The 66629-nt window shown below is 41.8% G+C and overlaps 1 protein-coding gene across 1 annotated transcript; it reads right to left on the reverse strand.

Annotated features, from left to right (window-relative positions):
- Positions 1 to 11221: 11221 nt before the first annotated feature.
- On the reverse strand, positions 11222 to 41901 carry Elovl4 (ELOVL fatty acid elongase 4). The gene is made up of 6 exons (XM_057767508.1): positions 41537 to 41901; positions 22144 to 22331; positions 20382 to 20462; positions 17026 to 17197; positions 15622 to 15749; positions 11222 to 13301 (listed from the first exon to the last, which is right to left on the reverse strand). The coding sequence occupies exons 1-6, from the start codon at positions 41634 to 41636 to the stop codon at positions 13026 to 13028; spliced, it is 945 nt and encodes a 314-aa protein (XP_057623491.1). The 5' UTR covers positions 41637 to 41901; the 3' UTR covers positions 11222 to 13025.
- Between the last annotated feature and the right edge of the window lie 24728 nt (positions 41902 to 66629).

Genomic DNA, 66629 nt, shown 5'->3' on the forward strand with positions numbered 1-66629 from the left:
GCAGGTGTATATTTCTGCTCAATTTTCTTCCATGAACCTGAACTTACTCTTAAAAAAAAAAAATGAAGTCTGTTTTTAAGGGTATCTATAATGAAATTTTTACATATCTCTTCAAAGAAACTAAGTTTATCGAAAACAACACCAATGGTATAATTTTGTTTAGATGGTTATCAGCCCTTTTAAAAGTTTGTTTTCTTTTTAATGTGTTATGTGTGCATGTCTGTGTCCGAATATGTACATGTGAGTACAGGTACTCTTGGGGTTACAGGTAGTCGTGAGCTGGGAACCCAACCTGGGTCTTAAACGCTGAGGTGTCTGTGCTCCTCCAAGTCATAATTTTAAAAAATTAGGCAAAGTCTGAAGGGGTGGTCTTGGACTTCCGTGCTCAAGAGAGTCTCCTGCCTTAGTTTCCCAAGCAGCTGAGGCATACAGCACAATTCCCAGAGAATAAACATTTTTGATGTTCTAATACTGAAACTGTAAGAGGTTTGGAGATGCACAGAGCGAAGGGTATGGTATTAGCAATGTTCCTTGAGCCGGGGATCTATGGCAGGCTCCTTAGGATTTACAGTCATTAATTTCTATTATTGTCACAGTGTCTGAGCATGAACCCTTAATCTGATTACCTTTCCTGCTATTCCACCCGCATGCCACAACAAGTGCACATTAGTTCCTTCTATAAAGTGGAAAGAGCTAATATGGCAAGTTATTTAGGTTTGTTTTGCTGTTAAATAAACTTAAGTGCCTAAGTCATGATTTCTTCCCACTGTGATTTTCTTCGTCAAAATTCAAATTTTAAGCCATTGATCTGCAGTCAATAGTATCAAGTTCAGGGGTACAATTAATGTCTCCAATACTCTTTAACTGGAAAGTTTCTCTCTCTCTCTCTCTCTCTCTCTCTCTCTCTCTGTGTGTGTGTGTGTGTCTTTTCCAAGAGGCATCAAATCATAATATCACTCTAACTACTTGGTGATGTCATAATGTGCTATGTTATATAAAAAACAATGCAAGCAATCTTCTAAGGAGCAGTTAATAAACATGGTGCAGATGTTAGCTTTTAAATTATTAACAGTTTTTCTAGATACAGCAAAGCTATTTCAGAAGAACGCTTTAAGCTGTAAGTAGAAAATAAGGAAAAATACCCTAATATGAGCTTAATCATGTAATAAGTGGTTAGTTTCTTGTTGTAACTAGCTAATATAACCAGCACAAAAATCAAAAGACTATTTAAACATGAGCTTTGTGATATAATTTATGGCTCAATTGTGTGGTTGTTAAACGTGAACTTGTAGAGATCGACTCACACCAGGCTGTTACACAAAGGAAACATTTCATGCTCTCAGTACATGCTTGCACACACAGCTTCCGTTTTACCGTGGTGTGCAGCTTCTTCCGTGTTCTTTTCCAAGAGCACTGTAGAACTGGTACCCAGAGATGGCACATGTGTTTGCGGTGACTCAACAGGTCAAACAGAGCTCACCAACAGCGTTTTAACCCGCCATTGCAAACAGTAGGCATCTAATGAAGACATTTGGAGGACATAGGCATTCTCATGTGGTTATTAGGGGTGCTTTCACATCTCAGTGCATTTCGGTCAATGCCTGCCGGCTTTACAATCCACCTTCTGCTTCATGCATCATCAGAGGCTGGATGTGGAAGAACCCAAACCTTACTTTCTACGTTTCTGTCAGTTAATTTCCACAGGAGAAGAAGAACTAGTCCTTGGGCCACAGAGAATCCAACTTTAGTTCCTAGCATCCATATGCAGTAGCTCACAGCCTCTCAGGGGATTTGACACCCTCTTCTGACCTCTCAAGGCGCTGCCCTTATGCGCATGTACCCACACTCAGACACACACACACAGAGCTAAAAATGTTTTCAAACATTAAAGTTATTCCTTGCATTTTGTTCTTTTTATTGCAACATGACTTCTATAATGTCTCAAATGAAAGCGGAAGCCCAAGAAAGCAAAGTTACACATGAAGGAAGATTACACAGTGTACCAATGGTCATGGTAAAGTGTAAGTGTTCTGATTGATAGGGAATTCATGGAAGTTTTCAAGACTGTAATTTGAAAAGGTATACAAAAACATGCTGCCAAATTTGGTTTGTAACAGGGACTGTGCCAGGAGAATCAAGCAACAGAATAGAAAAAAAAATCTGTCTGCTCATAAAAATTGTTTTTTTAAAACGCTCATAAAAGTTCCTTTGTTAGGTTGTAATATATTTAATGGCAAGAGAAACCCAAATCATTTTCTGATGGTGAGTTTATTAAACAATGTGTAGAGACCACAGAGGATGTAATACGCTCTGGGGGAGAAATCTTCTCAAATCAGCTTGTCTTCAACCAGCCAGAGGAACTAATTCAGAGTTCTCTCCTCATCTTAAGATTACTTTTTTTTAAAATTGCGTATAGGTGTTTTGTCTACATGTGCATATGTGCACCACATACATCCCTAGTGTTAGTAGAAGCCAGAGGAGGGCATGGGATTCCCGGAACTGAAGTTAAAATGAACTGCCATGTGAATGCTGGGACTAGAACTCAGGACCCTATGAGAGTAGCAAGTGTGCTTAACATCTAAGCCATCTCTCCAGCCCCATCTTAAGAATCTTCATCACAAACACTGAAGGAGCTGGGTGGTGGCACATGCCTTTGTTTTGCTTTTGGCTTTTCTCTGTAGCTTTGGAACCTGTTAAGGAAATGCTCAACATCCCTAGCCAGTAGAGAAATGCAAATCAAAACAACTCTGAGAGTCCATCTTACAGCTGTAAGAATGACCAAGATCAAAAACATTGATGACAACTTATGCTGGAGAGGATGTGGGGTAAAGGGAACACTCCTGCATTGCTGGTGGGAGTACAAACTGGTACAGCCCCTTTGGATATCTGTGTGGTGATTTCTCAGAAAATTAGGAAACAATCACAAGACCCAACAATACGACTTTTGGATATATACCCAAAGGATGCTCAATCGTGCCTCAAGAACATGTGCTCAACTATGTTCACAGCAGTATTATTTGTCATAGCCAGAACCTGGAAACAACCTAAATGCCCCTCGACTGAGGAATGGATAAGGAAAATATGGTACATTTACACAATGGAGTACTACTCGGTGGAAAAAAATAATGACATCTTGAAATTTGTGGGCAAATGGATGGATCTAGAAAACATCATATTGAATGAGGTAACCCAGACCTAGAAAGACAAATATAATATGTACTCACTCATGAGTGACTTTTAGATGTAAAGCAAAGAAAAAACAGCTTACAATTCACAATCCCAGAGAACCTAGACAACAAAGAGGACCCTAAGAGAGACATTTATGGTATTATAGGAGGCCGCTTGTTTTGCTACCAGCTGCTCAGCCCCAAAATAATCACATAGAAACATTATTATTTATAACACTGTTTGGCCAATAGCTTAAGCATATTTCTGGCTAACTCATATTTTAAATTAACCCCATCTCCATTAATCTGTGTATCGCCATGAGGCTGTGGCTTACCGGGTAAAATTCTGGCATCTGTCTCCTTGACTCTGCCTTCTTTCTACCAGCATTCAGTTTAGTTTTCTCTGCCTAGCTCTGTTCTGCCTTGCTCTGCTATAGGCTCAAAGCAGTTTATTAACTAATGGTATTCACAGCATACAGAGAGGAATCCCACATCATATATGGCTCTAATCTACACAGGAAGTAGAAGAAAGTCAAGATCTCCTGAGTAAATTGGGAGCTTGAAGATCATGGGAGACGGTAGAACAGGAGGAGAAGGAAGAGAGGGAAGTGAAGAAAAATATATAGTTCAATAAAAACAATTTAAAAGACTCTTCATCACATCTACAATACATTTTTTTTCCAAGATTGGTGACATGTCTAAGCTCTGGGGGCTACAATTCAGTTCACTATACAATCAATCTCTTGCCCATAAGCTACAGAGTAAACATAAGCTGACTAGAGAAAGCAATGGATAGATAACCTGGCATTTGTTAAAGACCTCTGTACAGTGAACATCCACACAGAAAACAAAATTTGTCACATTCAGAATGTTACAGGACCCCTTGTCACCAGTCCTCAATGTTCTTTCCTGGTTCTTCATAATTTGGCCAAACAATTATCAAATGGGCAATTCTGGCCATTTTTACCTTTAGAAAAAGTCACCGAGCAGGTGTACAGCCTAATGTCTTCTCCCAGAAAGTTTTCCACACATCTTTTGGGGCCATCTCGTGTGTGTGTGTGTGTGGGTGTGTGTGTGTGTGTGTTGCATGCCTGGCTTCTTATGTGGGTGTCGGATATTTGAATCCATGTCTTCACACACTTAGCCACCAAGGCATCTCTTTGGGGACAACTCACAAGCTCAGTTATAATGCTGCCACAGCCGATTTCCAACTGGTGTTTGCTTGTTACACAAAATAATTTGTAAGCCAAGTTTATTTTCTTTTCCAGTTTCTCAAGAAGGGACCCAGCATAAATCAGAATCCCCACCCCCCGCACCTGGCTTGTGTGAAGAAGTTTTAGTAAAAGGTGGTGTGTAGAAGTGGAGGCAGAAAGTAAGGAATAAACAGGGAGAATTGAGGTTCCGGGACATGAGCAAGAGCTGAGTGCTGTTCTCCTGGAAGTGCAGGAGCAGAAAGGGACACTCTGTGAGAAGGAGGGAAGAGGCTTCACAAGCAGAGGCTCTGTTTTTGAGGGAGAGGCCTGAGCTGGAGAGATAACCCAAAGTAGGGAGAAGGCATGGAAGAATCCTTCTCACTCTGGAATCTTTGGGTCACCTGGTCATGACCTGTTGACTGAAATCAACTGGAGGCCAGTTGGCCAGAGAGCTCGCTGTCTTTTTCCATTTTCGGGGGCTGTTGCAAAATTCCACACTGTGGATATTTCCCAAAGAAAGGGGTTAATGAGATTAAGGTCTTGGAAGATTGCTTGGCATATGGAGAGGGTCTTTCTACAGAGTTAAGACATGATACAAGGTATCACATAACAGAGCAAGCTAGCCAGAGAGTTCGCTTTCCTAACAAAGCCACACTTGATCCATCCTACATTCATTCATGAGGGGCAAATCCCTCTGACCCAAAGATCCCACCTCCAAATACCATTAACACATGTCTTCACACACTTAGCCACCAAGGCATCTCTTTAAATTTCAACCTCCATATGAATTTGAGGGCCACATTGAAGCCAAAGAAGGAGCTGAGATAAAGTAGTCGGTGTGGTTTAGCATTTCAGGACATGTATCAGAAGTGCGCAGTCTGTCCGCCAGTATTTAAATAAAGCTCTGAATGGAAATATTATGAGTGGAACTGTGGTGTGAGGAAGATGAGGTGTGCAGCCAGGGCAGGCACTTTGGTAATCTCAGGGCAGCTCAGGCCATGTCCCTGCGCCCTCACAGCCTCCTACTCGAGGAGGGTACACTGCTGTGCCTGCTCTAGCTTATGAGATGGTGGGTCAGATAACACCTAGGCCAGGGTGAGCAGCTCAGTTTTCGGGATCATTTCATCTTTTGTAGTCAGATACACAAATGCAAAGCAAAGCCCAAACATAATCTTGGATCTGTTTCTTAATAATTTGTGGACTAGGTCATGGCTTTTTATCCCAAACCTAAAGATTTGTACCTTGATTCTAAATCAAGGGCTTTCACCTGTCACCCCCAGAACAACTTTCTGTCAAACACTTTCAACACCATTTAATATGTTGGCTCCTCGGTCTTAAATAGAAGAGTAGTTTACACTGCAATTCGTGGTGCTGCAAATCCTTTTCTTACCTTTGACCCCATTCAGACCTGGTAGGCTAATGGCCTACTTAATGAGAAAGAGCAACACCCTCAAATGTGTGTGTTATTACAAAAGGTACATGGTGGTTCTTTAATAGTGATGGGCGGTAGACAGCAGCAGTTTGCTTACTCTGAAGGGAATGTCAGCCTTCTCCAGGTCAACAGATGTAGTGTAAACTTTACTAATGCCATGACTGCTGTGGGAGGTCCTTCTGTCTATGTGTTGCTTTTTATTGGTTAATGAATAAAGAACTGCCTTGGCTTATAGTATAGGAGGAGGAAGGCGGAGTTAAGAGCGGCCATGGAGCCGCCAGAGATAGACACTGGGATCTTTATCCGGTAAGCCACAGCCACCTGGCGATATACAGATTAATAGAAATGGGTTAAATTAATATGAGTTAGCCAATAAGAAGCTAAAACTAATGGGCTAAGCAGTGATTTAACTAATACAGTTTCTGTGTGATTATTGCTGGTCTAAGCTGGCCAGGTGACCAGGAAGAACAAGCGACTTCCTTGCAACACAAGATCCTTGAATTTACCATTTATTTTTCCTCCTATATGAAGTGCCATTCTCCAAGAATCTTATTTTTCTCTTCAGGAAAAGCAAGAAGAGTTCAATGAGAATGTGACAGAACCCATTACCTTGACCCACTCAGACCTTCAGGAGGGCAAAGTCAACAGCTGACATTACCAGGTAAGGTGGCGCTTGTTACTTTGGCCTACTGTTCCAACTGGGAGAAAGTGTTCTTTGACTTGGTCTCCCATACCATCCCTCTCCTCATTTCATGAGCTGGGGAAGCAGTGCAGGACCCAAGAAAGATGGTGCATTTAATTTAGCTGTACATGTGGTAACTGGGAAGGTGTATGTCAATGTGCCCCAGTGGGATGGACTCAGGCCGGAATTCCATTTGCCACCTGGCCTCTACTACCCCCATTTTGACTGGTGGCCTTATTATTAACTTGGGTGCTTGATGATGGAGCTGTTGCATGCTCCAGTGTCCCCCAAAACTGCTTCTCTTCTCTCTTGATGAAAGGTCGAAGATTTATAAAGTATCCTCATGGACCGTCCTAGGAAATCCCTTCACTGAGGTCACTCTGCAGTCAGACATCACGGGGCCTGCCTACAGCCCTCAGAAAGCCAAGGTAGGAGAAAAGCTGAAGCCCAAAACACAAGACCAGCCTAGGCAACATAGTGAGACCCTGTCTCACATGCAAGAAGAAAAGGGAAGCAGGGCGGAAGGGAGGGAGGGAGGGAGGGGGAGGGAGAAGGAAGGAAGAAGGGAAATGGAAGAAGAGAGCTCCAAGTCTGTGCTCTGGATCAGATATGGAAATTGGTAAGGGGATGTTCCTCACCACTGTGGCAACTCAGGCCTGAGGCCACCAAATTGCCTGTCAGTTACACCAATCAAGAGGACTTTATTAAGCTGCCTATTTATTTCTGTCCCAGGTACATCCTAATCAATTATTGCCATATCTTCGAGCTAAGCCATTGGAATGTTCGTTCTGACTCTACTGTTGTGATGATAGCTATGGCCACACTGTCACTGGCATGTAGGTACCTCTGCAGCCTGTGACACTTTCCTTGTCACTGAAGGGGCCACTTCAGAGACAGCTTCCTCTCCCCATCATCCCCAGCATACAGGAAGTAGCCACTAAGCACTTTTCCAAGCATGTTGGTAGTCTTATCAAACAGTGAGGGAATGGCCAAATGGGTCACACATGGTAAAACCCCCAACCTTACTAGCTCTATAAGTCTTGTGATTCTCACCAACGTGTTATTCCAATGCCTTTCTGATTTCATCATATTTTAATCAAGGCTGTAAGTCCAGGTTCGGTTAGACAACTGACAAACCATTAAGCCACTCCTCACTGGGGAATGCCATCCTCAACTCAAGAATTTCTGGTACGTTATACATCTATCGATAACCTCAGTTCATTCTACAAATGTTTTCATCCTGCTTTGGTTAGTCTCCTGAGAATCTATGATTATGTGTTACTCCAGACCAAAACCTGCCAAATCCTGCCACTGTCCACCACCTCCCACCAGGACAGTTTCCCTGGAGCATGCCATGCAATTCTCCTGGATGCGTCGGCACAGAGAGGAGCAGCATGGGAAGGGCCAGCCTCCCTTTGCAGGGTAGCTACCTCGGCTAAACTCGTAAGAGTCTATGTAACCAAGGCCTATGACACCCGATAAAAGAGGGGGGCCTGCTTTACCTGACCAGGCAAGGTCAACAGGATTGAGAGATTCAGGTTATCAAATGCAGCCAAATGTACTCAATACTCACAATGCAGTTCTTGTATCCTTGTTTCACAACCAATATGACAACATTTGCCTAGAAAACTCTCGAGGTTGTGAACTTAAGTTTTAGCTCCCACAGGAATAAACTTTGGATCTCGTTTGGAGGCATTTCTGGTCTGCAACTACGAAGCACTTGAGAGACTCTTGCGGCAGTCGTAGAGGTGCCTTGTCCTACCCTGAACCAAGAACTGAAGGCGGGAGCTACGTCCCAGCACTCTGGAGTGCAAGCAGGAGAAGCCTTGTCACTGTCCTTGAGATCCTCATTGCATCACGATGCTACAGTGCGGCAGCCTGCCACCTGCCAAGTGGTCGCCTATAATTCCAGTTCCATTCTAGATGACTTAGCTATGTGCCTTGTGAAAATATTACTGCATTTCCCATAAATTACGGCTCCCTGTAAACTCAACTAAGGCACGCAACTAATTCCATATAATCTTTGGAACCATTTCTTGATCATGTTTAGTGCTGCACACATGCTGAGTTACATGTATGAAATTCAATGTATGAAACAGACACCATTCAAGGTACCTCAAACATACACATAGGCATTCTCTCTCTCTCTCTCTCTCTCTCTCTCTCTCTCTCTCTCTCTCTCTCTCTCTCTGAATTAAATGCTCTTACAATTATTAGTAACTTGGAAACATGAAGGTCAGAAAATCTCCTTTAGCTTTGACTCTGACTTCAAATGTGCATGACTAAGTCTGCCGTGTCTGCTGTTACCATAACTGTCTGCATCCACAACATTGATGTAGGCAGCAGAACACACAGGCCAGTTATTGCCAATTTGTCCTGAAGAGACCATGTTTTATCTGTACCATGAGAAGATGCACCTGCGTCCTCTGCCTTCTTAAAATTTCAACTGATTACCTTGTGCTGACAAAAGCTGAAGTTGTCAGAGAAACACAAAGGAATCTAAGGAATGTAAATTTAGCTTTCCAGTCTCTGCTATGCTGAGGGAAAGCAGAGAGAGCTCATTTTGTGCCAGTAAATGTCTAGCACACTAACAAAGATGGAGCTAGAATTACGATGTAATCAGTCGTTAGGACAGACCTCCAGGATGAGGTCTCTACTGTAAGAAATCTGTTCCTCAAACTCATCTGCTTGCTCTTTTGCTCCAAGCCCCAGGATATTTTCTTAGTGCAGAAAACATCATAATTCTTCAAGCCAAACCACAGTTTCCCGTCCCCTGCCCCCCCTCAAACACAAAGTTGAAGAGGTTACTTTCTCTTTTGTGATCATGGGACGTCTTTAAAAACTTTCCTAATTTGAACGGAAATTAGAGAAACGTGAAATCTAGGGATGTAGTTCAAGGGTAGAAATCTTGCCTAGCATGCATGAGGCCTTAGTTTGATACCCATCACTGGGAGAGAATATATATATATGAAAGCATGTATGAAGAGCTAATGCTCTTAACTATATAATATGCCTGTGGAATGTGCTGTCCAGGATGCCCAGATTAAGGACATCAGAACATAAGCCACAAGGTGGGGCACAACTTGTTAGCATAATGCTTCCGTATCATGCAAGACTCACCATCTACCCACACTCCCTCATTTCCAAATAGCTAGGTAATCATTATTCTTGAAGGACTGGTTCGTAGGATCCTTTCCTTACAGGGAGGAGAGACTCGGTTAAAACTAATGTATCACAGGTGACAAAGGAGTTCTAGCCAGTTTCCCTTCACCCCCTGGCAAACACAAAGCAAGGAATTTTAAACTAAGCAGAGGAACAAAGAACTGAAAAGCAAGGAGGGGAGCAGGGGAGTTCAGATGGTTGAGGAGAGACTGTAAGGAGGAAAGAGCTGAGACAATAGCTTAGCTGTATCCAAAATATGTGTAATAAACTGGAAAAAAAGCAAAACCATCAACACTGGTAAGCCCCAGAATATTAAAAATCTGTCTTCATTTATTAGGAAAATCCCTTTATGCTGTCAGACATAAGCACAAGTGACAGACCACCTCAGTCTGTCACCGTCTGCATCCTGTCTCCTGTGTAGGCCTCATTCACACAATCATCTCAGATATGGGAGACACACACCAGCCTGGCAGGCAGCCTGGGGCCTGCGAAAGCTCCAGGAGCAAGCCAATGGCTCTGCTAACCATGGCTTTTATTTCAAGCTGGGGAACCCAGGGGCACAAGTAAGCAACATTGCCACCAAGTGCCACCCAAGGAACAGCTATATGACTCCGTTATGTCTGGCTTCTTTCTTTCTGCTCTTCAGGAGATAGAGCTGGAAAATTACTGAAAGCCCTAAAAGTCTCATGACTATCCACCTGCATCAGCCTTTTAGGACTCCTTCTGAGGGCACTGTGGCTCTCGATCCCTCCCTGAGCAGCAGCCCTCGGCCACAGACAACAGAAGTCACTAGCAAGGGCCGTGACACTGGCAGAGTCCACGTTTCGAGATGTGAACCTTTCGAATGTTCGGATGCCTGCAGTGTGGAATGGAAGAATCAATGAATTAGTAATGCTGAAGCCGAAACCAGCAGCTAGTCAGTGTCTCTACAGATACAAGAGCACAGGAAGAAAAAGAAAATGAAAAAAAGCTACAGTCGAAAGCTGGCTGTTTCAGGTGTTTATAGTCAAGTATTTGAATGTGTAAATATAGTCAAGTATTTGAATGTGTAAATATTTAATAATTCCCTATTTTCTACTTAGAAAGATATTTTCATGAAAGAAATTTTAATACTTAGGAGGTGCAAGCCTCGTTCACTGGGCGTCAGCAGCAAGGCCTATGACTGTTCTGTGATGATTCAGAAACTGTCAAAGCTATTAAGAAGGGCTGTCATTTCAGCATCTAAAGTCATCTTCCATAAACTTACAATAAGGACTAAGAGATTTTTTAGCATGATTATGTTTCATGTCTAAAAACAAATAGCACTAATTTTTAATTTTAAAAAGATGTGACCATAAAAACAACTTCTTAGTTCTACTGTGCTCCTGTAATCCCAGGGTTCTGGAGGGAGAGTGGATGCGGAGCTCATGGCCGACCTGAGCTACACAGCAGCACCCTGCCTCAAAAATAAACGAATACATACAAAAATAATAAACTGTGACCAAGATCTGGTCTCACTGTTTTTCTGTGTAAGAAGTTGGCAACAGAAAATAAATTAGAACAGAAACAAATAAACTGCTTAACAAAAAGAATCACTTTTCCCACATCAGTAGTAGATTTATTGTGCTGAAATCTGAGAGCAGGGAACGAAGGGGTCTGGGAAGCCAGTACAGAATGTTCACAAAGATTCACACATCTCTAATCATTACACACTGGCGAGAAACAAAGTGTTGAGCCTCTGAGACCGCACTGTTACTGTATGTGTTGCTAATTTTCTGCAAGGTTCATGACTGCATGCCTTCGGGGAAAATGTAACCTCAATGCACAATAAATATAGTTTACAAAATATTCAGAAAGTCTGTACACACAGCAGACATCCTACACATGCAGTTTTGACAAGTTGGAAGGTTTAGAAATATTCATGCGATTTTTTTGTCACATTTTTTTTCTTTCCATATGATCCCTCTGTGACATCCCAACAAATTAATCTATATAAAAACCATGTGGAACAACGTCTCTTCCGCAGCTTTTCAGCTGTTCGCTTCTATTTCATGAAATCCGTCTTTTTTCCAGTTGTTCGTTTCTGTTACATCTTTTGTAAACACCGAATTTGACTTGAGAGACCCGGCTCGGTCACCCATTTCTCTCGTCTTGCATTAACAAGTAACACCTTGTAACAGCAAGCACTGATATACCGATCAGTAGCACCAAGGAGTCAAGATATTGCACCAAAATGCATTTATACTTCATTTCTAGTTATAAAGAAGGTTTCTGCAACGTAGTCACAAGGGAAGTAAGCGTCACTCAAAGTTAGACACATTGAAAGAGATGGGTAACATCGCAGAAATGCTTGCTGTGTGCTATTCATAAATGAAATAATAAAAAAAAAGCAAGTTTGAAAGTTAAAATTAAATTTTACATTAGAGGACTCCTTGATTTTTTTAAGTAAAATTTATTTCATTTTGTTGTATTTAAATGTTCTTTCCAACAGAAGAGGTAGGTGTATGTCCACATATGAAAAATCAGCAACAGCCACAAATCAAAACAAGGAAAGCCTGATAAAATCAATATATACCCTTAGAGTTCTAACTGCATGTAAATGTGACTACCGTAGATGTTACTAACAAAGATATCAGTTGTTTCAATCATTCAATAATCTTGATCCTCATAATACATTTCTGCTAATAATAGGAGTATTCAAAGGCTACCTTCCTTCCTCATCACAAAAATAAAAAAAAAATTGTTTCCCACAGTGATTTGTGCCGTACGTCATGGTGGCCTTTGGGTCACAAGACAGGATTTTACTGTTATTCTTTCTTATTTTTTACCAACACCATCATCATCATCATCAAGCCTCTAAGATTCTACAGAGATTAGCAGAGTTTTCAAATTTAATTACAGCCAAAAGGGAATATTCTGACTATGGGTGGAGAGATCTGACCACAAGGGTCAATAAGTGAATCCAAATTCAAATATATCCACAGTCTATCTCTAGACAAGACAATGTCAGATTTGCAACCAGTGGGGAACTAGTGATTTAGCCAAAAAAATTTTTTTTCATAAAATTGTGTTTCTGTGATCATCTAAAATTCAGACTGAAAAAGGGGTAAATACAAGACAGGTGACATTTTCACCCACTCGACAGGTGAGTATGAACAGGAGGAGGGGCTCCAAGGTCACAGTGGGATTGCTTTGGTCTGGACAATATCAAGGCTAATAAAAAAAATGTTTAAAATAAAAACTTCATAAATAAAACATCTAGGTACCATTTGGAAAGGTGTGCTCAGTCTGAAGGTGCACAGACCACATTTGCCTCTCTCCCCACCCCAGACCCTCTGCTTCTGTTGCCCCTGAAAGTTTCTATGACACAGGAGTTTCCTCACTGTCAGCCGGTTAAGGCCCAGGTCAGTCTACTCTCCTTTTGGCTTTCCGTTTTTCTGGGGTTTCCCATTTTCTAGCACTAGCTGCTTTTCTGACTTGTTCACACCGTTTGCGGAAATACCATTCGCGGCCGTCTTTCCCGCTCTTGACTGCTTGGGCTCCTTGTATGTCCGCGTGTAGAAGTTGAGGAAGAGGAATATGAAGCTGATTGCATAGGCGATCAGAGCCCAGTGCATCCACTTGGGGAAGGGGCAGTCGGTGTAGAGAGACAGTGCTGTGTGCCCAATGGTCACATGGAACTGGACCTGAAAAACAAAAGCAGCAGGACAGGGAACATTTTTAATCAGAGCAGTAAAAGGCTTCCAGTGCGGGTGTCACAGTCTCCTATACAGTGGTGACGAGCCACTATACTGTTTGAAAGTGTGTTACGCTGTTTGAAAGGCCAATAGTCTCTGTCTCTCCCTCCTTGAGATCAGGGCTCCAGTGCACCTGCTTAGCAAGGGCATTCTAGTGGTTTCCATAGATCTCCCACCTATCACTGTGCTTTTGTGTTTGTTTAAAAGTGAGCTGATAGCCATCTGAAGCTGATCCTCTATCTGTCGATTGTCTATCTCCTCATTTGACTGGAGCTCCCAGAGGCAGGGCTCTGGCTTGCTCCCTCGTTCCTGAGTCCCTGGCACAGAATTTGGACATTTGAATACTCACTGAAGGGCATCTGAGGAGAGGGAACAAACAGCCCACAAGAGTAAAGCAACAGTATCTGTAGATCTGTTAGGGTCTTTTTAAATTCCTACATTGTAGACTTTTTTCCTTTACTAGGCTGTCAGCAAGCAGATACATTCACTTCATGCTTTTTCATGAAATTTTTAGGTAGGAACACAAAATAATGAGGTTCGGGGACATTGTCACACAAGCGCATCCCTGTAGCTGGCTCAGCCTCCTTCTCCCCTGCCCACTGGTCTCTTCCTCCCTCTAAATACTCCTCTTTCTTCCCATGTCACAAAAGGATGCTCACTTAAACATGAACTTGAGCCCATCAAGCTGGCTCACTGCCTTCCTCTGGCAGGTAAGGGACAGGCAAGTTCACATCTGAACGAACACCGTTCTTTAAAAACTTATATTCCAATTAAAATCAGTAAATGCAAAAGAATCCCCTTCAATTTTTATGAATTCTCAAGAAGAGAAAATCCAAAGCTTTAAACAAGCTCAAACAGTAAACTTAAATTCTGGTGCACTGGTCACCGAATGGTCTGAGGCACAAGATTACAGGTTCTGTAGTATGAGTAAGGGTTACCGTATTATAAGATCCGTATATGATTTAACTGTTTGGAGAAAATCAGACTCAGAAATTGAAGATCAGGATCCTATCTGATGTAATGGGCAACTATAGTTTCTTTGAAAAAGATAGCATTACCCATATTTCTATTTCATTAAATATTAAGATAATTTGTTCCACATGCACGATCAGTTTATATTAAATTTAACAATTCCCATGGCAAAAATCCAAAGTTTTAGAACTTTTGATTTCACAATGGCTCTTAGAACCTGTAGCACCGAAATAGGGTGTGTATAGGGTGTGATTGAGTATGAGGTAGCTCAAAGACAGCCCGGGGCAAACCCCTACACAAGAGATTAAACTATTTATATGACTTGGGTCCCTTTTCATTTTCTGGGGACCACTTGGCTCTCAATGAGAGGCATGAGTTCTACAGACCATCTCAAGAGCTCCCACAAATTCTAGAAGAAGTTTCTTGGAGCATCTCTTTGCTAATGAGTCCCTCACACCCAGCATTCCCCAAAGGTTGTGTTTCCTGTTTGGTTAGGCAGCTGTGTAGCAACTCAAGGCAGAGAAGGATATTTCTAAATGCGATCTCACTGATAAAAACTGTGTGTACACTATGATTAAAGCATATTAGAATACACTCTGAAGCCTGGAGATTAGCCACCAGCTTGGATTTGCATTTTCAGTTTGATTACAGGCCACACCCAAGTTCTGAACAGCGCTTTGATGCCTGCACTGGATGCAATGAGAAGCCCTACAAGGAGGAGTAGCTGAGAACCATCTGTCTAGAACACAAGAGTTCAAATCCTTGGCTCAGCCCTTCAAGCACAGAGTTTTACAGAACTAGAAAGAGCTCTCAAACCTGTGTTGGATCCTATCCCCCACCCCTACCCTCCCTTGGCTTCGTGCTTTCTTTGCTACACGTATAGGGTCTATTAGCAAGAACCAAAATATGGAGAAACTGGAAATTTACGAAAGAACAAGAACAAAGAAAATAGTAAGTTAGGAAAAAGAAGTCACTCATGGAAAGCATTTTCTAGTCACCTATGAATCTATATACTTTGTGGCGTATTTATATTTAACCATCCTGTCCACGGGTAGTTTTACAGACTTTCTGTCAGAGGGACAGGTTCTGAAACCAATCTTTAGGAGCTTTATAAAACAAGCGGCTATTGCTAGTTCACCCAAGTCAGCCTTGATGCTGCATCTTGCTTATAAAGTAGGTTTTGTGATGGAAAACAATCTAAAACACCTTGGCACTGTACAAATAACAAACTTCAAATATTTTAAATAATTTGGTTTTGGCAACAACCAGAAGTAACTCTTCCAAACATTTAACTCACCAGCTGCAGCATGGTCAGGTATCGCTTCCACCAAAGATATTTCTGGATCCAGGGGCCGAATGCAGTCAGCCCATAGTAGGAGTACATGATCACGTGGATGAAAGAATTCATCTGGGCCCCAAAAAACGCTGTTGAGAAACAAGAGGCAATTGCAAGAAAAGTGATGCTGGGCAGGACGACACTGGGATGGAAAGCGAATGAGTCTACAGTACCGTCTAGGTTAGTCCCAAATCTAAGCTCAGTGATGCTACAGCAGAAGCTTCTCAAATTAAGCTTGACACTTTCCACCATTTAGCTTTGAGGGTTCTTTTTTTTTCTTTTGTTTTGAAATAAGACACATAAATAAAAATGTGTATTGCTAAAATTCAAAGTGTTTGTGAAGCAGTAAATTCTCAAATGGGATACTCCGGCAAGCTTCAGCAAACAGGAAATGACTGCTGCCCCCTGCTTCCCTCTATTTTAATCCTACCTAGCAGTAATTCCTTAGAAAGAGGCTATGGTGCTTTTAAGTGTTTATAGATACTTGTAATACATTATATTATAGTCTCTAGAGATAGCAACGTGCAACCAGTGCTGAAATAAAACTAATTTCTTAGCTTTCTACGTAGTTTTAAACATGACAGCATTACATACATTGAGTGATGAATCCGTTTAGTTTACACAGATCTAGCGATATCCTACTCAGTCAAATGCAATGGAACTTATTTTCTTTAGAATATTCATTAAGTATATACATGGTAATGCATTTTGCCATGATGTAAGCTGTAGGGTCAGTTTATATTTATAATTCTTCTTGAAACTGAGTTTTGCTTCAAATTTCCTAGTAATTCTTTAGTGTGAAATGCTTAGGTTGCAAATAGTGACATAATGCCAGCCTGTGTCCAGAGGAAGGGGCTGTTTGCAGCTCAGCATGCTCACCTCCCTTAGTCTACAGCCATCAGAAAGACCAGACTAGAGGCTAGACTAGATTTGACTAGCGCTATGACGTCTGATCCTCTTCAGCATTAATGAGCTATGTCAAAGTTCACTTAAATGAGAAGCAATGAGGTCATATAAGGTCTGTATCAGAGCCAGAGTAAGCTGAGGGCTTGGACTGAAAATGAGGCATCGTGTCTTAGTTTCTATTGGAACGGAAGTGCCAATCAGTACCGTTCCCCACTTAAGTTAATCTATTGGAAGAGAACTGCCAATCAGTACCTTCGCCACTTAAGTTAATATTGTTTTCTGGCATTTGGGCTTTGTGGTTTGTGCCCATCTTGGGAGAAGTCTTTAGGAGCTCGGTTCTTCCCAGATGAAGAGCTGAAGTTTTAAAGAAGTGGGAGGCACACGAATGGAGATGATTAACCATGAAACCAAACTAAATGCCTCGCTAGAGGCGTTCAGAGAGGCAAGTAGGGTCCTCACCTTGGCCGCCTGCCACCCACTTGATTCCGATCCACCACAGTGTGAACATGGTGCAGTGATGGTACACGTGAAGGAAGGAGACCTGGTTATTCTTCTTCCTCAGGATGAAGAACACGGTGTCCAAATACTCCACTCCTTTTGATACAAAGTACCACCATAAGGCAGCAGCTATCTGTAAGAGAGGAGAGGAAGATCGTCAAACACAAACTCTATTGGGCATCCTCCACTAGGTGCTGACAAATGCAGGACACCACACACAAAATGTACAAGGTGTGCAATCATTCTGTGGCCAGGTGGGTTTGATACCTAACCATGTACCTGCCAGAAAACAAATCTTAGTTTTCTGGGCTTAGAGCCAAGCAGTGGCCACTGCTGGACACAGACTGAGCCGCTATCACACCGCTGTGCTTTGCAGCTTATAGAGAAACCACATCTGTATACACTTGAGGGGTTCCTACAGGGCCTAGGTTTATACAGCAACTAGTCTCCACATATTAACAAATCTTTCCATTCCCTTTAACTGTACAACACGGCATCTAATCACTGTGGCTTGTGTTAGTAAAGTCTTTTAAATGATCACAATTAAACAACAATAACAACCATTTCGTAGGTCACAAATATAATCCTGTTTACACAAGGAAGTCTTTTCTCGGGCTCTAATTAAGAGACCAGATGGTACAAAAAGATTAGGTGACATGCTGGGGGATTAAGGATCCAGCAAGAGGTGACCTCTATATATGTTTTAAATCATTCCACAAGGATCTGATTGTAACAATGAACAAAATATAATGTTTATATAGTAAACATTTTCTAAACATCATATATATATCATATATAAAAATTAAAATATAAGTCAGTTCACAGCTGAAATGTATTTATAAATCTTTCTGTGACAGAGGCTAAGATCCCTTCCCTCAATTTACACCTGCATCTAAGGCCTATAATGTGTCTTTGTTTGTGTGGTTTTTTTTTCCTCTTGAAAAACAAAATTCTTTTTTAAGTGCTGGGATCATAACCGGGGCTTCGGGGCAATTTGAAGTTCTTAATTCTAGAATCAGGGATCACTTAGGATAAGCATTCTCTAACATTACAATTTTAAAAGCTAGAGAAAGAAAAAAGAGAAAGACCAGAAACAAACCAAAGTGTTATATTTAACCAGCCGACAAGCATCTACTTAACCTGAGCAATGCTGCTAGAAACCAGGGAATTAGCTGAAAATCTGCTTGACATCACTTACTCTGTCCACAGCAACACTGTGTTTGATGCCTATGGTTACGTCGCTATAAGATGAAGTGACTGCCCATTTCAGCACGGTAAACTGTAGGACAAAGTCTGCTTTCTCTTCCATGTGGACCTCCAAACTAGCCCAGGTCACACGTAAGGGCATTTCTGCTTAGTTGGTGATCTACACCGGCTGTCTTTGAATGGGACACGTCAAAATGAGGAATGATACCTCATGGTGCACGCAACGCACACAAAAGGAGTCTCGGAGTAAAGTGCTCATTTCCCCCACGTTCTCCCTTAGATGGAGAGATGGGTAGAATGAGACTCTGAACGCAATCGGCTCAATTATCAGAGTTTTCGTCCTACGTAGGTTTTCACGATAGCTCGTTTTTACTGAAAGAGTGCTATTGAGCTTGACTGCACGGATACCCACTCACTGAAGTGGGTGGAGTCTGGGAGTGTCAGCAGAATGGATTCACAACCAGCAGGATGGTAATTTTCCAGCTTTCCCCTAATAATATTAACAGACTGCCTTATCCAAGGGGCGTCCTCCTGGGAGAAGGGAAGTTGGGGCCTCTCTTCCCACTGTGAAAAGGAAGCCAGCTCTCCACTTAGGAGATTTTTTGGCAATGCAGTTATCAGAAGAAAATCTGTTTCATATCCTGTGAATCTGAATGAAGCAACCTTGCTCATTCTCTCAGTCACACCCTGGGTTTTGTTTTCTTAACTGTTTCTTGACATGCGGATCACCTGCCTCCCAGGCCTCACCAGAATGTGAGTGCTTTGCAGGCACAGACTGAATCTATCTTCTCGTTTGTGTGGTCAAGGCCCCGCCACTCTATACATGTAATGCAAAATACACATGCAATGAGCGAAGGAAGCCAATGTGCCAAGCAAACGTAACTTTTCATCAGCCTTTTGGTAGGGAAATTACATAGACATGAAGTACTAGGTACATTAGAACAATTTAGTTATGGTTCTTGGTGAATGTCCATATATCTACCCTAAAATTCATACTAAAAGTATTTTTCTCAATGAATGTTATTACACACATATAGCTTTATTGCATATATATATAAAACATTCATAGAACATACAAAACATGCATTTACATAAACTGGGTTTGTTGAGTATAATTTTTATAGCATCATAGGTACAAGAGATCATTAAAGCCGGGCGGTGGTGGCGCACGCCTTTAATCCCAGCACTCGGGAGGCAGAGACAGGCAGATCTCTGTGAGTTCGAGACCAGCCTGGTCTACAAGAGCTAGTTCCAGGACAGGCTCCAAAAACCACAGAGAAACCCTGTCTCAAAAAACCAAAAAAAAAAAAAAAAAAAGAGAGAGAGATCATTAAATACTTAATAAATTACTATTTCTTTCACTAAAATTGAATGATAATTTTACTAATGTAGGTGACTGGGAAAACAAAATATAGTATTATATATTAGTAGTGATTATTTTTACAAATTTAATAAAGACCAACTTCATACCCGTACAAATTATCTTGTACCTCCTAAACCCTATATAATGAAAATATTTTCCTCAAATAAGTTAAACCTTCTGAGTTTCTATTTTTGACGCAAAAGTTTAAAAACAAAATTGGAGACAGGGTCTCACTATACAGCTCTGAAAGGCCTGGAGTTTGTTATAGAACTGGGTTGTCCTTGAACCCATAGAGATTAGCTTTCCCCAGTGCTAGAATTAAAGGTGTGCACTATCATGTCTGGCAAAAATCAAAAATACTTAGTTGGGCAATGGTGGCACACACCTTTAATGCCGGCACTCAGGAGGCAGAGGCAGGCGGATCTCTGTGAGTTCGAGGACTCTACAAGATCTACAAGATCTACAAGAGCTAGTTCCAGGACAGGCTCCAAAGCTACAGAGAACCCCTGTCTTGAAAAAAGAATCAAAAATACTGTTTACAATCAAATATGGAATGAACCGTTTGTAAAGTACTACAACCCAATACTGTTCATTCTTACAACACCTAATAAAAGGGGGAAAGCAGAGCTTTCTCGATCTCACTTACTCAACAGATTTCACTCCCAAACAACACCACACTTTTTATATCCTGAGAGTCCATAAAGTCAAACTGCTTGTAGCAATCAACAGTATTCAGTGGTACACTTACCCTGACTTCATTAACGTTATTAGAATAATCCACTGTCTGGCAAATATAGCTGTATCCTGCGTTGTAGGATCCCATGAACAGCTGGGGATAAAAGGAATAACGTTGGAGTAAAGGTGTAGTGGCCACAGCACTGAGAACAGTAAATCTGACACACAATTTGAAAGCTGTTACTTTCCTTAAAAACATTTCAACTACATAAAATATTTTAAGGTTATTTTTTCTTTGTTTTGTGATGCTGGGCATCAAACTCAGGACTCACATACACTGGGGAAATGCTGTACCATTGGAGCTGCATCTCCAGCCCTTGGATGGACATGTAATGTGTTAGAAGTTCCAAAATTCTTGGTGTAGTAGCTTTTAATATAATTTTAATAAAGACCAAGTTGAAAAAAAAAAACCAAGCATATTCTTTTCACAAGACATTAACTCCATCAAATACATAATAGCTTTTCATTATTTAAAGAATATTTATTAGTTCCTATAATTAAACTTGCTTAGGCAAGACCTTACATATTTAGCATAGTGCACTATTCCTACAGAAACTAGAAAAATGCATTTAGTGTTTCTAGACCAATATGGATGTCGATTCTATACAGTGCCAACTCAACTGGAGAAAACTTTACGGTCACTGTGCTGGCTAGTTTTATGTCAACGTGACACAAGCTAGAGTCATTTGGGAAAAGGGAAAAATGGCCCCACCAGACTGCCCTGTGGGCAAACATGCAGAGCACTTTTTGATTACTGGTTGACATTGGAGGGCTCAGCTCGCTGTGGGTGGTGCCACCCCTGGGCAGTTTGTCTTGGATACTCTAAGAAAGCAGGCCGAGCAAGGCAGTGAGCAGTGTGCCCCCGTGGCTTCTGCTTCAGTTCCTACCCTGACTTCCCTTTGTCCAGACTGTTGCCTACAGAAGTAAGATGAAATAAACTCTTTGGATTCTGAGCTGAGACCTGTCCCACCTTAACTAATTCATATCTGGATCCAAAGGGGCGTGTGCCCAGCACACTAAGCGAAGGTACCCAAATAAAGCGAATGAAAGGGACTGTGAAGCTGAGATTCTATGGGCTTCGTTGCTGATGGTGGCTTGTCTAAAGAAGGGTTAATTTCTTAGTATCTAAGCTTAGTATCTCTGCTTACACAGAATTTTAGTAAGTCTCTTAGGAACGAATTCCTTACGCTTTAGCAACTTAAAAATGTGCCAATCCAGCCTGCAGGATTTTCTTTCAAAATATCCTGGAGAATTTGCTGATGTCCAGAAAAGAGTGATGATTAGCGGCCATGCCTGCAAGACAGCCAACTCCTTTCAGCTCCAACACACAGCACAGTAAATCACATAAGACCGCTCAGTGTGAAACTGGTACTTCCAAGTATCTGACCAGGGCTCCAGGTCGCTTCGCGGCTCACCAAGTGCCAACATCCCCAAAAGGCACCTCTCTTGCCTCTGATAACAGCCTTCCATGTTTGGCAGGTATCTCACCATTTGAGAGATGAGAAAGATGAGACCAAAACAGCTGGACAGCTCCCAATGTCAAAACAGTTGCTAAGGGTATGCTGAGAACTCATGCATGCTTTAGGGTCCCGTCTGAACAGCCCTCTTACTCTCTGGTTCCTACTTCTGTTACCCAGAAATTCTAAAGGTCAAAAACATGCTCTTCGAGTAGCTAACGGCCATGCTGAGGCTGCAACAGTAGTTTCAAGGGGTCTCAGTTTTAAATCCTTTCCAACAATCCCGGGGAACTATTTGATTGACAGTAATAAACCTACCTCTCTGAAGATGAAAAGGTTAAGCAAAACCATGCCAAAATTATAGACGATGAGCACTAAGCGCATTTGAAACGGCTCCCGGTCTTTCATCCACTTTGGACCCAGCCACACGAACAGGAGATACAACGTGCTTATGCTTAGCGTTGGCCATGGAGACTGCATCAGCGGCCAGTTTTCTACGCGTTTATCTACCGAGAGAATGAAACAGCAGGAAATTTACAAAACAAAATTTACTTAGGAACTAAAATGCCCTAATTTCATACTTGGAGTAAGCACAGATGACTGTCCTATGAAAATACATGGTATATAAAACAAACACCATCAAGTCCTTCAACTACCATTGGAAAATAACTTTCTTTTCTTAGGTTACATGGTATGTTTTACAAAGAAGTAAAGAAACGAGAAGGAATGTACTAATAATACAGGCAACAAGCTTGAGGTGAAAATGAAATAGGAACCTGAAATGACCCTATCCTATACTGATGAATATCTTGCATATCACCTTAGAACCTTCATCTGGCGATGGATCGAGATAGAGACAGAGACCCAATTTGGAGCAACGGTCTGAGCTCTTAAGGTCCAAATAAGGAGCAAAAGGAGGGAGAACATGAGCAAGGAAGTCAGGACCATGAGGGGTGCACCCACCCACTGTGACAGTGGAACTGATCTATTGGGAGCCCACCAAGGCCAGCTGGACTGGGACTGAATAAGCATGGGTTGAAACTGGACTCTCTGAACATGGCGGACAATGAAGGCTGATGAGAAGCCAAGGACAATGGCACTAGGTTTCGAGCCTAATACATGAACTGGCTTTGTGGGAGCTTAGCCTGTTTGGATGCTCACCTTTCTGGACCTAGACAGAAGTGGGAGGACCTTGGTCTTCCCGCAGGGCAGGGAATTTGGACTGCTCTTCAGTATCGAGAGGAAGGGGGAATGGAGTGGGGGGAGGAGAAGAGGAGTGGGGATGGGGGAGTGGGGGGAGGGGGCAATATGTGGGAGGAGGGGGAGGGAAATGGGAAACGGGGAGCAGGTGGAAATTTTAATTAAAAAAGAATAAAAAAATGCTTGCTAACCTAAAAAAAAAAAGAAAAAGAAAGAAAGTGAAATAGGGACTTGATAGCTTTAAGATAATATTTTAAGGAAATACTCAGTTTCCGTACTAGGTATGTGAAATTTACTAGGCAGTATGGCGTAGCTCTCTAAGTCCATCCCTGAAGTAAGCACAAATCAGACTGATGAGGTACTGGGCAATGGGAGCCATGAGATGGGATCACTCTGGAAATGGGAGCTGCCATACAATCATACTTGAGGAATTAAGGTAATCTCATTACAACTCTAACTTGCCATCAATGGGAGCCATATTCAAGATGTGTTGCTACTTTTCCATTGATGGTGTGTATCACTTTCACTGTCTATGAAGCTATCTGTATGCTTCACTTCCCTTAATTCACAGGTGTGTAAATATATAAAGTGGAAAAAGTAATTCCACTTAAAGTAAACTGATTGCCCATAATATTTAAATATGTAATCAAGAATCAATTTTAGAATTTAATATTCTCAAAATATTGGTAAAACATTGATAAAATAAGAAATTATAATGAGATAACAGATTAAGAAAAATCCATTTCTGTTTGGATGCTCACCTTCCTGGACCTAGATAGAAGTGGGAGGACCTTGGTCTTCATGTAGAGCAGGGAATTTGGACTGCTCTTCAGTATCGAGAGGGAGGGGGAGTGGACTAGGGGGAGGAGAAGTGGAGTGGGGATAGGGGGAGGGGAGCGGGGGGAGGGGGCAATATGTGGGAGGAAGGGGAGGGAAATGGGAAACGGGGAGCAGTTGGAAATTTTAAGTAAAAAAGAATAAAAAAAAAAAGAAAAATCCATTTATATATAAAGTGCATTAAGATTAAACTTTATATTTCTAGAGTTAAACAGCATTTCACTCACTTATAATCAAATATCTAATTTATGCCTTGCAATATAAAACACATTTAACATTCTATTTTTAGCACAGTTTATTTTGAAAAATTAAAGAAAAAGTTTTTCAGCCAGTTCCTAGAATCCAGCCTAAACGAATTTCATGTAGCGCTAATTACAGGAACTTCTATGTAAACTGACTTGTTTACTAAAACTATTTATGTAAAATGGGTCTGCATTAGATAACTAAATACTAGAATACTGTTTTAAAATATACTAAGCAGACTGGGTGTGGCTCAGAGGTAGAGAAAGGATCTCTCTTTCCCTCTGTATACATACATATGCACACAAATCTATACATATGCTTAAATGCACACTAATGTATTTTTATAGATTGTCAACTGGAAATACAAAGCAAGAAAACATTAAGTTTTATTAAATAATCTTTCAAGTCAGGAAGAGCCATAATTACTATGGTTTCAATGAAATAACAGTTAATAAAAGTGAGAAACATAGGGGAGCATTTAGGCAGAAAGATTTTGACTTTGAGGCCAGTCTAGCAAATTGCAACAAAACAAAGAAGGGAATTTCCTTCTCTAGGGTCTAGCCAGATATGTGCAATTTTCACCCCTAATCAAGGAAACTTTTCCTTTCAACAGTCAGTGGCCATTATAGGAAACAACAACAAATGCAAAGTTACAGAGCCCAGTCCCAAAGGATACATCTACAACCCAAACCCCACACCAATGGCTCAGGGATCACTGCAGAAGAGGGGGCAGAAAGTCTGCAAGAGCTGTGAGGTTGTGTCTCCTAGAACTGTCAGAAGCTACACAGGAAGTCTCACCAACATGGCTGCCTAAATGTGAGCTAGAACAGGATGATTCCGGGAGCCACGTGAATGTGGACAGGGGGAAAACCCTCCACAAAGGGCTACAGACAATCAAGGGATGCCTAGAGTGGAAGAACAGTCTTCCCCAGGGAAGAACACGCTGATTGGTCATCCAATAGCAAATAGTCAGCTCTGAAAACATATACAAAAAAGGAAAACACTCACCACCACCATCACCACCAACAACAACAATAACAGTTAAAGAAAAAGAAGAGACCATGAATTTGAAAGATGGAGAAATGGAGTATGTGGGAGACTGTGGAGGAAGGAAAGGGAAGATGGAAATGATGTCATTATAACCACAAAAAATATTTAAAAACAAAAATGAAGGGAAATAGAAAAAGACAAGATCTCCTGAGTAAATTGGGAGCATGGGGACCATGGGAGAGGGCAGGAGGGGAAGGGAGAGGAATGGAGGGAAGTGGAGAAAAATATATAGCTCGGTAAAAACAATTAAAGAATAAAAAAAACAAAACTGAAAACAGAAGGAAAGATAATTACTTTAAGGAAAAACATCCATGGAAATAAGGAAAACTGCAAACAGATTTTATTTTCTTCTTTCCAAAAGAGATAGGTCTACTGCTCATAGTAACTATGATTAAATCAAATACTATCAGGTTTAAATTAAAATATTTCAAAAACAGAGGAAATAGTAAGCCAATCAGAAGAAGGAAGAGACTAAAACCATGTTGACTTGTGGTGGCATTTGTCACAGGCTGTCATACGTGCTAGTTTATGGCTTAGAGTACATGTTATCCTTCAGTGATAATTATTGTCCTATAAACACATTTTTTTTTTCTGCCAGAGGCCCCAACAGAAATCAGTCTAGGTGTTCAGTGATGTGGACAAACTCCTGAAGCCTAGAGTCTTGTTCTGGGTTACAGTGGAGTTGCTATAGGGTCCTATTTTCCATAAATGCCAGGGCAAATATTGACCCCTCAGAGGGAAGTCAAGAGCCAAAGCCATACTAATGGGACAGCCGGCATGGTCAGGAAAGAAGATGCTTTCTTCTGCAAAGAGACCTTGATGTCTAAGATCCTGGACAGTGGCTCACCTTTTATCTCACCACACAGAGAACTCCTACTGACTTCACAGAAAGTTCTGAGCAGTAAGTGAAAAAGAAAAAATGGAGGAAGGAAGGGAGGGAGGGAAGGAGGGAGGGAGGGAGGGAGGGAGGGAGGAAGGGAGGGAGGGAGGGAGGAAGGAAAGTTCAGAGATTGGTGGGAAGGCTCGGTCAATAAAATCCTCGCCATGCAAGTATAAGGACCTAAATTTGATCCCTAGAATTCATATCAAAGCTGAAAGTGGCTCTGTATGCTTATAATCTAAGTGCTGGGAGGCAGAGACAGGGGGACTCCTGGGGCTTGTTGGACTACTGGTCTAGCCCCGTCCATGAGCTCCACATTTAGTAAGAGACCCTATCTCAAAAAATGAGGTGCCAAGTAATTAAGACATCAAGCACTGATCTATGTGTACAACACACACACATACACACACACCTCTATATGAATACATATATACACATTAGCTTATACAAACGAACACATACAAAAGAAAGAAAATAGGAAAAGAAACCCGGATACACAGAAATTAAGAGTGTGTGTGTGCGGGGGGGGGGGGTCTCACTCTGTTTTCCAGCCTGTGCTTAACCCTGTGAATTCAAGAGATTCTCCTGCCTCAGCCCCTCAAACAGTAGATAGACTATGGTGTCCCGCTGGGTCTAGCTTGCTTCATGCTGATGTGCGGTGTGGAACATTCATCACAAACACTTAGAACTATCAGGGAGAGGCAGAGGATGACACAGGTCAGAAATCAAAGACTCTACCACATCAGATGCTGAGGGAGGCTGAGACACAACTGAGAAGTCAGATGACAGTAAGAAACTACAGGAAGCATGCAGGACACAGCCAGTGGACGACTGAGCTCCAGCCCTGGCCTGTCACAGTGCACAATCCCCCCGAAGGTCCTTCATCTACAGACACGGGAGGGGAGAAGGTGAAGGAGACTACGTTTCTCCAGCTTTAATGAAACAACAAGTTCTGGGGGAGTTGACACACACACCGGTGCTTTGATGGGTGCTGCAGTCTATTTCCAGGGATGCTGCATTTTCTGTGAAGCCTCAACTGAAGCCTGGGATTTTCCACATTCTCATGTGATACTCCAAAAGAGTACATGAGTTATTTGCCTTTATTTCTAATAAAGTCCCTTAGTGGTTGGCCTGGCGCTCATGATTCTCTTACCTCAGTCTTCTTGGGCTTGGCATGACAGGCATGCATCATCATGCCTTGCTCTCAAAGGTTATAATAGTTTCCATTTGTAACAACATATTTACTGTTTCTTGAGGCTCATGACAAGCTGGGCCGAACTGTTAAAATGTGTCAGTATGGACAGTAACCACGTAATTTTACCTATGCTGAAAAGTCATATATAGTTACTCAACCATGTTGTCAAAACTTTCAAAGTGTTGTTAACTGTTTTAAAAAGACAAGGGGTCCATCCACCTGAAATGGGTATGTATGTATGTATGTATGGATGGATGGATGGATGGATCTATCTATGTATCTATGTATCTATGTATCTATGTATCTATCTATCTATCTATCTATGTATCTACTATCTATCTATGTATCTATCTATCTATGTATCTATGTATGTATGTATGTATGTATCTATCTATCTATCTATCTATCTATCTATCTATCTATCTATCTATCTATCTATCTATCTATCTTAGACAGGGTCTCACTACATAGCCCTGGCTGTCCTGGAATTCCCTATGTAGAGTAGGATGGCCTTGAACTCACAGGGATCCACCTGCCTCTACCTCTAACCAATGCTACAATTAAAGATGTGTACCACCATGCCCAGAGCATGAGCTTTCTTGAACACATCACTGACACATTTTTGTTTCTACCTTGATCTGTACCTTATGATCACACAACACTAAATCCAGGCAACACTACCTACATTGTGACTACTGTGGGGGGGGGGGGTCACTTGGTCGCTGACCTGTGGAAATTCACCATTTATTGGAGGAAGGGACAGACTTGAAAACCCAGCTGCTCTGCAGCAGAATCCGAGTCCAAGCTGAGCAACAGGACAGGAAAAGGGACAAGACACGGCCCAATGACAGACATCTGAACTTTTACTCAATGAAGAAAAGTATGCCGGCAGACAGGCAGGCAGAATGGTCCTGTTTCAGAGATGGGCATCAGAGAAACTGATTCAGAGCTCCTTAGTTGATTGACAAGACCCTGGTAGCAGTGAAAGACAGACTGCAGGGAAAGGGGATCGTCGGGAGTCATGGAAACCATGTCAGGCCCACCTCCACTGGAGACATAGGAGCAAGAGCTGTTTAATGCACTGATTCCCAGGCCCACCCCAGGTTCTGAACTGACAACTCTGCAGTCGGGGCTCAAGCGTGGCTTCAGTGCTCCCACGGATTCTGGCTTGGCTCTACCATGAATGAGTGATGGAATCCCAGCTCCATGCATTGCTCTGCACAGGAGACAATGGGAAGGTCACAGGGCAATGTCTATAGATCTGGGGACAATTACAGATGTGAGAGGAAAAAGGGGAAGCAGAGTTTAGGACTCCAGCCATATTTATGGCCAGGAGGCAACTGAGAAAGTCAGAACAGTGGAGACTACACCAGCAAGAAGAGCAGGCCTGGGAGGAAGTGAGCAGGAAATGTTTAAGCATTCCTGTGTGAGATCCATCCCCGTGTGAGATCCTTTCCCATGTGAGGTTCATCCCTGTGTGAGGTCCATCCCCATGTGAGGTCCATCCCTGTGTGTGGTCCATCCCTGTGTGAGGTCCATCCCTGTGTGAGGTTCATCCCCGTGTAATGTCCATCCCTGTGTGAGGTCCATCCCTATGTAATAATGTTTATCCCTGTGTGAGGTCTATCCCCGTGTGAAGTCCCTAGTTCGGGCTGCCAGGAGGCTCTGGGTTTACAGAGGGATTTCCAGGCAGAAGACAGGGGAGGAGTCACTGACCATGAAAGGCATATCAGAGCTTAAGGTCACAAGCAGCAAGGGCACAGAGAATGAGAAAAAGAACCAATAAAGGTCTGTGCCTGGAGTCACCCAGGGAGAGAGGGCAAAATGGCAGCAAATCAGGCAGGGAGGCAGGGAAGAGAAAATAGCAGACACTGGGAATCAACTGTGCCTGCCTTCTGTCCCTCCCTTCTTTCTCTGAGGAACTCACTACCTTGAGGGTTGATAGAAAGGATTCAAGAACTGAAGGGTTCCTGGTCTCTAAGGATCCCACAGCATCCCTCCTCCCTTCCAATGCACCTGCTCTCTCACCTATGAGTCTCACAGGGTTGCCTGACATCAAAACAATGTGGGCATCTCCCCTGACAAGTCCTTGGCATCTTCTAGGGCTTTTTGTCTGCTTCCCAGAGTCCTCTAGCTCACCAGATCACCAGCCAGCTGAGAGACTCTCCAGACTCACGGGTGATGGCAGCACTGGAAGAGTTATAGATGGGCAGTGTCTGACGTGGTGGAGTCAGCAACAGCACTGTCGATAATACTGACAATAGCCACTAAGCTTTCCTTCCTTACAACCTCTGAGTTAAACCAAACTCAAGAAAAATGAACAGTGACAATTACATCAGGAAGAGCTCACACTGAGAAGGCAAGGGTATTTATAACCTAGATACTGAGAAGATAAACTATCTTACGGTTCACTCTGGACTTGCTCTCACTAACTTAACATTTTTAAATGTTACTTACTTGCTATTGTGCATATATGATGTGTGCATGAGCGCAGGCATGCACATATGCCATGCCATGTGTGTGTAGGACAGAGGACAACCTCTGAAGTCAGTTTTCCCCTTCTGTGTTTATATGTGAGTTCTGGGGACTGAGTTCAGGTTCCCAGGTCTTCACAGCAAGCCCCTCTGCCTGCTGAGCCATCCTGCCAGTCTTCATTAGCTTAATTTTCAAATTATGCTAAAAGGCTTTTTTCAAAATCCTTTTAAAAGGCAATGTGAAACAAAGAACAAAGTACTGGTAATCCAATAGTTTTTTTTTTCTTTTTCTTTTTAGAAGCTCAAGTAACCTCCACTTAGGAACAAGTAACTACAATGAATCCTTAGAAACCTCTAACAGGGTCTACTTTTTTTTCCCTGTGGCTCAGGTTTCTGATAACCAAAAAGAATTTTCTTTCTAGTAAAATTCTACTATCACGTCCCAGAAAAAAAAAATATTAGTAAAATTAAGCCCTTTTAGAGTATTCAGATGCCTAAAATAAATAGATGGAAACAATGCTGCAGGGAGGATAGGGTCACAGGTGATGCCTTGGGGAGGCTCACAGAACAGAGGAGCACAATATTTGGGCAAAAGATAAGACTTGTATCAAGAAGAACTGGATCCCAGGGTGTGGTACACACCCATAGTCCAGCTAATCAAGATGCTGAGGCAAAAAAAAAAAAAGACACATTCCCAACCTGGGCAGCATAAGCAATATAGAGAGAGTCAGAGGGGGAGGGGAAGGAGTGCTGGCTTACAGGTTTGCACCCCCATTTACTTTATTTTTCAGAAAAATTAATAACTTAAACTCATTTAGTGCTTATACCTTTTCCACAATAGTAAATAGTGTGAGATTGCAGAGGGAAATTGAAATACTCTATTTCTTTTCTATTAAAGTGTGGTCCATATGCCAGTCAAATTCCAGTAACTTGGAACTGGTAAGAAACAGAATCTCATGCCACAGCCGAGAGCACTGACTCAGAATCCACCTCACAGGAAAAACAAGAACCACACTCCAGAATTGATTTGATCATTGGGTCTACCTGGAAAAATCAGTCACTTCTCTTCTCTTTTCTTCTAACAGCATCTACATCTGTGTAACCTGCTGTTGTCAAAAGAAAACCACAAGTCTAATGACCACTAGACAGACTAGCTTCGGGAGTTTATTCAAGAAGTCAGAACTATGTCGTGAATGGTAGTCTTAAAATACTCTGTCCTTCTTCAATAACTAAAAACCGATAGCTGCAAATGAGCTCACTATATGGACCAGGCTGGCTTCAGACTCACAGAGCTCGGCCTGCCTCTTCCTCCCAAGCACTTGGATGAAAAGTGTGTGCTGCCACTCCTGCCTGAGCTCCTGTTTTAAAAGACATCCATTTCCACTAATATTCTAAGTGGCAACACTGACTGTCAATTTCTCTTTACACAAAACAAAGGCTACATTCACTATACAGAATCACAGGCATGTTGAAATCACTCCCAAAAGGCTTATTGCAAGTCCTGTCTGTAAGAAGGCCTTGTGCCTTCCTCTGCTTCTAACTAATCAACAATCTTCTCTCTGCCATGGTGAGTAAATTGATGTGGGATTCCCCTCTGTATGCTATGAATATGCTTTATTACCATTGTTTAATAAGGAAGCTTCTTTGGCCTATGGCCTGGCAGAATATAGGTAGGCAGGGAAAACTAAACTGAATGCAGGGAGAAAGAAGGCAGAGTCAGGGAGATGCCATGTAGTTGCCAAAGGAGAAAGATGCCAGAACGTTATCAGTAAGCCACAGTTTTGTAGCGATACCTAGATTAATAGAAATAGGTTAACTTAAGATGTAAGAGCTAGCTAGAAATACATCTGAGCCATCAGCTAAACGGTGTTGTAATTAATAGAGTTTCCGTGTGTTTATTTGGGTCTGGGTGGCCGGGAACTAAAAATATAGTCTCCATTTACAGTAAACAACGTTTCTTCCTTAACAAGGATGTTCAAGGTATAAAGTCAGCCACATAAGGCAGAACTTAGGAAGGGGCTTTAAACACTTGGACAGAACAGGGCAGATACCTGAGAGGCCCTCAAGAAAGGGAGGACAGATTCTGCATTGGGGCTGAGGTGAAATTGAGGATCCCCAGAACCTCTTCCCCTTCCGTGGCAGGAACTCCTGTTTAATAACTCTCAGGAGTGGGGACAGGAAATACACCATTTGGGTCACCAGTAAGAAGAAGGCAGCTTTCACCAGGCACAGTGGTAGAGGCAGACCTAGGTAGGGACACACAGCCAGAGGGCAGTGTGATTGGCAGGGAGAGAGGAAGGGATCCTCTGCCAGAGAGAGAGGGGGGTAGGTTGAGTGTCTGATGGCAGGAGGGAGCAGGTGGTTTCAGAGTAGTTCAGGCAGTCACCCAAGGGGGTGGGGAATGGAGGGCCAAGCTACAAAGCAGAGAGAAGTCTTTTGGTTGTGAGTCTAAACAGCGATTATAATAAAAGTTAAAGGGGAGAAAAGCATGCAGTTTCCTGCAGCAAGCAGAAAAGGATGGCTTTGGAAGCTACAAAGGGGGGAAAAGGCTAAAGAAGAGCAGATGGGTGTGAGGTGCAATCTAATGGCTGCTTAAACTGAGTTTTAACTTGGGAGGGTTAAGTATCTGAAATCTAAGATCCAGGGAACGTCAGTTTCTTCCTTGAGATGGGGATAACAATGGCACCCAACCGGAAGAACCTAAGTATTGAATATGATAATAAAGTCAACGCACCAAAGCACAGGTTACAGCACCCAGCACTCAGGAAGCAACCGATGATCACTCCATAGTCGTGATAAAAGAAGAGGTGGGCAATGCTGTGTTATAACAACGAAACTACCACAGGAAAGAGATCCTCCGTCTACCCTGGTTCTGTGACTCTACAATTGTGTGGTTCTAAGCGTTCTTTCCTCTCTAGACAGTAAAACAATACCCAACAGTAAAACAATACCCAACGTAAAAGGACACTGTGAAGGCTGGATATGTGGGAATTACGAAGCCCTACCACACCGCGGTTTCAAACTCCACAGACTGCAGTAAGCTTCATCGTTTACTGGGGATACCTGACTCAGTTTTAAAGCTAGCACATCCGCTAAAGGCAGTTCAAGAGAAAGGGAAATGTGCAGTGGGGAAATGTATCCACAGAGAGATCTGAAAAGCAAAATGATGCTGTTTATCCTAGAAGTCGAGAGCAGGAGGCAGCAGGTCCCTCTTACCCCTGTTTCATGAACTCGGGGGTTACCAGTCCAATCGACACTCAGCGCTGCCAATGATCTCAAAGCTTCAAGAAAACGACAGTGATGCATCCCAGTTGTAACTGGGCTCGTATTTGCATCTGTGTGTGCATGTGCAGGTGTGTGCATGGCGGGGCACTTTGGCTTTAACAGTTCTATGAACTAAATATCCACTGAGCAAGATACTACCCCATCCTGACTTTTCACAAACAGTAGTTGGTAGCTCTTATCTCACGCCATTCTGCAAACAAGATCATAGTCACTATGAATATAATTTTTAACAGTTCTAACTACTCCATCTTATGGAAGATTACTTCGTCTCAGAATACATGTCTTTATATCTTAAACGTAGATTTCCATATGTAGTGTCAGCATAGAGATTTATCTAAAAAAATTACTTTTTAGTTTCTTTTTTAAAATATGTATATGTTTTGCCTACATATGTATCTGTACAGTGTATGCATAATTGGTGCCTACAAAGATAAGAAGCAGGACTGCATCCCCTGGAACTGGAATTACAGATGTTTCTGAGCTGCCAGGTAGGTGCTAGGAATTGAACCCAGCTTTCCCTTTCATGCTTGAGCATCTCTAGCCCCTAGCTTAATTTCATACATTAGACCAAATAGTGACTTTGAGCATTCTGGCTGGTTTTTTTTTTTGGTTGTTGTTGTTGTTGTTGTTTTGTTTTGTTTTTTTTGTCTATGATTTTGGTCAGATTTATTATGCTACAGGAATACAAACTTATTAATGCTATATAGGTAAAGTAGTAATGAAAAAAGTGAACTAAAATGATGCATAGGTGAAAGACACAAAATTTCCCTCCTGGCGGCTGTGGTGATGGCAGGAGCATCAGCTAATATGGGACAGTGCATTATCTCATTCCCATGAACCTCAGCGGCTTGTACGCATATGGAAGGAAATAAAACGTTTCAGGCCAGTCCTCCAGGGTTGCTGTAAAGCTAAAGAAAAATGCAAAGCCAAACGTTCTGCTTCCTTGTTTTCTGCTTGCTAGCCAAGCAGGTACTTCTTCAAGTCAATCAACACCCTGTATTCCCTTTATAAAAGCCATTTTATAATAAGCTGAAAAAAATTTTAAAAAAATCATTTGTTTCACCATCCAATACTGAAGAAAAGTCAAGTTTAGGAATGCCATTATATTAATTTTATAGCATGTTGCTATGTTTTATTAGGCTATATTAATTATACATAATGATGGGTTTCATTTTGTGCATTTATACATGCACACAATATTCTTTAATTCCAGTCTCCTGTTCCCTTTCTGGTCCCCACGTCTCACTTCCACAGGTCCCCATCCACTTTCACAATGTCTCTCTCAGTGTCCCAGTGAATCTTCCTGAGTGTGAGAACTGAGCGTTGTAATTGTGTGAAGCACATACTGGTGTTAGCAAGCGTATTTGTGATGTTGTGCAGCCAATCTGCACAACTAGTTTCACGTTGCAAAACGGAAACGTCATACCTGTTAGACGCCAGTTCCCCAGCCAGCTCCTTCTCTTTCCAGTCCCTGGCAGACACTGTTTTAATTTCCGTATCTAGTCATTACTTTGGAAAGCTCGAGTGAGCGGGATGGCATGTCTTTGTCCTGGTGTGTTGGAGTTCAAAGTTCCTTAGAGGCATCCACATGGAAATACTCTTTTATCTCCCTGCTACATACTGCATCCATCAGCTCATCCATCAGTGGACATATTCCAGTTGCTCCTACCTCAGCTACGGTGCAATGTGACCATCAACAAGGAGTAACCAAGATGTGAAATGCATTAATACGTATGTGTGAGCCTGAGTTTACATTTGATAAATTAAAAAGCAAACAGAAATGCTTACACCTTCAAATGTTCCAGTTCAGAGTCACAAAATTGGCTATTTTCTGAAGAAAAAAATAAAGCTAATAATATTAAGTTTTTAGGTTTATATTTAAGTTATTATTCTAGGAAAGATGAAAAATTGATTTTAAAAAAGTGGATTACACAGAGGATCTGACAATAGATGCCACATACTCTATAGTTCAATCTCCATATGATGCAGGTAGCAAGAAGAGACCTGGGGCTGAACAGAGGGCAGTGCCTAGGGAGCACCTGCTGCTCCTGCAGAGGACTGAGTTGGACTTCCAGCTCCTACATGGATAGCTCACAATTACCTGTAACTCCAGTTCCAAGGGCTCTGATTCCCTCTTCTGGCTCCCCCCCACACACACACATGCTCGCACACACGCACACACACACACACACACGCTCGCGCACACACACACACATGCTCGCACATGTTCACACACAGATACAGAGGCACACATGCTCATAAGTAAAAATAAATTAAATCCTTAAGAAGAGAGGCACAAAGAAATACTGATAACTTGCTCAGACTATGTAAGAAGCCATCTTCAGAAGCTGCATACCACGTGATAAGGTCACTACGTAATTGAGATTATACTTTTTTTGTTACTGCTCCTCCTCTTTTTAGCAAATTAGTTCATTCACAGTTAGTTATTCAAGGAATTCTGGGATAGTTAAATGGCCATTATGGTGGAGTACCACACACAGAGCTGCTCCAGCTGCTACCCAGTGTCTTTATCCTTTCCTATTCGTCTACTTGACTCTTGCAGAACACGCAAGACAAAGCAAAAACGACTCATTACAAATCTACTCTTTTTCCTAATGGAGGGACACTAAAAAGGTTTTGGAAAACACTTAAATCATAAAAAGATTTTCAGATTAATAACTGACATGTATGTCTTTGAAATTTTGCTCTCTACTTGAAGAACAGAAAAGTAGCGTCTATACAGAACTCTGGATCCAGCTGGGTGTGGTGGTGCATATCTTCAATCCCAGCACTCAGGAGGCAGAGGCAAGCAGACCTCTGTGAGCTGGAGGTCAGTCTGGCTTACATCACAGAACTATGGACCCAGGAAGATCCTAAAATATTATTGCCCAATTAATCCTTGGAATTTCCAGGTGAGAAATGTGAGGGTTGAGGTGAAAGGGACTTGTCCAAACTCTTACACTAAGTAGCAGTAGCCTCGTGACTGAAGCCAGGTCACCCGAAGCCCAGCCCCTATGTTTCTCCACTGTGTTACACTACCCTGAAATCCCACATCATGCCGGGCGGTGGTGGCGCACGCCTTTAATCCCAGCACTTGGGAGGCAGAGGCAGGTGAATCTTTGTGAGTTCGAGACCAGCCTGGTCTACAAGAGCTAGTTCCAGGACAGGCTCCAAAGTCACAGAGAAACCCTGTCTCGAAAAACCAAAAAAAAAAAAAAAAATATTCCCACATCACAGTGCTTCGGTGTGATGACAAGAGATGAGTGACCAGCTGACTGTGTATCTCTATTTTGTACTACTAAATGACTTGAAAGTTGATTTTTTTTTTTTAGATTTAGAGGAAATTGACAGAAATTATGATTAAAGACAATTATTAAAAAAAACTTTCTACAGGACTGGGAATAAAACTCAAAGATAGAATGCTTTCTTAGCATGTATGAGGTCTGCAGTTTAATTCTGACCACCCCCAAACACACATACACAAGGGGAGGCGGGCACCTTTCTGCAATTCACGTCATCTAAAACTGCATTACCACAACATTTAAAGTTACGTGAGATTGCCAGGTGCGGTGGTACCTGAGAAGGCTGAGAGGGAGAGAGGATCACAAGTTCAAGGACTGAACTACAGCAGTGAGACTTTTTCGAAAATGAAAAACAAAGCTAGATTAAGGGGGTCGTCTCTTGCCACTTGCGTAAGAACAAGAGAGAGATTCTCTAGGGCATGTTGACGGGCAAACCATAAAACGAGGAAGCAGATCATAAGGATGGTTTATATAATTCAGGACTAGAGTCATAAAAAAAAGAGCGGCCATGGAAGCTATGTTTTTCTATCATTCTCATTTCCATGTGTCAAAACCCATATGATTTTTAAACAATAGATTCTGGTACAGAAAAATCTTGGCTGATTTTATAGATGGAAAGCTGTGATATCTGGAAAAAAGAGACACTGAACGAGAGTAATGACACAATTCACTAAACAACTCTTGTCTTCATGGAAACAGAGACTTAACTCAAGACTAGTGACTCAGGTGAAAAACCTTACACATGGTAAATCATTCACAGATGACATTATTATATTACTTAAAAAAATATATAAAACATTGAATTTTAAAAATTATGACCAAGTCCTTTGTACCTTAGATGATCACAAAATCATTGTCCACCCTGTCACCCTAATTGAAAGACTCTAACCACATAAAGCTGTCCTGAAACCAGTCTCAGAACTGCACTGTTTGCCCTGCTGGGATCTGTGCATGAGGAGTGTTTTGTTATATGCTGTGGGTGAACAGGGTATAGGAGTATCAGTCACTTAAGTCCAAGGGTGTACTTACCAAGTCAGACTGTAATAAAGGAAAAATATCAACCTGACAAACCCCCTAAAGCTATTTGGGCCTCCCAGAAGCTTCAGAGAGGCTATGAGACAAGACTTCAGGAAAAACACTGGCTAGGAGAGAGGCTAGAGGCCAGCCATATTCTACACATTTATTTTCATGCTAGTGTGCACACGTTTAATCACAGTACTTGTGAGGTGAAGGCATAACAATCTTGGGGCTCACACTGGCTAAAGTATGAGTTCAGAGCTGGCCTGATTCACATATCAAGACCCTACCTCAAACTCAACACCTTGCAGAGAGAGAGAGAGAGAGAGAGAGAGAGAGAGAGAGAGAGAGAGAGAGAGAGAGAGAGAACAGACATATAGACATCTCTCCCAGGCTAATTCAAACACAAAATCTACTATAGAAATTAACACAGATGAAAACTACACATTAACTATGTCAAATAAAATGAATACCAACATGCTGTACAACATTTAAAACCTGTATTCCTCCTCTGCAGCCTGGCAAGTCATAGGCTAAACCTCCTCTGACTCCAGTTTATTACAGCTGAATTAAGCATCCCCTCCCACAGCAGGTTTAAATGACTCACTGGTCCTTTTGCAGTCCCAGTTTCCCTGGTTCAGTCCCCAGTCCATCCCCTGGGCCCTTTGCCTTTGGCACCTTTGCCCTGGTCTACCAACTCAAACATTTTCTGACTGTTCCCATCAGCTCACTAACGGCCAGGGTAAGCAATTGAGGGAAACTGATAAAATACTCAGAAAACAGAGCCAGGTAGTCTGCTGCTTTCGCCACTCACGACTGACACATAGGGCGGGGACATTGAGATAACAGGAGAGAACTCTTCTGGTTGTCCTGGGGCCCTCAAACCAGGACTTCAAGGGGGGCCAGAACAGCAGTGATTTCTTCTAGACTTCGTAAGTTTGTGACCCAGTGGCCTCTGTCCCCGGCCCGTATTCTGCATGGAAAGTACATATGGAATAAAGAAGTATGCATGACCTGAGTGCATTTACTTACACAATACAGCCTGGTTTCTTGAGTCTCTCATTACCTTATAGGAAACACCCTCCCTCCTATGCCACGCCTCTCACCCCCTTTCCTTTCTTCCTCTTCCAAAGTGAATTCAGGACCCCGACTGTTTATGCTCTAACTTTAGCAATACATAAACAAGTATTCATGATCTGTGAAGCCACTAAGTAGCCAGAAGGAAACTGGCAGGAATGGATAAAGTGGACCGTGTAGCACTGAACAGAAGGGGAGGGGGGGGGAAGACTATATAGATGTGTCGGTTTAAATGTTTGGATGGAAGTTTAATTCGTTATACTTTCTAGTTATTTTCACAAATACAAGGTCAAATCAGAGAATCAAAACACAGATGCGAGGGCATCAGAGGTATCGCTCCCCTGAATGAAGCTTCACATCAGCCCATGCCTTCTTCCAATGTAAACAACAGTAACTTCCTTGTGGCATGCAGCTAGATGCCTAGTTTAGAAAATTCAAATTTATTTGTACTTTTTAAAAAAGTGCAGTGCACTCTTTTTAAATCTTAAATTTCAATATACACAGTGTTAATAATACAAGAAAAGAGACATTGTTCCTGCGAGCACAGAAACTCGTTGTTTGCTAGATATGTGCTGTTTTAAAGCCCAGTTTGTAGACCTTCCTTTGGCTGTGTTCTTTTAAATAGTACCATTTGATAGAGTTTGAAATAATTCACCAGAAGCTATTTGCTCTAAGAAAAATGTCTTAGGCTGCCAAATATACTCTACAGCCCTGTACCTTTCTTATTACTTATTACAACAATACAAAACAGAACTACTTTACTTGTGCTCATGGGGGAACTTCAAAAAGAGGAAAACCCAAGGAACAAGTAAAAGGAAAAGAAGTCAGCAAACTCCTCCAGTGAGGCACTCGGGGCATGGCGCCCAGCCCAGCTTGCTCTTCCTGAATAATGTCACCCTTTCGTCACACTCCACACCATTTCTCAAGAGCATCCCTGTCTCCCACCCATTTTTATTTCCCTCTTTCCAAACATCTGACTCACCCACTTTTCTCCAGCATCACTGGTGAAGCCTCCCTTTCTACTCCGTAGCCCCCTTATCCACATTTTCAATACTCATGGAAAAAAAATAAATGTTCTTGGAAAAGGGAGGCAGTGTGACCTGGTTCCCAGAAGGAACATGGAGACCTGGTTCCCAGAAGGAACACGCAGCACACAAAAGTGTCTGGAAAGCACAGGAGATCCAAATGTGAAAGCAAAAAGCAAGCAAACAAACAAATAACCCCTGAACAATGATCCTCCTTATGCTGCATCAAAGCCAAACAGACTGAGCCTCTGGTGGGTTCAGAAGCACCTCTGCCTGCACTGGGCAGCTCGCTACAGAAGCAAGGAGGCAGTCTCAGGTTTCGTAAGTGGATAGTCAAGAGCATGGACGAATATCTTCCCACTGACCTGCTAGTAAGAGGTCACTTGAGTGTCCCTGTGTCTACTCATTTCTCAAGCTTGACCCACGAAAGTGTATTGTTTTTATAGGGCCCTCAAAGCGTAGGAGCCAGCTTTCTCTTAAGTGGACACACAGCACTGCCAACCCCATTGCCGATCTTTCTCACAGACTCATTCAGACAGAATGAACCACTACGGGAAGCCATGCTCCAGCTTTCCTCTCAACTTCTCTTTCTGAGGCTGGAGAGATGAGAAGGCTCCAGGATGGGAAGGAGCTGCGAGACAGGACTGAGAACTCCTAGGCGTGGCTCTGGGTGCAAGGCAGCTGGAGGACCTCAACCACGTTGCCACCTGCCAGCAAGCATGTCTGAGGTTTAGCTCTGCACAGTTGTGTAAGGAGATGCTCTGACGCAATGCTCAGAGCAGTATCAAGGAGATGAAGGGAAGGGTGCTCCTTCCCCAGGTATTGCACGTATCAGTGTGACAACATTAAGGAAAAACTCAAGAAAGAAATGCCCCATTGCAACTGCCTTTAAGTCACCTCCAGCTCTGATGTCTGGGAACTATTGCCTCTTCTAGCATCAAGTTTGTGATCTTCTGCGAAGTATCGTGCTTTTCTAAACAATTCAGTGAAGCCTCCACGTCACACACACAGGGAAAAAAATCGATTGTCTTATACAGAAACAATTCCAGCAAGCATTTTGTCCACCTTTCCTCAAATGTCATACTGTTTCCATGCTATAACACACTGTCATTTGCCTTAGCAACAATCACAAAAACGACAAAAGAAACTTCATTTCTTAAGACAGCTGTCGTAACCTATATTGCTAACATCCTAATCTGCTTGGATACAAAGTAACACTGCAAAAGGACAGCAGAAATTTACATCATAAAACCATTCCGAGAATCCTTTAAACTTGACGTTTAAGATTTTGAAAACTTCTAAAAGCAAATGAAGAAATGGTAACACGTGACCATTTGTTACAATCACTTCTCCTAGGAAAACTACCTAAGTCCCCCAAATGACAGTCCTGCCCCACAAACTGAACAGCTAAGGGGAAAGTTCGCTAATTTCAGTACGCTGTACTTATGCAGACTTCTGGGCCAACCTCTAGGTGCTGCTGCGGAGACCCCCTTCCCAAAGACTGCCTTCCTCCCCCTCCTCCTGATGGCACTGCACTGCGCAAAGCCAGCACCCTCAGTCGCCTAAGAGATTAGCTACTAGGAAGTCACAAAAACTAACGTCCTTTGGCGAGCTAAATAATGCTATTTTACATTTCAGTCGAAATTATACTACAGAGAGGTTAACTAAATGGAAGACGATACGAGCATTTTTGTCAAAGCCTTCAAGGAAGCTGAAGTAGCAGAGACAAGAACAATCGGAGCCCTCCTCCTGTTCCAGGCCTCTCTTTCTACAAGGAGTGTCAGTACATAAGAGAAGTATGAGGCGAGCTCGGGAAATGCGGGCGTCAGAGCGCGGTGGTTCCGTGGCTGCTCAGGCAGCATCTGATAAGTCAGCTCCTGCATCCGCGAAGCTGATGAGATGGGAGTGGGGGGAGGAGGAAAACGCCTTAACGTTCGCATCCGATTAACCAGTGCACAACCGCGGCGCCCGCGCCGCATCTGCGAGGACCCGGGCGCCCCAACAGCCTCAGGGCGCCGGGTGCGGGGCGCAGGGCCTTGCCTGGGGCTGAGGCCAGGGACTAGCGTCTGCGTCGTGGGCAGTCCGCAGAGCACCCATCGGGGATGGGTGAGGCCCTTTGCCTGTACCTGCGATGGACCACGTCCAGCGGTAGAACTCCACGGTGTCGTTGAATGCAGTGGACACCGCGTTCAGGACGCTGCCGGGCTCTGAGTCCATCAGCCCCATCGTGGCGCGAAGAGGTGCAAGCCGCGGCGAGAAGAGAGGACCCTAGGGACAGTGGGCGGCTGCGACGGGGACCCTGCTGGCAGCGGCGTCTCCTCCTCCTCCAGGCGCCGTGGCTGGGGATGCGGGCGGCGAGCAGTGGTGAGCAGCGGCGACAAGAAGCCGGAGGGCGGAGGAGGAGGAGGACCCGCCGCGAGCGCCCAGCGCTGCTCCTCTCTGTCGCGGCGCGCTGCAGCAGCTCCAATCCCCTCGCCCGCATCACGTGGCCGCGCGGGGCGGGGCAGCGCCTCCTCTCGCCCCGGGCGCGGGGATGCTGCGGTCGCGAGTGGTGGCCGGTCTGCGCAGGCGCACTAAGGCCTGCCCCCCTCCCCGGCCGCCACCCGGGCAACGAGAGCGCCGGAGGGGGATACCTCGTACCCAGTCCACCTCCCCGCGCCTGTGTCCTCCTTCCCTGCCCGCCTGCCCACGGTTACCTCTGCTCCGCCGGATGCATCGTGGGAAACTGGACCGAAAAGAAGGGGAGTTTGTGGACAAACATGTGTAGGCGAGGCGTTTCTGGTTCCTGCCTGTCATTCACCTCTATTTCACTTGTGCTTTTGCTGTCTTCGCCTTTGGCACGTGCTTGTCACTCAGACAAGGAAATGCAGGTGGTTTCACGCTAGAGGAATGCCATTTGTCTCATGCAGCGGCTGTGGCGGTAGTCCCATAATGTATCCCATAAATACATTAGCGTATTGTTAAACTCCTGCATGTACTGAAACACGGACCGATCAAAGCCATGTGGTTGTGCCGAATTAGGCTGCTGGTAGTTCAGAGAAGAGGGAGCCGTAAGAATAGGTTGAAAAGTCTGCTTGGTCAATTTGAAAGGATGTTGCAGAGGAGACAAAGGCAATTGACTCGAGAGAAGAGGGCCAACTAATGATTTTTCATTTTGGAAAAAAAAAAAGATCAGATGAGATGGGAGGCAACAGAAGAGGCCACACCTGCGAAAAGCGACAAAAACAAAATTACACTATATAAATTTCGCAGTTTCCGACATAAGGCAAAAATTTTTGTGAATGGTCCAATAACAATTTCCTCTGCTCCTTATTCAGACGTTCCACCTCCTTTTGTTTCAGTTTCTCTCCACCTGCTGATTTAGAATGCTTATTTTAAAGGCCACCGTGTCAAATGTCTGACACTGTTAGCATGAGTTCGTGCTCCGTGAGTGCTAACTCGGTGCTCTAAGTGGCAAGTCATAAATATTTATGGTGACAAAGTTATAACTCACACCACTTTCAGAGCATAATGGGAGTTAAGAACAAAGAGCTTCAGGGAGAAAGCGGTGGTTAAAAGTAACTGATTTATTATAGAACTCAGGCCACCAGAGCCATGTGGTATGATTTTTTTAATTTGGCAAACTGAAGTGTCTCTGAAAAATTTCTCAAGTCCCAATTCCTAGTTATGATCTAAAATATTCTAATCAAGTCTCATTTCCTTTGGTAACCTAAGTGTGCGTTGGTTTCCCCTTCACTTATAATATTGATTTGTACCTCTCCATTGTCTTGGAGTCTTGGATGATTTTTTTTTTTAAGGAGAACGGATTCCTACTCTCACCTCACAAAACCTCTCCGTCTTTGCTTATTTAATATGTGAAATTGTCAAAGCAGCTCTACTCAAGTATTTCATTGGTGCCCCTCTTCTGCTTTGGAGGCCAATTTAAGCTCCTTATTCACTAGGGGGCGCTTGTCACATAAGGAAATCCTAGACAAGTCATGATCAATGTTAACTTAGAAATGGCCTCATACTTTATCACTTGCTCTGCCTTACTTGAGAGCATAGTCATTTTTTTTATTTATACTTATGAACTGTTCAAGCACACAAAGAAGAAACCGGGTCTTTGGATGTCTCCACTACCTTCCATGAAAGACTATAGTCCACTCCTTAATTCATAAGCAATTTACAAATTCCAGTGATTGTCCAGAACCAAAGCCTGCTGCTGTGGTTTGAATAGATCCCACAGAATTCATGTGTTGGAACTTAATCCCCAGTACAGCAAGGTAGGAAGGAGAGGCCTGCAGGGAACTGTGTAGGTCATGAGGGCTCATCCTTCATGAAATTGCACATTTGGCCCCTCACAATAAATACTTGCTGTCTTTTTTCTTTTCTTTTTTTTTTCTGTAGAGTGGCAGGGGGAAACCCTCACCAGATCTAGGACCTTGATCTTGAATGTCCTAGTTTTCAGAACTGTAAGAAATAAATCTGTGTTCTCTGTAAGTTACTTAGTCTTTGTCACTTCTTTGTAGCAACATGAAACAGACTAAGACAAAATAATGAGAAGTGGGGCTATGGCTGTCGCAGATACCTGGGAATATGGATGTGGATTTGGAGTAGGGTGATGGATAGAGACCAGAAGAGTTTCGAGGATTAGCTATAAAATCTAGGTTTTCTAGGAGCATTTAGAACGGTGTGATGCAGAAGAGAGATCTCGGGGAAGAATGACTGCCTAAGATTACCTTAGTGGTCACTAGCAGAATGCTGATGGACATATAGATGTTATAGGCTGTGTTGATGGTACCTCTGAAGGAAACAAAGATCACAACTTTGGAAACTGGAGTAAATTGTCCATGTTACAAGATGGCGAAGAAATTGGCGGAATTGTGCCCATGCCTAGGGATGTACAGAAGGCAGATTAAGAGTGATGTATGTATTGTAATAAAAAAAATTCTAATCAAAGGGTGGGGCAGTTGCTTTTAGTTGGATCTGGTTAGATGTGACAGACCTAGCAACTCTCCGACTTAAAGATGTCTGCCTATCGGCAAACCCGCACAGGGCTCTGCGGCTCTTCCCCTCCATCTCAAATCCCTGGGAGGCCTCCTGGGACTGTCTGGAGGGCAGCAGTTCGAGGCTGGCTTTTTGTTTGTTTGTTTTGACTTGGTTTGGTTAGATATGAGTAAATTTTCTAAAACCAACAAGAGCACACAGCTCTTTTTAAAATTTATTTATTCTCAGGTGAAACTGAATTTCACTTGAGCAAGAAATACATCTATGTGCCCAAGCCTCCTGACTCCGGACAGCAAAGCACACAAAACGAGAGCAATCTGTAGAAAGGTAAGTTTGTATCAAATTACAAACACCGTTTCTGCGGAAACCATTGAATCCAGAATGCATGTGATAGCCCACTTTCAGATATTCAAATGAATGGAAAGTCAGCTAAATAAAAGTATGTGTGTCCTTCACACAGGTATCTGTAGCGGTTTTGCTTGTAATCATCGCGTGTAGCAAACAGACAAAATGCCCTTTCCTAGGTAAATAAGTAAATACAGACTGCTGCAAAAGAATGTAGTTATGCACAAAATACTTAGAACTGCTATGAAGGGAGGTTCCCCTGGTTCTTCTTAAAAGAAATAATTCAGAGAAGACAGACAGTTTCAACAGGGGCTTCTTAGCCAAAGCAGACCAAAGACAATAATACACTCATAAAATGATTAGAGCAGACTGACTTCAAGTGCATTGTGGAATTTTAAGAAGTACTCTTATGAATATTTCTGAAGTGGTTATCATATTTTCTGGGATAATATGACCCTCTTCTCCCCTCCCAAATCATGGTGGATTATTACCTTTAAGGGTGATTCTTCCCACAATTCTCTTGAGATGCCACAATGGGGTAGGGATGTCAAAACAACAATGTAAATAATATTTTAAAGGTTGGGGTCTTTTAGAGGTGCAGACTCTTCATTAGTGACCATGTATGTCAATTTGGAAAGTTCTCTGGTACCTTCATTTTTAATGTGTAAAAAAGAACCTAATTGCAGATTCAAGGGTATTTAGCCAGAGTGAGGCATTCTGTCAGTAGACACATCTCTCTAGCCTGGAATTTCCTTTAATTCCCTCACATATAACTTACTTACTTACTTATTTTCTTATTTATTAATTTGGTTTTTCAAGACAGAGTTTATCTGTGTAGTCCTGGCTGTCATGGAACTTACTCTGTAGACCAGGCTTGTCTCAAACTCAGAGATCTTCCTGCCTCTGCCTCCTGAGTACTGACATTAAAGGCGTGTGCCACTGCCTGGCCCACATCTAATTTCTTATCTAACCAGGAGACATAGTCATCAATATATAATATTTCTTAGTTGTCTCATGCCTAACTCCTTGTCTTCCTTATTTCAGAAAAAAACTCACTGAATGGGGTCAGAGTTTAATTTTTTGACCAAAATAAATAAGACTAAGGCAAAATGGCATTGCCATCATCAGCCTCCACAAGCTGATGGTAAGACCCTATTACTGAAGACAACACGTTCTTGATGTAACAGGACATAAATCAAGCTAGCATTCAACGGATAGATTCACGTCCACCTCTACTGGCTAGCATTCACAGTGCTAGAAGATGCTACCCATGATACTGGAGGAGAAAAGTAATCCTCACTCTCACTCAGCTATGAACCCTGTGAGCTATAATAGCACCCTGCCTGAAAGATATGCCCATTGATGCAATGAAGGCACAAGTGTTATTGTGGTAGCCAATAACTTCTTTATTGGACTTCAAGGCCCTCTATAAAGTACAACTCATACCTGACAATATTAATGAGGTCAGGAGCCTGAGGACTACATAGGTCAAGGACCCTAGGGAATACCTACTACAATTTTTCTGCTCAGTGAATGCACCAATAAAACCACTCTTAATGGTGTATTGCTCTACTTGTAGATCGATGTGTTGCTGAACCTTCATCAGAAACACTTCTTTGTGCAGTAGATGATAATTAACACCGAGAACCAGAACTGAACAATGTTCAGAGAGTGAGCACTCAGCCCGAAATTGGAAGTCTTTAGCATTCCTTTCCCCTCAAGACTCAGGAATCTCTGTAGAGTAGGAAGTTAAAATATCAGAAGAGCCAGAGGAGGTGGACAACTTCAAGAAAATAGTGTTTTCCAGAGCCAACAGGGAAAATGTACACATGAACTCGCAGAGACCATGACTGCATACACAAAGCATGCACAAGTTCAAGCCAGAGAAATTCCCCCACAGTGAAAGAGGGGAAGTGAGCACAAAGCCCCACCCTTAGCCAAGAAACTATTTGTAATTAATAGGTTGTGGGAGAGAGAAAATCAGCTTTTGTCAATGAAGTGACTCGGCATATCAACCACACTCCAGGGTAGACCCCATGCTCAGGAGTAATTGGTTCAGTATATTGAAATTCATGGTTCTGTGTGTGTGTGCATTTGATTTGGTTGTTTTTGTTTTGTTAGAGGGATAAAGAACATTAAGTTGGGTAGGGAAGAGATGATCTGGGAGAAGTTGGAGGAGGGGAAAGAATATGATCAAATTATATGATATGAAATTCTCAAAAAAAAAACCGACATTTTTAAAAGACTAAGGCTTTATATAGAAACAGGCTAGAATAGTCATGTGACACTAGATTAGAATTTGGCATAAAGCACAAACTTATTTGGGGATTAATACAGATATTAATGATTATGCATAGATGTATTTGTTATGTGGGACTGGGGATTTAGCTCAAGGATAGAGTACATGCTTAGAATGGATGATGCCCTGACTTTTATCCTTAGCCCTGAAAAAATTACCCTTGCGGCAAAAACTCCAAATAATTTTTGTTCATTGCCTACCTTCAAGATACCCACTTCATGATACCCATAAGTGTGTTCTACACATAGTGATGTGTTCCCCAGCAGTGCAGGACTGAAATAGGAAACAGGTAAGCTGACAGAGAACAACCTAATCAGATGGAAGAAAAAGGATGACTGTTACAACCATGACAAGAATGTTGATATGAACCGTTGCTCTGATGTGGTAAAGTGAGCTGGCCTCTTGGTCCTGCTCCTCAAAGTTCTCATCATGAGAGGAACAGCAGACAAGTTCCCATCGCAGCTTATTCCACAACACAGGGAACTGGCCTCTCTCTGCCGTCTGCCACACACAGCTTGAGTCCGAGGCTCAGGCTGGCTCCACTCCACACCTGTCCTCGTTGTTTGTCCCAGAGTCCTGTTGTCGCCAGTAAGCTGAGGTTTCCATCACAATGGAAGTAGCACCTTCACCAGTGGCCTCCCAGGCCCATTTCAGGGACTCCTACCCTGCCACAGGTCTGGAGTTAGCGTCTCTACTCACTGGTTCTGCCTAAGTGTAAGGGTTCTTATGTTCTCCATGGCCTTCCTTTTGGAGTAAAAGATTATTTAACTTGCTTTTTAATTTTTATTTTACAGGAACCCAGAGTTAGAGACTTTGAATATTGTAAGGACTGTGGGACTTTTAAAGCGATGCTAAGCTCTATATTGTTGATTACATGAGATCTTTTGCATGAACAAGAAAGAACAGGTTATGTTTTAATAGTGATGAATTTGTGTTTGAATTCAGTTGGGTAGGTAAGGGAGGATCTTGGAGAAGCTGTGGGAGGGGAAAGAGTATAACCAAAATATACTGTATGAAATTGGGGTTAGTTGGTCTGGCTAGTTTTTGTCAATTTGGCACAAACTTGAGTCACCTGGGGAGACGGATCCTAAATTGAGGGATTGCCTTCATCAGATTGGCCCATGGGCATGCCTTTGGTATATTTTCTTTATTACTGATGGATGTGGGAGGACCCAACCCCCACTGTAGGTGGTGCCACCCCTGGGTAAGTGGGGCTGGGGTATATAATAAGCCAGTAAGCAATGTTTCTCCATGGTCTCTGATCCAGTTCCTGTCTCCAGGTTCCTGCCTTGAGTTCCTGCCCCAACTTCCCTCAGAGATGGATTGTGACCTAAATATATGATGAAATAAAAACTTTTCCTTTCCTTGTTCTTTTTAGTCAGCGTTTCATGATAGCAAAAGAGAAGCAAATTATAGCCGATCATTATGGAAAACCAAGTAAATCTTGAAATATAGGCTTTATATTTTTTTTCAGTAATTGTGGCAAAGTTGTCATACTTGATAATAAGGGGACCTGAAGATGGGATATATTGATACTTTGTTCTTTCTTCAAAAATTCTACATAAATCTTAAACTGTTCTAAGTGAAAAATATTTTGAAATAATAAATAAGAAGCCAAAATATGACACTTTGGAGTAATTTTGAGTCTGAGAATTTATTCTGAGGAAATATCTACTATATCATTTAATGTAGATTTAATAATATCATCTGTGGAATTAGCACACTGAGATGCTTAGATGAAGTCCACCATAAGAAGTAGTGTGAGTTCTCAATAAATTTTGCTACTGGCATTTTATTGTTACTAGAATTCATACTGTCAATACTTTTATTTAAAACTGGCTATGAATAACACACAATCCTCAAAGAACTGACAGTGTGGTGGAGATAAGCAAGAGTGACCATAATAAAGGCTAAGTACTTGATGATAAATAACTCTTAGCTTGCTATTTGACCTCATAAAAATAGTTGTTTCTATTGCCTAAGCCTGTAACACTAAATAAATGAAGCAACAGTGATGATCTAGGTAACATTAGCCTCAAAAACACTATTGATGAGATGAGACTAGATGAATGATGGATTGAAACAAAAACAAAACAAAAAAAGAACCTCCCAATTTTGACAGAGGATATTCCCGTTTTATTGGAAAATGTAATAACTAAAATACATGTCATAAATAAACATTAACTAATCGATCATTAAATAAACATCCAACTGAGTTTCTATGTATGCTGGTTTGTAGTGTGCTAGGCTGCCTTTCTCCTGAGTATTCTTAGAGAGAAAGATGGGTAACATTTTAATATAAAGAACTAAGTATAACTTATGGTCAAGAGGGCAGAGGTTAGAACTCACAAGGTAGCCTTTGTGGGGACAGAGCAATTATGCATGACTTTCCAAGACAAAGGTTCTTGTGATTAGTTGGCTATATATCCTAGTTTCGTTTCTGTTGGTATGATTAAAATACCCCAACATAGCCAGGCAGTGGTGACCCACACCTTTAATACCAGCACTCAGGAGGCAGAGGCAAGCAGATCTCTATGAGTTCGAGGTCAACTTGGTCTACAGAGCTAGTTCCACAACAGCCAATGCTATACAGTGAAACCCTGTTTCCAAAATCCAAAAGGAGGGGATGGGTATTTTATTCAAGTTTAAGTTCCCCGTCAATAAATGTAACTAAGACAATCCCCCACAGATAAGCTCACAGGCCAACTGCAACTAGACCTTCATTGAGCCTCTCATCCCAGGAGAGTCTAGATCAAGTTAACAGTTAGAACTAACTGTCACAGGGTAGGATAATATTTCACACAGTAGTGACATTTTAAGAGCCAATCTTTGGCAAGGGAAAGTAAAAGTTAGATATGATCAAGACACATTATATATGTACATTAAAAATTGTCGGCAAATAAATACAAGATGTTCTTTAAAAACAAAACAAGCTTAAAGTGAGAAATCGAATTTGTGCTTATCTCAACAACATTGTGCATAGAATAAGAAAAGTTGAAAGATTGCCAGGTCATAAGACCAAGACAGGAGTATCAGATGGTAGAACCGAGGATAAAGACTTTGGGAAATCCTGCTAAGGAGTGTGGGCCTTTTCTGTATATAACCAGTATAAAAGATAATAAACACGACAATACTTAGTATCTATTTTAGAAAACATCCTTGATTTGATGTTTGAAAGATGCACTTCAGTGGTCAACACTCTCAACAGGGAAATCAGGAACCTTTCAAGTGGTATGAGGAAGAGATAATTAGTCTACAAACAGCAGCTGCAGATGTTGAGAAGAGAAAGGTTTGAGTGGAGTTTAAGGGAAAGAATTGAAAGAACTGAGCATGGGGGCACAGAAGGAGGACTCCATGTAACCCAAACCATGTCCAAAATGGTTAATATTTATATATTTTTTTAACTTTTGCTGCCATAGATGGACCTGTAAGTATTTAACTGGGTCCAAAATATGAGGGTTCAGAGACCTCATTTGCAGCTTTATGTTTTATTTTTATTTTGGTTTCTATGATTAAATACTCTCTCTGCAACTAAGCCCAGCAGCAATTTCATCAGTGATTGTAGATCTGGAAGGAGATGCTCACAGTTGGCACCTATGAGCTAGGGAGACGCTGCTCCAACACGCCCCTACTATCCTGACTCGTCATTCGGTGTAGCTAAACCTTCAGTATATATGTCTATGTCTCTATACTCCACTGCTCTATAACAGCCCACCATCACTGCTTGGATTCCCACGATGAATCTCTGTTCTCCCTGCGAGGGCAACCAGATCAGGCCAGTCCCATCCTAAACGCTACAAACAGCTTTCCAAACCCCAGCTCTACCACGTGACCACCTTCTAGAGCTTTTTCTTTTCTATGAAGTAATTGATATCACTCAATTGCCTATCTGGGCTAAGGGATATTCTCTGGAGAAAGAAAAGCAAATGCTTATTATTTGTGTTGTCCTTACCATAAGATACGTAGAATTAAGTTGTAGTGGTTTAACAATGACGTAGTACACGCCCAGCCGCGAACTTTTTTCTAGCTATGAATTTGAAGCAGGAGTGGAAGGAATACCATGCCTTCATTATCTACTGAGAGAATCATTTTGTTGAAAAATAAAATCAAGTATCAACAGTCAGGTTTGTCTAGCAGAGCTGGAAACTCATCAAGACATTTGCAAAATCTTATTGCAAAAAAAAAAAAAGATCCAGCCACATTCCCTACATTATTAAAATTATTTTTTGTGCAGAAAAGTTTAAGCCACTTCCCAAATGGTGAGTGAATTAATGTTGGACCACAAAATTGCGTACTCTCAGCAAGTTTCTTTCTGGTGGTGTGCATTTACTTCTTCCCTTCTGACCGAGAATAAATAAGGGAAAGTCACACCTTTTGAGTTCATGTTATAGAGTCCTAGCTTACAACACGCTGTTTTTACACATGGGATTCTATTTTAGAACATATGTGCAAAGATCACAGGTTTCTTGAGCAGCAGGTAGGACAGTTCTGTATTACAGTGGAAAGTATCCTTCACCAGCAGTCGGGAGAGACTTCGATTCTGTCTATCTCTGGCCCTAGGATGTGTGGGAACAGGCAAGTCAAATAGATTTAGTCTCTCCATCTGATAAACAAAGATAATGTCCGCCGTATCTACTTTACACAGTTGTGTGGGATGAATATTTAGGTTTATTTAAAGAATGGTATTTGTTTTTACTACTGAAATAGTTCTCCACCATAAGTTTACATGGAAATCAGAAATGTCTTAAGACACAACCATATCTTGTAATCAATAATTGAATTAACTAACTACGTATAACGTTCTAAAAATGATTTTTAACCTGTGCATCATGACATGGCTTGAACAAGCCTTTCACAGTGGATCACATATCAGATATCCTACATCTCAGATATTTACATTATGATTTATAACAGTAACAATTATAGTTATGAAGTAGGAACAAAAATAACTTTATGGTTGGGGGGGTCACCACAACATTAGGAACTGTATTAAAGGGTGGCAGCATTAGAAAGGTTGAGAACCACTGTTCTAAAATGTTCTTCAAATGTACAAAAAGAAATAGCCATTAAAAACTTTTTCTTGGCCAGGCAGTGGTGGTGCAGGCCTTTGATCCCAGCACTCAGGAGGCAGAGGCAAGTGAATCCCTGTGAGTTCAAGGCCAGCCTGGTCTACAAGAGCTAGTTCCAGGACAGCTAAGACTGTTACACAGGGAAACCCTGTCTTAAAAAAACAGAGAAATAAACCCTATTTTTTTCTAAGAGGAAAAGTTACAAGTATTCTACAATATGTTTTTTGTGTTGAAGCCCCACCCCCAAAAAAATGATATAAAATAATTGTACAGATTTGATTACAATGTTTACATTGTAAACAAACTTAGACCGTTTGTTACTTTTATCATTCTTTTAAGAACATCTCTCATTGGATGTAGGGTTAGCATTATTTTATCTTTCTTTCCCATTACATATAGTTCAGAATTAGCTTACAAGTACTTCTCTCTCTTCTTCCTATGCCATGTATTCAACTCAGACAGTTCATAGAGAATCTACAATTCCTTCAACAAGTGATTGTTAAAGGAGACCCCATGAAATGCTACACGGCAATTTTTGTCTCCCCAAAAAATGTTACAGTGGAGAACACTTCCCACAGCAGCCTTGGTCTACACCAGCATTGATGAGGACGGTGCAACCAGGTGTTCACATTTCAGAGGAAATTACTAGCAAAGGAAAGAAAGAAGGCTCTGTGAGGCCAATTACTACACTAAGGTAAGAGTTATTAATGATTGAGACCAGCCTGGTCTGTAAGAGCTAGTTCCAGGACAGGCTCCAAAGCTACAGAGAAACTCTTTGTCTCGGGAAAAAAAAAAAAAAAAAAAGCCAACAACAAAAAAAAGTTATTGATGAGTAGCAATGCTGTCCTAGCCACCTTTGTACTATGGTCTTGAGAACCATCTTCCAATAAATTAATGTTCAATACAGATGACAATTGTTGATTAAGAAGTGACTGAAGGTGAATTAGAACTGTAAGTGGCCACTGGAAGAATTTGTGTCTTTACTTAGGTATTTAACTATTGTGGAAAATCTGGGTCAGCAGTAGTTAATGGATATGTGCATTCCAAATCATCAGTGTGCTAACGACGGCCAACTGGGCATGCTCTTCCACCTTGCCCTGCCATTCACTTCATTCTTGGAATACTGTTCTTGCCCTGCAAAGATTCAAAGTCCAGCCTATCTACTTTTCTCTAGCACAATCTTGAGAGGGCTGACTCATTCCAGCCATTTCCTGTCCTGATGTGCTCCTAGAAAATCTGGCTAATCTTGGGGCTACCCTGATCCAGGTCCTCCCTCATACCTATGAAGGTGCCACCCAGGGCCGCGACTGACACAAACATGTCAGCCCATAAATTAGCATACACGTTGATCTCCACTATCCATTAGCTGGTGCTCATTTATAGCCAAGGAGGCCTGAAATAATTATGAAATAAATATGAACTTTCATGGACAACCCTACTTGGGCCCCAAGAAATACTTTTTCAAAATCCTGCCTTATGTCTTTTTAAATAAAAACACCCACATCTGTAAGCCTGGGGATCCTGCCACTGACGGCATGAACAGTGGACACTGCTCTAAGAGCTGGAGTGGTGGAAGGGGGCTGGGCAAGAGGAAAGACAAAGAAGATAACATGCTGAGGTCCTCTGCTCAGTCATTCCCAGTAGTGCCAACTCATTTTCTTGCTTCTTTTCGTGTATCAATTCAATGTATCAACGGCTCTTTCATGGATCTGTCTGGATTCAGATTCACTGAGAAATGCATGATTTGCAACAATTCCACATGATTTGCCAAGGAATAGTTGCCATGTGGAGAAATTGTGGCTGTTGGACATTTGACTCAGAACTCACCAGGCTGGGAGTGTGATCACTTACAAAGGTTTTAAAAATTTTTTGAAAGTAGCATGAAAAAGAATATAAAAGACTTCATTGCTTTATATTGATCATGTGTTGAAATAATATTTCAGCCATACAGGAATAAATAAAACACAAAAATTGATAATTTCTCCAGTGATTGCATTATGCTTTTAAATTTCGAAGAATGGGTAAAGTTTTAACATCAAATATGAAAAAAAATGGGTGTATGTGGGATTCCCCTCTGTATGCTGTGAATATGTTTTATTACCATTGGTTAATAAAGAAGCTGTTTCTGCCAATGGCTTAGCAGAGTAAAGCCAGGTGGGAAATCCAAATGGCGATATAGAGAGAAAGCAGGCAGAGTTGCCAGACACCAGCGGAACCTAGCCAGTAGGCCACAGCCTCGTGGTAATACACAGATTAATAGAAATGGGTTAATTTAATATATTAGAGTTAGTCAGGAATATGCTTAAACTATTGGCCAAACAGTGTTGTAATTAATATAGATTCTGTGTGATTATTTGGGTCTGGGCGGCTGGGAAACTAAGAAGCAGTCTCTTGCTACAAAAAATTTTCACAATATTTTATTTGACAACACCAATGTATGATTTAAAGATATAGATTTTTTTATTTTCGAGACAGGATTTCTCTGTGGTTTTGGAGCCTGTCCTGGAACTAGCTCTTGTAGACCAGGCTGGTCTCGAACTCACAGAGATCCACCTGCCTCTGCCTCCCAAGTGCTGGGATTAAAGGCGTGCGCCACCACCGCCCGGCTAGATATAGATATTTTGAACAGTGAGTTAATAGGTAATTTTATCTATTTACAATTTATTTTAATTATCTACAGTTTTCATTTGCATTAATTTGAGTGTGATTCTTCATTTTAATAGATCATTTTAAAGAAAAATTATCTTTTAGAATCTAAGTGTAAAATAATTTTCATCATATTTAATTTTCTGAAAACACATTTAAGGTATATATCTATGTTAATCGTCATAAATTACATGAAAAATCCTTATTTTTATTTTCATTCATTTCATTTTGTTTTTTTGTACCACTATCCTACTCACCATGAAACAGGCTGGCCTCAAACTCACAGCATCCTACTGTGTCAGGCTCCTAAGTCCTGGTATCACAGCATGAACCACCAGACCCAGTGAAAATCTTAGTTATAACAACTTAATAGATGATAATTTTCTGATGAAAATAAGAACACAGTTGTGAAGAAAAATAATTTGCAAATTATGTTTATAAATTATGTACTTTAATGTTATCAATCTTTGAAAGAGTAGTGGCTCATTTACAAGAATGTCTAAAGTGTCAAGAAATAAAAACATTTGAATATGTCTTATATTTTCCTAAATATCAGAATGTAGAAACCATAACTTTAAACATACATTTCAATTTGACTGTTATTCAACAGTATAGTTTTGGTAGAAAGAAAGAACATTTTTTTATAGGTTTTTAGTCTGACATTTAAATATTTCAACAAGAGGAATGTGGGGTTCTTTTTGTTCTCTTCTTGTGTACCTCACAAATGTCAGAGGGCTACCTAGTCACCAGAAAGTCCCCAGCTAAGCACTCTTCTGAGTGGAGTGTCACCTTGCCTGAAGCCTCTGCAGTGGCCCCTGCTGCTCTGTCCTAGGCAGTCACGATGGCCTCTGAAGGTCTGTATGAATCTGTGTAGCATAGGTGGGAAAGAATGAACCTGAGACATCGAAGAGAATGAGCTTGGTAATGTCCTTGCAAGCGTGTTTCGCCACCCCTGCTTTTTCCAGAGTGAATTAAATAGTCTGAAAGTTGCTGAGACAGATTTCAGACACTGCAAAGCTTCTGCAGTGTGCAATGCCGTACTCATGGTGCCAACTTTTGGTAGAAACTGGGTCAAAGGGTGGAGTATGTAGAAGTGGTGTCCTTCAAGAGGAGCATGTACCAACTGAACAACAACAGGAGTTCTGGAGATCCGCAGGAAAGTGGCCAGTGCACTTGCCTGCTAGGTTGGCTCTCACATTATTTTACTAGTCCTGGGACATGCACCACGATGTCCAACAGGAATAAGGATGTGAATTTTTACATAATTTGCACGTAAATCAGCCACCTTTAGACACTGATAGCTATTTCCAGTGACCAAATGTATAGGTTTGAATAATGCAGAAATAAAAATGGACCGAGAAGCAGTTGTCTGTTTGGGTTTTTCTTGAGGTGATATTCCAGGGCAAGTCTTCAATCTGGTCTAGACTTCAGTCTCCTATCTGGAGAAAAAAATAATGAGAAAATTAAACTGCCTACGTTGGAAACTAGTATTAGGATCTGATGAGACTGTTTATGGTATGGCACGTTGGTCACCACACGGCAGTTAGAAAATACAAATTGCCCTCTGTGAGGTTTCCTTCAGAAACCTGGGACTGATTGCCACTCTACTGATACCATCATTGCTTGGGGTCACTTGATGTGATTCTCTGGTAAGACATTCTTCATTCCCCAATGACTGCAGCTCAGAAATTTAAATCACACAAATCTAATATCAAAACCATTGCAGTATGATTAAAAAAAATAATTGCCTTTAAAAACTCAGAGTCCATCTGATAATATAGAGATACTTTGGTTTCGCATTCTTATCACTCTACTTTTCTCTTTTGATTTTTCAAAATCAGATTTATGCATGAGGGAAGTATGCTGCCAGGACAAATGGTAACATTTACCATTTATCTTAGTAACATCAGCATCTGCTTTTCTTTCATCCGCATCCACTCCTCTGTGGTATTGATGGGGAAGGGACCTCTTAGTTTTCCACATCCTGACTGTTTTTTAGAAGAAAGGCTCCCTGGTGCCTGCATCCCCACCCAAGAAGTATCTGTGGTTCTGACTAGCCGGGCTGCAGGATACTCCCTGGCAACCTTGCCCTGTCAGGTAAATCAGGGAGTGAGCCTCTGACAGCCACCGTGCTGAGTGTCCACGTGCAAGTCCAACTTTGATCAGAGTTGTTATATGAGAGGCTAATGCGGGCGACTTCTGTCCCGTACCCTATGGAGTGCCTTGTGCATCTTTGCATAGGGCAGAAAAATCCCCATGAAACTTTGCAATGAAAGGAATGCAGCAATGCAATGCAAAAAAAAAAAAAAAAAACAAATTACAGGAAATTGCTCCTATCACCAAAAATTCACATTTTCTTATTTAGGAAGAAAATTTCAGACTACAATACAATAGAATAAACTGGTGATTTCTTTTTTTCTAGCTAATTCAAGACAGGATTTGGGTTCTTACAATCCAATAGCAGGTTTTGTCAGGCCCCTTCTAGAAGAAACAAAAGGTCATTTTCTTTCTGGAGACACTGTCTTTAATGCCAAGGGTGTGGGTGGCTTTCTGGGACTTCAAGGCTTGTCACTACTGAGCTCATGTGAAGATTTTCTTGTGCATCAGGACAGCACACACTTGGCTGTGATCTGAGCTGAAGCTGCCACGGGTTCCACCTGTCTGAGCATGTCTGGAGAAACTGTAAGACCAGCTGTTTTTCTGGGGCCCAAAGAGCATGTGGGACAGCGTGAGCTTTGTATCCTGGTTGGGCTAGTAGGCATTTTGGGTAAATCATGAAATTCTATGATAGATTTCTAACTGAAGGGAGGCCATTGAGTCTCCTCCAAGGAGCTCATTCTAAGAATGGGAGAAGGGAATTGCAAGCTCCTCAGAGGAGAAAGGAGGCCCAAGAAGAGCTTTGTGACTAGCTCTCACTCAAAGTCCAGTTCAGTCTAGGATCTGGGTAAATGAGATATGCAAGAGCTTCAAGGGCAATCACTGAGCGCTCCATAGAACATCAGAGTGCATGAAAAGATGGAATGTTTAGATTGAAAGGGGGAGAAAGGAGACTATAAGGTGTTAAAACGGAAAAAAATCAAACCAGTTCAACTTAATAAAGCATTGGACGAGCAATACATTCTGGAATAGGACAACATTTTGGACCAAAGATGGGTCAGAATATCTCACCATACCATGAATGTCAATCATATCTCTAGCAAAAGAAGAGGTGGAGACAAACAGAAACAACCAGATTGACTGCAATTAATGTGTTCTTCATATGGACATGGTCTAATGCATTGGCAGCCTGTGATTGGCTAGAGCTCAAACAATGACACATGCATTTGGTTTGTTTGCTGTCCAGACAGGTTTAAGCTCTCGTGGTGCAGACCCAGGATAGACTTCCTTTATTATTCCCGCATGGAGACTAGTTCAGGCAAATGCATTTCCACTTACCTTTGATGGCTGCAAGTCTGTCACGGATCACCAAACTTGGATGCTGTGAACTTTGAAGCTATGTGTGGAGAGCAGTAGAATTCTTTGCAGTTAGTGTAGAAGCAGTGGAGTTTACTAAGAACGAGGTGCTTAGGGGACTGTGACGGGAGAGCAGCGGTGGCTCTGGGAGGAGGAGGAGTATCTCTAGGGCAGGCATATCACTAAAGCCAGATTTGTTCCTGATCACAAGTGGAAAGCTCCCTGAGGATGAGAGTGACAGTCTTGGGAGCAAAAATCCAGACACGGAGATAAGAAAACACACTCTGATATCCAGGTGGTTTTCTTGTAATCTTGACTGTGAATACAACCTAGATGGACTTTTGGCTGTTTGCATTTCACTTGTGTTGTCCTGGTTCTCTCAAAGCTAGATGCAGGTTCATGACCCAACAACTAGAGGAAGTTGCTGCTGTTAACTGCTATCTGGTCAAAACGAGCTAGCCTGATTAGGTTTTTACAGTGTTCCTAGCTTTGCAGCTACTGTTACCATCATCACCACCACCATCATCATCGTCGCTTTCATTTGTATTCAACACATATTCTCTGTGTGCAGACAAAGCAATAAAATAACCAGACACTGTTCTGGTTCTCATAGAAGTCATAATCTGGAGTACAGCATGGATAAACACACATCTGTTGGACATTTTGTAACAGCTATTTCCTCTAAACTAGATGCCATTTGGTGGGTTGGGCACATCGGTGAAGAAGGACCGATCTAAGGATCTCATTCTCAAGGTATATGTGGTTAGGGAAAACAAACAGTAAACGTAAACGAACAAGATTACTATTGAGAGTGATTTCTTTAAAAATCTGTGCAAGGCTAAGCATAGGGATGCGGTGAAGAATTGGAAGAAAATCATGGAGGTGCAGTGACATTTCACTTGTATTTTAATAAATAAAACTTGTCTGAGCATCAGAAAAGTAAAACAGCCACACTGGCCAGCCTTATAGACTAGGCAACAACAACACACACCTTTAATCCCAGTAGACACACTAGTTGCCATAGAAGCCAGGTGTTAGTGGTGCACACCTTCAATCCCAGAGTTAGAGAGGATTATAAAATGGGAGGAGACAGCTCTCAGTCATGATCTCATCCTGAAATTCCTGAAGGCAGGACTGCCATTTTCAGACTAAAGTTGAGATAAGACCCAGTAGTTGGTTGTTTTGCTTTTCTGCCCTTCAGGTTGAACCCCAATTTCTCTGTCTGAGTTTTTATTAATTGTGCTTTATGGAGGGTTTGTAGATGCATGAGGTCTCATTAAAAGCATGACACAGGGCAGGGGTTGAGGGGTGCTAGAAGGCATTCATGTTGGGAGAAGGCTCACAATGGCCTGTAACACTAGCTTCGGGGTGACATAATGTTATTGTGCTCAGGTGTAATCCTCCTAAAGATATACATAACTTTAAATAAAAAAATATTTTTAGGAAGAAAAGACAACATTTGAACATAAAAAATGAACTCCTGAATATATATAAAGATCTATGGATGAGTATTTGGGCAGAAATTGCAACAAAATGAAGGGCTCTTGGGCCAGGAAGTATTCTACTGTGCTGAAGGAACAAAGACCCATGAGCCAGAAGGTAGTAAAGGAGGAGAAAGTGATGCAAAGATGGTTTGCAGAATTGAAAAATGTCCCCTTGGACTAGGAATGTAGAGCAGAGGTCAAGTGCTCACCAACATATTCAAAGCCCGACTGCAGAAATGAAAAGGGGGTAGATCTTGCAGAGACTTGGAGGTTTTCCTAAAGAGCATGGCTTCACTTTTACATTTCCTAGGAAGGCCGAGTATTGTAAGCAAGGATCCATCATGAGCTGAGAAATTACAGCATACGATCTGATTCCATCGGTAGTAAATTATCCAAAATGCAAGCTTATGTATTCTAAGCAGATCCATGTGTCCCTGGGCCACAGATGGAGAGATATGTGGAAGGGAGAAAGAACCAAGGTGTACTGTGGAGTATTATTTTAACTGGGCAAAAACGTGTTATATTTGTCTGTGTTGTGAAATATTACTTTAACTATGTGAACGTGTGTTACACTTGTTTCTGCTGCCTTTGTTAATGATGCAAAGATGTGTTACATTTCTCTGTGCTGCATTTGTTTAATTACGCAAAGATGTGTTGTGTTTGTTTCACCTTGCCTGCCTAAGGCACCTGATTGGTCTGATAAAAAGCCGAGCAGATCATTGCTAGTCAAGAGAGGGTTAGGCAGGGCTGGTGAGCAGAGAGAATAAATAGGAGGAGAAATCTACACTCAAAAAGAGAGAGAAGAAGAGAACAAGAAAGAAAGAGAGAGACACACCCAGGCCAGAAGCCAGGCAACCCCCAGCCAGACATGGAAACAGAAGGAAAGTGAGAGAGAGAGAGAGAGAGAGAGAGAGAGAGAGAGAGAGAGAGAGAGAGAGAGAGAGAGAGAGATCTTGTGCCAAAATGTAGATACAGAGAAACAGATTAAGATAAGAGCTATGATAAGACCAAGCATTCATAACTAATAAGAAGTCTTTATGTCATGATTTAGGAGCTGGTTGGTGGCCCCCCCAAAAGAAAGCCCAGTACAAGGACACAAGGAAAGTTTAAAGAAGGATGGTTGATACAACAGACATGCCTATGTAATTTTATCAAATAAAAAAATTTACCAACATTTGTAATTTCGATATGAATGATTTATTTTAGATACCATCTGTATAAAACTTTTAATTATGTCTGTTTTATATATTCACTTCCTTCAAAAGTATATTACAGAATTCATATATATTCTCCCTCATGGATGAGCTAGCAACATTTTACCTGTGGCTTAGTCTAGTCAAACCTTTGCACTCTGTCCTGACACTCTCCCGACCCGCCACTGTGTGCATGGGACACAAATGTGCATTTCTATCTTCTTGTTACAGAATGATATAAAACATTCTACCACTCTGAGCTGTCGATTTCCATGGGCGAGTCTGCTCTTCACTGTGCTTTTGAGCATCAGAGCTAAGCATCTAAGAGACTTTATTCTGCAAAATGCCCTTTTGACATAGTTCAGTCCTTTCATATAGTTTAAGTCTCAGGAATCCCGGAAAGAAAAGAAGTGACATGGACAAGTATTAAGGCTTGAAGCTAAGCATCTGAGACCTTTTCAAGACCTAGAGTCAGGTAATGTAAAGGTGGTGTAATGAGGAGGCCTGACTTTGCAGAGCTCCCCTGAAGAAAAGACATAAAAGCAAAGATTTGATTAAGAGCTGCAAAAGTGGCAGATGCTGGAGAATGAGCGGGATTATGCCAGCTGAGAGGAAGGCATTTGGGAGCGATAACTTCTGTTTTATAAGAAACCCAGAGAGTAGAGATGGAAAGAGTATAGGATGTGGCTCAAGGCGCTGGGGAGATAGCTTAGTTGGTAAAGTACTTTCTTGCCAAGCATAAAGACTGGAGTTTAATCTCCAGAACCCATGTACAGAAGCTGGGAGTGGTGGTCTGTCCTTGTAATCCCAACACTCAGGGAGGTAGAAACTGGGCCTCTCAGGAGCTGGCTTGCTGGTCAGCCAGTCTAGCCTAAGTGGCTAGTCCCAGGCCAATTGAGAGGACCTGTCTCAAGAGAAAGGGAATGACATTTGAGGCCAATCTCTGACCTACACACACACACACACACACACACACACACACACACAAATATGCATATACAAATATGGCTTAAGAGAGAGCCAGAGCTCATAGATATAACAACAGGAAGACATCAAAGACATTAAAAAATCTGATTTATACTTTTAGTGGGTCATTTGAAGGAGAACAGAATAAATGTGAATTGTGAAGACATGATCATCTTTTGTGTCAAGGAAAGATGGATGTGTTCAAAAGTAATGGCAAGAAAAGGGTGCAACTGAGTGGTAGAGTACTAGCCTAGTAGCCATGAGGCCCCACATCTAACCATCGGCTCCACATTAAAACAAATGGGTGCAGAGTCAAGAAACATGATGAAAATGACAGTGCAAGCTTAGGAACAAAAAGAAGACAATGCGGTTCGGTGTGTGGTCTCGAGGTACTGGGTGATGCCCTGGATGTGATCCTTAGCACCATAAAATAAAGGGAGAGGGGGGATTGAAAATGTCTTGAAAGCAGAGCAGAGGGCGTTTTGCACTGTTTGATTTCGCTTTATTAATTATTCCACAGTCTTTTGGTGCACTCATATCCTCCCGAATATCTTTACAGCACATATCCATTAACTGATAATCTTACTCTGATGGTTATTATTAATTATCAATTTCTCAAGATCTAGAATCATCCAAGAGACAAACTTCAAGAACGCCTTCGAGGGAGATTCTAGATTGGGTTGATCAAGGTGAGAAACCCCAGATGTAGGCGGCAGCACCCTAGGGGCTGGGCTCCTAGTGTGAAAGGGACAAAGAAGGCTGCGCCAGCATTTATCCCTTTGCTTCCTGACAGTGGGTGTGATGGACCAGGCCTCAAAGTCTTGCTGCCATGACTTCCCTGCTGTGATGGACGATGCCCTCAGATTGTGAGCCAATTAAACCTGTCTTTACATTGTTTCCATCGGGGATTTTGTCACAGTAATGGGAAACGTGACTACCAACCCTTCCTTCGGGATGGAGGATAGCTCAATAGTAGAGCTCTTAGCGTACAGAGGCCCTGGGATCTGATCCTTAGCATTGCAAGCAAAATTTCAAGGTAATAAGCATTACTGAGGGACAGTCAGCTTGCAAACACTAGGCTAATTCTTCCACTCTCCCTAGATACAGTTCCTTCTGGACTGAATTATGTCTTCCCAAAACACACTCCACAATGTGATTATATTTAGAAGGAAGGCCTGTAAGGAGGTAATTAAGGTGGAATGAAGTCATAAGGGTGGAGTTCTAATCCAATAGGATTAGCGTCCTTAGAGGAAGAGCTACCACAGACAACTTGTCTCTGCCCCCACACCGGAAACAAACAGCAACCAAAACCCCTTGTACAGAGTGACATCTTATTCACACTAAGGGAAGAGGCGACGCAGGAAACTATTTCTGTTGGCACCTCACCTTGGGTTTCCAGCCTCCAGACTGTGAAAAATGTAATTGTTGATTAAAAGCCATACATTTTCTAGAATTCCCTTCTGCTAAGAAAGTTGGTGAGTCCATACTTTGACACGAAGATGCAAGACTGTCTGTCTGGTTCACTAGAAATATTCAGTATTTTAAGTAAACCAGTATTTTAAGGGCTATCATCTTACTGCACAACAGAATACGTCACAGGACAGCATTTTGTCTGCCATTTGCCTTTCTCTTCCTGGTTTCCTTTCAGTCCTCTCCAGACAAACTGCCTGGCAAAGTGCAGAATCCAGAGGAGATAATGTGCCGTCCACATGTTTCTATACGAAGCAGATTTATTATTCCAATTATATCCCATTTCTCCACTCTGAAGTTTTGGCAAGAACACTTCAGTTGTTAGCTGTTCACATCTGTCCAGGCCTGCAAATTGGGTGTTGAAATGTGTTTTTAAAAACTACTTGCATCCATCAGCGAATGAGGTCTGTCTTTATAACTGTAGGAAGATTTGTGGTATGGAATCTACAACTAGACTTCCAAGCTTTTGATCTCAACTTCCAGAGGACACATTCACCTCAGACCCATAGGCGAGGACGCTTTCAAAACATGTCCTCTCATTCTCAGAGATCACAGGCCATTTCCTCATGTAAGACAAGCTACTATATCTGTCTGTAAAGGTCTCTGCCCAGTTAGACTTTCTGGTTTTAGTACTTGACTAGTTTAGCATGATACCTTTTTATATTCTTTCATTTTTATTTGATCTGTGTCTTCACATTTAAATTAGATAGCTGGGCATGGCAGTTCCAGCCCCTATGGAAGCTGAAGCAAGAGTTTGAGACCAAAGCAGAGAGAGCGCCATCTGAAAACAAAATAATAACAAAGTCTCCAAATGTATTGGGTTTCTTGTAGGTAGTAAATTAAGGCAACTTCTTTTCTGAGAATTTATTTGATCCTGTACATTTAATGCAATTATTGATATAGCTGAATTTTAGCCTACCATTTTGATAATGTTGTATTTTTTCCTGTTTTTTTCTCTTCCATTTTAGATGATTATGGATTGATTGCCCACTTTTCATTTTCATTTTTTTGCCCACCAGCAGCCCTAACTTTTTGTTTTCTTCTTAAGTTTTGCTTGTTTTGTCATTTTTTGGTTTTGTTTTTAGTGGTTACATTAGGCTTTTAGTAACACTATAGTTATATGATATAGATCACACACATTATTTTGGTGTGTATATGTGTGTGCATACTCATTGCAGATTCAGAATTACTTACCTGAAGAACTTTTTCAACTGTATCTTGTATTCTAGTACTATTGCTAATAAATTCTTTCATCATTTCTATGTATGAAAATATATTTTCTCAGCATAACGAATAATGCTTTGTGGATGGAGAACTTGTCTAAGCTGACTGTACCCCCTTTTTCTCTTTAGTATTTTACAGACTTGGCTCTCCTATCTATATTTTGTATCGTCCTTATGATAGTTTTCTATGTGTAATTGGTTGCTTTTAAGACTTTTCTCTTTATAAATCCTTTAAGCAATTAGTCATATGCCCACAATATTCTTAAATTTTGTGTTTGAGATATTCTGGAAATTATTCAATATGTTGGTTAATAGGTTTTTAAATCACAACTGAACAAACCGGCCAGTTTTTTTCCTGTTTCTCCTTGTTTCCTTCAAAACCTCCAATTTTATGTACATTATAGCACTTTGTGTCACAATCCACCAGTGCTTTTGTTCATTTTTGTCTCTGTGTTTAATTTTACATATTATTATTTATAGGTGTATTTGTGTGTGTGTGTGTGTGTGTGTGTGTTATGTACATGAACACAGGTGCCTCCAAAGCTGGAGCTGGAGTTACAGGAGATTGTGAGCCCCTGATGTGGGCCCTCTGGAAAGGCCAGATGTGCTCTTAACTGCTGAGCCATCTCTCCTGCCCTTTTTTCCGTTTTTAAATTATGTTTCCAAGCCTAGTGATTTTTTTCTTTCCCCAGCATTATGTATGGCTGCTAACCATATGTAATGTAATTTCTACTGCATTCCTTGCACAATTAATTTCCACACAATTATTTTGTTTTTTCTCACACACTCTAAATGGCTCCTTAACATGTTCAGTTAAATTTTTCTCTTAGGTTTTAGAGGACATGAAATACAATAAAAATTACTATTTTAATGTTCTTATCAACGAATATGTCATCCGTGTCATTTCTGGATCCGTTTTAATTTATTTCTCTCCCCCACCCCCACTTAGCAGTTTCATTTTCTTTTGATTTTTGTCTTCCTTTCTTTCTTTCTTTTTTCTGTTTTTGACTTTTTGAGACATGGCTTCTCTGTAGCTTTGGAGCCTATCTTGGAACTTGCTCTATAGACCAGGATGTACTCAAACTCAGAGAGATCCACCTGTTTCTGCCTCCCGAGTGCTGGGATAAGAGGCCTGACCCACCACTGCCTAGTTAACAGTCTCATTTTTTTCTTTTCAAAGTCTGGTGATTTTCTTTTTCAACTTTTATGCTTGACCAAAGGTGCTTTTTTTTTTTTTTTTTGACAAGGTTTCTCTGTAGCTTTGGCGCCTGTCCTGGAACTAGCTCTCGTAGACCAGGCTGGCCTCGAACTCACAGAGATCCGCCTGCCTCTGCCTCTTAGTGCTGGTTAAAGGTGTGCACCATCATCGCCCGGAAAAGATGGCTTTTTTTTTTTTTTTTTTTTTTTTTTTTTTAGGATTACTGCATTAAACCCTCTATGTGGGTTTCACACCCATGGATTTAACCAATTGTAGATGAACTTTTATTTTACTTGCATCTGTATGTAAAACAAACTTCTTGTCGATATTCCCTAAATAATGTTGTATAACACCTATTCATATCATATCTATTATCTATATTGAATCAGGTGTTACAATGATGTAGAGACCATTCATTTTAAACTATTCTGGAAGGTGGAAGTGGTGGCACAGGCTTGTAATCCGAGCACTCAGGAGGCACGGGCAGGCGGATCTTTGTGAGTTCAAGGACAGCCTGGACTGCACAGGGAGTTAGTTCCTTGACAGTCAGGGATACACAGTGAGACCTCAAAAACTAACACCCCCTTCCCTAAAGAAAATAAATGTATACAGGAGCAGATCATAGGCTTTGGGAAAAGACCAGTCAGGGGCGCTGGGTATCAGACAGGAAGTCTAGCCAAGCTATTCTTCTAAGCGCAGCATCCCAGGGAGGGAGGAGGTCAGGAGCGCTGAGCGCAGCCTGGGCAGTCAAAGCGAGAGGGGCATCAGAATCCTAACAAAGGGCAGGATGGGCGGTGGGGTGAAGACGAGGCAGAGGCTCCCTGGAGGGTGTTGGAAGGGCTTGCGGGGGAGCGCCAAAGCGCCTGACTCCAGGGCGATGGACCCAG

This window comes from Chionomys nivalis, chromosome 4 (genome assembly GCF_950005125.1).
Source record: "Chionomys nivalis chromosome 4, mChiNiv1.1, whole genome shotgun sequence".
NCBI classification, from domain to species: Eukaryota; Metazoa; Chordata; class Mammalia; order Rodentia; family Cricetidae; genus Chionomys; species Chionomys nivalis.

Excerpts from the sequence above, each read along its gene's own strand:
- Elovl4 (XM_057767508.1), bottom strand. The coding sequence starts at position 41,636 with ATGGGGCTGATGGACTCAGAGCCCGGCAGCGTCCTGAACGCGGTGTCC. Across the intron at positions 22,332-41,536 it reads CTGGACGTGGTCCATCGCAG|ATAAACGCGTAGAAAACTGG; the intron begins GTACAGGCAAAG and ends TTCTCTCGGTAG. Across the intron at positions 20,463-22,143 it reads ACCTTTTCATCTTCAGAGAG|CTGTTCATGGGATCCTACAA; the intron begins GTAGGTTTATTA and ends TTTTATCCCCAG.